This window comes from Carassius carassius, chromosome 49 (assembly GCF_963082965.1).
Source record: "Carassius carassius chromosome 49, fCarCar2.1, whole genome shotgun sequence".
NCBI classification, from domain to species: domain Eukaryota; kingdom Metazoa; phylum Chordata; class Actinopteri; order Cypriniformes; family Cyprinidae; genus Carassius; species Carassius carassius.
Window position 1 is genome coordinate 8,043,873 of NC_081803.1, and position 72,089 is coordinate 8,115,961.

The 72,089-nt window shown below is 39.5% G+C and overlaps 3 protein-coding genes and 1 pseudogene across 6 annotated transcripts; 3 read left to right on the forward strand and 1 right to left on the reverse strand.

Annotated features, from left to right (window-relative positions):
• Window positions 1–14,491: 14,491 nt before the first annotated feature.
• LOC132132309 (short transient receptor potential channel 7-like) lies at window positions 14,492–23,768 on the forward strand (annotated as a pseudogene).
• A 1,163-nt stretch (window positions 23,769–24,931) lies between these two features.
• Window positions 24,932–31,088, forward strand: LOC132132290 (eukaryotic peptide chain release factor subunit 1). 2 transcript variants are annotated; one of them, XM_059544668.1, is made up of 11 exons: window positions 24,932–25,090; window positions 25,426–25,534; window positions 26,823–26,998; window positions 27,245–27,384; window positions 27,473–27,611; window positions 27,696–27,886; window positions 27,970–28,099; window positions 28,226–28,396; window positions 28,493–28,557; window positions 29,436–29,583; window positions 29,678–31,088. In XM_059544668.1, the coding sequence occupies exons 2-11, from the start codon at window positions 25,449–25,451 to the stop codon at window positions 29,758–29,760; spliced, it is 1,329 nt and encodes a 442-aa protein (XP_059400651.1). In that variant the 5' UTR covers window positions 24,932–25,090; window positions 25,426–25,448; the 3' UTR covers window positions 29,761–31,088. The 2 variants fall into 2 exon arrangements, with proteins under 2 accessions (XP_059400651.1, XP_059400652.1); XM_059544669.1 differs by having other exon boundaries at window positions 24,946–25,090; window positions 25,429–25,534.
• A 504-nt stretch (window positions 31,089–31,592) lies between these two features.
• LOC132132289 (F-box and WD repeat domain-containing 11-B-like) lies at window positions 31,593–43,951 on the forward strand. Of its 3 annotated transcripts, none has more exons than XM_059544665.1 (13): window positions 31,593–31,760; window positions 34,266–34,319; window positions 35,893–36,112; window positions 36,379–36,565; window positions 36,783–36,873; window positions 37,292–37,429; window positions 39,469–39,587; window positions 39,743–39,992; window positions 40,591–40,709; window positions 40,907–41,017; window positions 42,381–42,459; window positions 42,843–43,007; window positions 43,094–43,951. In XM_059544665.1, the coding sequence occupies exons 1-12, from the start codon at window positions 31,608–31,610 to the stop codon at window positions 43,002–43,004; spliced, it is 1,683 nt and encodes a 560-aa protein (XP_059400648.1). In that variant the 5' UTR covers window positions 31,593–31,607; the 3' UTR covers window positions 43,005–43,007; window positions 43,094–43,951. The 3 variants fall into 3 exon arrangements, with proteins under 3 accessions (XP_059400648.1, XP_059400649.1, XP_059400650.1); XM_059544666.1 differs by having other exon boundaries at window positions 31,619–31,749; XM_059544667.1 differs by lacking the exon at window positions 31,593–31,760 and adding an exon at window positions 31,970–32,223.
• A 1,498-nt stretch (window positions 43,952–45,449) lies between these two features.
• LOC132132269 (fibroblast growth factor 18-like) lies at window positions 45,450–50,682 on the reverse strand. Its single transcript, XM_059544643.1, has 5 exons — window positions 49,873–50,682; window positions 48,439–48,478; window positions 48,161–48,338; window positions 47,294–47,400; window positions 45,450–46,409 (listed from the first exon to the last, which is right to left on the reverse strand). Exons 1-5 carry the CDS (start codon window positions 49,902–49,904, stop codon window positions 46,125–46,127), a joined length of 642 nt encoding a protein of 213 aa, XP_059400626.1. The 5' UTR covers window positions 49,905–50,682; the 3' UTR covers window positions 45,450–46,124.
• Between the last annotated feature and the right edge of the window lie 21,407 nt (window positions 50,683–72,089).

Consider the following 72,089-nt stretch of genomic DNA (forward strand, 5'->3'; position numbering starts at 1 on the left):
AATAAATAAATAAATAAATAATAATCCATCCTGCCATTCTCCAAAAGCCTTATCCTCTGTTGGAGAAGTAAGTAATTACTACTACTACTACTAATAATAATAATACAGTCTGTGCTTTTCATTGCACATTTGTTATTCAGTTTTGTTTTGTTTTGAACATTTAGATATGTTTCTAAGCTTTAGGTCAGTGGAACATATTCATTGACTAATATTATTTTAACATGAGCATTATTAGGATCAAAAATACAATAAACACAAAATGAACAAAAAAATGACAGTTATAGCAATCTCTGAGACTTGGCTTATTGATGAACAAGCTGTGATGTATGAAATAGAAGGATATGAGATGTTCTTTGTGAACAGAAGGAAAAAAAAGGGTGGGGGGGTTGCTCTGTACATTGATTCTAACTACCGGAGCAGAGTTGTGGAAAGTATGTCGCTTGTTAAAGACAAAGTTATGGAGTGTGTCACTGTAGAAATCGAGATAGAAAGAGTAAATAATATAATTTTAAGTTGTGTGTATAGAACTCCGGGTTCTTGTATTGAAACATTTACAGAAGCATTAGTGGGGTTGTATGGCAGTATAAACAATAAGAAAATGTGCTTTGTTTGTGGAGATTTTAATATAGATCTCTTGAACCCACTCCACCTTAATACAACAACAGAATTTATTAATGCAATGTATGGTAAATGGTAAATGGACTGCATTTATATAGCCCTTTCAACAGACCACATGGCCATCCAAAGCGCTTTACAATTTGCCTCACATTCACCCATTCACACACCGACTGCGGTGTCAGCCATTCAAGGCGCCATCCAGCTCGTCGGGAGCAGCTGGGGTTAGGTGTCTTGCTCAAGGACACCTCGACACTTGGTCAGGTGGAGCCGGGGATTGAACCACCAACCTTCCGGTTTGTAGACAACCTACATGAACCACTGAGCCACTGCCGCCCCTATATGTATAGCTATATGTATATAATGTATAGCATGAGCTTATACCCCTCCATTTTACGTCCAAGTAGAATTACAACACATAGTGCATATTTAATAGACAATATATTTACCAACGTTATTGATAAAGAAATAACAAGTGGACTTCTTATTAATGACTTAAGCGACCATCTGCCGGTTTTTGCAACCATACCATGTTGTAAGGTGACCAATAGAGACATACAAGTCCAATTAATAAGACATAAAACCAAGAGTACAATTAACAATTTTAAAGAAGATCTTAATAAACTTATATCTAAATTAATAACATCTTATGACAAAAACTGTCCCTTAGTAAAGAAAATGGGGAAACAGAAATTTGCTGAAAAACTGTGGTTAACAAAGGGAATCCAAAAATCATGCAGATGGAAAAATACATTATATAAGCTTTTTATAAAAAAAAGAACTAAAGAAGCTGAAGTATATAATAAGGTATATAAAACATAACATATAAGGTATATTAAAACAAATTGACTAATATCATTAGAAACAGTAAGAGAGAGTATTATAGTAGATCATTGGATAATAATAGGAATAACATAACAAAAACATGGAAAATATTAAATGAAATAGTAAGAAATAATGTTGGAAGGACAAGTTGCCCAACCTACTTTATGACAAAGAATAATATAATTATAAGTAATAAGGAACAAATTGCTAATGAATTTAATGATTTTTTTGTCAATGTTGGTGCCAGTCTGCCTGGGGAGAAACTGGAAGTATAAGTAGAACGGAAAGAGAGAAGGGTAATATAAATCAGAAATCAATGTTTATAAGAGGAACAAATGGAAAAGAAATAATTGATATTGTTAAATCATTTAAAAATAAGAAGTCAACTGACTGGAACGATATGGATATGTCTATGGTTAAACATATTATCAAGTGTGTTGAGAAACCCCTGGTACATATATTCAATTTGTCCCTACAAAAAGGTTTATTTCCTAAAAAAATGAAAATAGCTAAAGTTATACCCATATATAAAACTGGAGATATACATACTTTTTCAACTCATAGGCCTGTTTCTTTGCTTTCACAGTTTTCAAAAATATTGGAAAAGTTATTTTATACAAGATTAAATGATTTTGTTGTAAAATACAATATATTAAGCAATCAACAATATGGGTTTAGAAGTAACAGAACAACCTCACATGCATTAATAGAATTTGTGGAGAAAATATCTAACGCAATAGAAAATAAACAATATACAGTTGGGGTATTTTTAGATCTTAAAAAAGCATTCGACACTGTTAACCATGATATCCTACTAGAGAAACTGAAAAAATATGTTGTAAGAGGTGTAGCTCATTCTTGGATAAGTAGTTATTTAGAAAAAAGGTATCAATATGTCCAAATAGATAATTGAAAGTCACAATTGTTGCAGGTGACATGTGGGGTTCCCCAAGGCTCTGTGCTTTTCTGTTATACATCAACGACATATGTGAGGTTTCTAAAGTATTAAAACTGATATTATTTGTGGATGATACAAACTTGTTTTGTTCTGGTGACAATCTGAAACAACTTCTGGATACAATGGAAAAAGAAATGGTACTGTTAAAAAATTGGTTTGATTTGAATAAACTAACATTAAATATAAGTAAAACAAAATTTATTGTGTTTGGTAATCGTTCACCGAACACAATAAGTAAATTAATGATTAATGAAACCGAAATAGAAAGAGTGTCGGCAATTAAATTTTTTAGGGTGATAATTGACAATAAATTAAATTGGAAGCCCCATATATCCTATACTAAGAACAAGATTTCAAAGTCAATTGCAATTTTATATAAAGTTAAAGACTTATTAATTGAAAAATCATTATATACCTTGTATTGCTCCCTAGTGCTTCCATAAATTACTTATTGTGTGGAAGTATGGGGAAATACATATAAAACAAATACCAATTCAATATTTATGCTTCAAAAAAGAGCTATACGAATAGTAAAGAAATCTAACTATAGGGAGCCAACAAACTCCCTATTTATTGAACTAAAGGCCCTAAAGTTTAAAGAATTAGTAGAACTAAAAACACTTAGCAAGTTAAAGAAGCTATTTAGGAATAATACACTGAAACTATATAAAAACCATTTAAAGAGTGATAAATGAAAGCTGCTTTATGTTGTATTTTGAATTGTGGAACTGTATTGCTTGGAAAAAAATAATGTTATTGTAGTCTAGATATACTAGTTTGTCAACAGTATATTGATGTAAGACAACAGTTTTTTTTTGTTTGTTTTTTTTGTTTATTTATTAAAAGATGAGATGTTTTAAAAAGGGTAGGCATTATAAGCAAGAGCTTCAGCCTACACCTGTTCAGACTGATGTAAATATGTTGTTGTACATTAGCTCAATTGTGTTGAACCTAAGTTATCTGTCTGAAATAAACTAAACTAAACTAAACTAAAAACTAAGTGGAAAATGTAAACACTTTCAAAAAAAAATATACCGGTGTATGTATGTATATATATATATATATATATATATATATATATATATATATATATATATAGCTATAAAAAAATACAATTAAAAAAAGTTCTCCTGCTGAACCCTGTGTAAATCCAGCTGTGTATTGAAGGAGCTGAAAGCAATAAATATTTCGGTGACAAGACTGGTAGTTATAAAACACTCTCTCTTTCTTTTCTCACTGTTTGTCATTCATTCAACAAGAGCAGTGTGAAAAATCCTGCTTTCTCTCTTGTAAATGTCCTCTTCTTTCCTTCATCTCATCTCACTCACACTCCCGTCCCAACATCTGCTGAATGAGATTCTACTGCAACATCTCTTCTCTGATTGACACCTCTATTTCCCCAAAGGCAGAATAATCTTCTGGAGATACTGTGAGCAGCACATTGTACCTGTGGGAATAGACATAGACAAACTGTGCTATTCATTACACAATATCGATCAGGCCTAGACTGAGATTAGTTGCTGTTAACACATGATTTGATGGGATGTAGTATTTGGATTCTCTGTGCTGGAAATTTTTGCTTTTGTTTCTTTTGATTTTTGAGAAATCTGATCATCAGCTGGCTTCATCTCAGTCCCTTTGAATTGACATCACACAATTAAGTTTGTGAATCATATGAGATGAGATGGGCCAGAACGCAGAGAAAGATCTTCCTGCATTAAGCCTTTGATGAGCATCAAAGCACCTCAACAGGTGATCCACTGCACTCCATCCAACAGCTGCTCTGCATTTCGCATCCAAGGGATTTTAAATCTCAAATTGTGTATTTGTGGCTTGATGTTGACATTCAAATGTACTACTTTACATTCTGAGATTGCATTTTAATAAAACACTAAAAAAACTATATAAATACTGTTCAGTTTCTTGCACAGACCTATCATTTTGTGTCTTTCTTTACACGTCAATGTATCGTCACGAGCCACACGGTTTAATTTTTAATTATTTTTTTTTTAATTGTATGTTATAGCAGTGATTCCCATCTCCAACATTATAAGACAGGCCGACTGCAACGGTTTCAGTTAAAAATCATCTACATCTTGGATGCCCTGGGGATAAGCAGATAAACATCAAATTTTCTTTTTTGGGTGAACTATCACTTTTATAGTTATTTATATGCATTTTGAAAGATCATGTGACACATAAGCCTCATCAATGTGTGTTCATTTAAAGAGAACTTAAAGGCATAGTTCACCACAAATGAAAGTTCTATCATTTACTCACCTTCAAGACGTCCCAGATGAATATGACTTTCTTTCTTCAGGTGAAAACATAGATTTTCAGAAAAATAGCTCATCTCTGTGAGTCAATATAATGTAAGTGTTAAGTGTATGATGGAGCCAGTTGGGCCCAAATGGACCCCAGATGAAGAATCAGTGTTTTCCGAAGCAAGCTGATAAGTGTGTGTAAGAAAAATACTTATATTTTAAACCTTTTTAAACTGTGCTGCGTTCGACACCATAGATCATGACATACTCATAGATCGATTACAAAACTATGCAGGTAATCAAGGGCATGCTCTAAGATGGTTTAGATCCTACCTGTCCGATCACTACCATTTTGTTTACTTAAATGGGGAGTCATCTCATTTATCATCAGTAAAATATGGAGTGCCACAAGGATCCGTCCTAGGTCCCCTTCATATTTTTAATATACATGTTGCCCCTTGGTAATATTATTAGAAAATACGGAATTAGCTTCCACTGTTATGCTGATGATACTCAGCTATATATCTCAACGAGACCAGATGAAACCTTTAAATTATCTAAGCTAACAGAGTGTGTTAAAAATGTAAAAGATTGGATGACCAATAACTTTCTCCAATTAAATTTGCACTTCTAGGTGGTTGTCCTGCTTCTTCAATAAACAAGCTACAGGTAGTCCAAAATGCAGCAGCTAGAGTCCTTACCAGGTCAAGAAAATATGATCATATTACCCCAATTTTACAGTCTCTGCACTGGCTACCTATTAAGTTCTGTATCAGTTACAAATGATCATTACTTACCTATAAGGCCCTAAATGGTTTAGCTCCTGCGTACCTAACTAGCCTTCTACCACGCTACAATCCATCACGCTCCCTAAGGTCACAAAACGCTGGACTTTTGGTATTTCCTAGGATAGCAAAGTCCACTAAACGAGGTAGAGCTTTTTCACATTTGGCTCCCAAACTCTGGAATAGCTTTCCTGATAATGTCCGGGGTTCAGACACACTCTCTCTGTTTAAATCTAGATTAAAAACTCATCTCTTTCGCCAAGTATTTGAATAATGTATCTTAAATTGTGAGTGTAGTTGTATCTGATCAAATGTGCATTCTTATTCTTTAGCCTGGGTTAAACTAATTAATTTTACTTTGTTGGAACAGCAGCTATGCTAATGATGTCTCTATTTGTTTCTATGTTTTGTAAACAAGGATTTACACAAGCTCCAGTCTGGATCCAGAACACCTGAGAAGAGATGATGCTGACCCTCAGAGGACCTCAGATGATGCTAACCCTGAATCAACAACAGAACCAACTAATATTGCTACAAGTGTGACTGCATCATATAATAATTATTAATTATTAATAATATTAATAATGTTCATCATCTGGCTGACTACGTCTTGTATTAATTTTTCTACAAATCCTGTCATATGTGCACAAACTGACAGTCACCACTTATAAGCTATTACTAAATATTGTAGAAACAAAATTTTCTGTAAAGTTGCTTTGTAACGATTTGTATTGTAAAAAGCGCTATACAAATAATCTTGAATTGAATTGAATAAACTTTAAACCATTGCTTATGGCCAACTGCCATACACATGTTAATGCATTCACTTCTGAATGTAAATGTCAGCATGTTGTGAAGCGTGATGTGTGATGAAGTGCATCACCTCCCAACGTCATAGCAAATGTAAAAAATATATATATATACATATAGACATAAATATTGAGTAATGAGAGTCGTGGAAGAATCTGGTGAAAGAGCAGTAAAATCGTCTCAGGTTACGAATGTAACCATGGTTCCCTGAGAGGGAACGAGACACTGCGTCCTCTGAGGGGACACTATGGGGAACACCTCGTCGTGACCCGTGTCTGAAGCATACTTTGAAAAACGCCAACGTGTTGGCCGGCGACAGCCTCTGACGTCACTACCAGCGCGACTATAAATACGCGCCCGTAGGACCCGTCACTATCTTCTTCGTGAAGCTTGCGTCCGAAGCATGGCAGGGAGCTAGAGGACGCAGTGTCTCGTTCCCTCTCAGGGAACCATGGTTACATTCGTAACCTGAGACGTTCCCTTTCAAGGGAACTTCGAACTGCGTCCTCTGAGGGGACACTATGGGGAACAGTATACCCACGCCGCCATGCTGAGGGGAGTGCAGACCAGAATCATGGCAAACACTAAGTACCAACTCTACCGCTTTTCTCTTCACCGGGAGTCGCCCCTGGGACGGTCTGACGGCTGCCTTATGACATTATCCCTTACGGCCAAAGGCCTAAGCTACATACCCAACTTATCCTGTAGGGCCTTGGCCCGGGGTAGAGCTAAAGGCTTGGAATCACGGAGATTCCTTTAAAGGGATACGGCTAAGAGCCTGGCACTTTCCTCTACCAAGTCTTTGCCTGTCACACAGGGGCTACTGCTAGCTTTCGCAAAAACCTGCCGAAAGGGCTGTCCCTACAGCACTCTAGTAGCGGCGCCCTGTTCTAGATAGGTATCCGAGGATACCTAGGTGGAGTGGTGCCCAAGATGAACGGGGCTTAAACCAACTCAAGAAAAGGGCACGAAGCAGCAGCGCGAAGCCCTTACCATCTAGGGATTTTAGAAAGAACGCAGAGACTAGCGTGCGAACTTACCACAATGTGGATTTTAGAAAGTGCGCAAAGACTCCCGTGCACACTTACCATAACATGGATTTAAAATACTGTTCTAAGGAGGGGTTCTCGTGGGACTCTGTCAGAGCAGCTCGTAGAAGAATGGCCCGGGAGCAGAGCAATTGGAGGCCTCAGCCCCTGCCTCAGCAGGATGCCTGCTCTCACAGAGCGTCTCAAACAGTATGTGGTACTGGAGCGCTCTGAAGAACCGGGAATCAGTCTCCCAAGAGAGGAAGACTCCGAGCTCCGAGCAGCATGCTCATAGGTGACCCTTTCAGAAAAGGGGGGTGCTGCTGAACTACCCGAGAATTGCCCACACAGCCCCCCCAAGTTGAGGGGGCTTGGGGTGTACAATAAGTACACACCGGTTGGATGAAGCCCAAGGAACACCGGGGCGAATCATCCCGAGAAAGGGAACGAAGTGGAGCGCGTAACCCTTACCATACAGGATTTTAGAAAGTGCGCAGAGTCTTGCGTGCACACTTACCACTTTACGTGGATTTCAGAAAGTGCGCAGAGTCTTGCGTGCACACTTACCACTTTACGTGGATTTGAGAAAGTACACAGGCAAGCGTGTGTACTGAAAGGTTACCTGACAACCACAGTATGTGGGAGCTCACATTCAGAGAGGCCTGTGAAGCCTGCTACCTGATAACCACAATATGTGGGAGTTCATCTACAGAGAGGCCTAGAGAGGCTTACTATCTGTTACCAGATAACCACCTCAGTGGAAACTGAAAGCAATATGGAACTCAACTCCAGGGAGGCTTGGTGAGGCCTACCACCTGACATCCACAAATCGGGGGAGCTCGTATTTTCTTTATGAAACGCACAGTATGTGGGAGCTAAATCTCCAGGGAGGCCTGGTGAGGCCTACCACCTGGCAACCACAGTATGTGGGAGCTCGTCTTCAGAGAGACCTGATGAAGCCTACTATCTGAAAACCACAATGTGCTATTTAGTGGAACGCACAATATGTGGGAGCTAAATCTCCAGGGAGGCCTGGTGAGGCCTACCACCTGGCAACCACAGTATGTGGGAGCTCGTCTTCAGAGAGACCTGATGAAGCCTACTATCTGAAAACCACAATGTGCTATTTAGTGGAACGCACAATATGTGGGAGCTAAATCTCCAGGGAGGCCTGGTGAGGCCTACTACCTGGCAACCACAGTATGTGGGAGCTCGTCTTCAGAGAGACCTGGTGAAGCCTACTATCTGAAAAAAGCCACAACATGCTATTCCGTGGAAACGCATAGTATGTGGGAGCTAAATCTCCAGGGAGGCCTGGTGAGGCCTACTACCTGGCGACCACCGAACGTGGGAGCTCACCTTCAGAGAGACCTGGTGAAGCCTACTATCTGAAAACCACAATATGCTATTTAGTGGAGACGCACAGTATGTGGGAGCCAAATCTCCAGGGAGACCACCCAGCCCCTCATGTTGAGGGAAGCGATGCTTGAGGTGCATAACAAATACACACTGGTTGGATGAAGCCCAAGGAACACCGGGGGCGAATCATCCCAAGAAAGGGAACGAAGCGGAGCGCGTAACCCTTACCATACAGGATTTTAGAAAGTGCGCAGAGTCTTGCGTGCACACTTACCACTTTATGTGGATTTCAGAAAGTGCGCAGAGTCTTGCGTGCACACTTACCACTTATGTGGCTTTGAGAAAGTACACAGGCAAGCGTGTGTACAGAGAGGTTCCCAAGCATCGCAGAGGCGCTGGATCGCACGGGAGCGGTGAGCTCCAACCCTCTTTTCTAGGCGAGGGGAGCATCACCTCGCCAGGCGGCCCCTCAGAGGACGCAGTTCGAAGTTCCCTTGAAAGGGAACGTCTCAGGTTACGAATGTAACCATGGTTCCCTGAGAGGGAACGAGACACTGCGTCCTCTAGCCGGACATCTATGGAATTCCCTGCAGTGCTGTGCCAATTCTTTGGCCACCTAGCTACTGTAAGGAAACTCACAGAGATTGTTAGTAGACATATAACCACCAGCAACATAACGTCCATAAACAGGTAGAGCAAGGGTTACCTACTCACCCACCCTCCTGTACTGGAGTCCCGCTGCGGGGCGCCCCCTTCTGGTCCAGACCGTCAGTAAGGCGGTTGCTATGAACATAGAACCAACCAAAACATCATAGGTCCAGAAGGAGACTGTTATGTGAGAGACCGTCCACCTAACCTCGATCAGGTGGAAGCTGGTGGCTACAGGGGAATTAGGCAGGGGAGGACAAAAAACAGAGGTTAAAAACAGAGGTTAAAAACATCCGGAGCTACTAGGTCATACTACCGCTCTGACCCGGGCGAGGACGCTGCCTCGTCCGAATCACGTCCCTCAGACCCTGCTTACCGCTCCGTGACCCGCGGTTCCTCTTGCCCCTGCCCTTAGGCGGGGGAGGAGCGCGAGCCGCAACACTAGCCTTCTGCGCCCCTCTACGACCCTCAGATCGAGATGAGCCAGGACCCCTGAGTTGCTCGGGCTCGGACCTGGACCTTCGTGGAATGAAGGATTTAAAGGCCGCTGAGCGCGCCCTTGCCTCCCTGAACTTCCCGACCACCATCTCGATGGAGGTACCAAAAAGCTCAGAAGGCGAGACCGGAGCATCGAGAAGAAACCCCCTTTCTTCCTTCCCGATGTCAGCCAGGTTCACCCATAGATGTCTCTCCGTCACCACCATGGCCGCCATAGACCTGCCCATGGCGGAGGCGGCCTGCTTGGTAGCTCGGAGAGAGAGGTCTGTGGTGCGGCGCAGCTCGGCTACCTGGTCAGGTGAAAGGCCCTCACCTGTATCCAGGTCCTTCAGCAGGTCAGCCTGGTAGGCCTGGAGCACCGCCATCGTGTGCAGTGAAGCCACAGCCTGACCGGCTGCCGCGTATGACCTGCCATTTAAGCGGGATGTATCTTGGAGGGGCTTAGATGGCAAAGCGGGAGATTTAAGAGAGGATGTTTGCCCCACAGAGAGATAGCAAGCCAGCGTCTCTTCTACAGGGGGCATCCTCTCATAGCCGTTCTCATGCAAGCCCTCGATATTAGCATAGCTCGTATGCTGAAACCGGTGGATGCGAGAGGAAAACGGCCTCTTCCATTCCTTTTCGACTTCTGCATGCAAGTCAGGCAAGAATGGAAGGCTCACCTGGGCTGGAGGGCTATGGTCAGACAAGTACCGCTCAGCAAGGCGACCTCGTGGCGCCACCTTGCTGGCACGCTTCCATGGCAAATCTAATTTTGCCGTGGCGCGATCCATAACCTCTAACAGCTCCTCATACGCGGGACAGGAGGATTGAGAAGGCTCAGCCTCAGCTTCTTCACCACTCTCAGACATCTCCTGCTCTTCCTGGGTAGAACCCAGCAGAGCACTAACTTCAGTGTCAGAATGGGTTAATGATACCACATCTGCCTCCCGAAGTTCGCTCTCGTTCGCCGCCAGAGAGTGTGAAAAGGAAGGTCCCTCTCTACACTCCTCAGCGAGATCCATTTGTGATCCCCACGAGCTCATTCTCCTCCGTGCCTCGGCAACGGCGGGACCTGAGCCGCGGGATCCAGATGGCTGTCCCTCTTTCCTCGAAAAGAGAGACAAACGAGAGTGGAGCTTTCTCAGAGAGAAACGCTCGCAGTGCACGCAGACCGCCCCCTCAAGGACATCGCGCGCGTGCTCTTCGCCCAAACAAGAGACGCAAAGAGTGTGCGTGTCATCGGGTGTCAGATAACGCTGACACGGATGCACACACTGTCTAAACGCCTTGCTAGTGGAAGCCATGATGAAAACAGTAATAGATCGCTCTTACCGTTTTGGTCGTTTCTCAGATGCACGCTTCAAACAAAACAGTCAACTGAAGACGAAGAAGATAGTGACGGGTCCTACGGGCGCGTATTTATAGTCGCGCTGGTAGTGACGTCAGAGGCTGTCGCCGGCCAACACGTTGGCGTTTTTCAAAGTATGCTTCAGACACGGGTCACGACGAGGTGTTCCCCATAGTGTCCCCTCAGAGGACGCAGTTCGAAGTTCCCTTGAAAGGGAACTTCTCGGCCTTCTCATGAATGAACATTGTAGTTATTAGATTGACACATTTCACATAAACCATATTGAGACATTATTTAGCCTGTTTATTTCAATCTCGTTTAATTTCAGAGCTATTGACAGATACATTTGCAAGCTTACGATTCTTTGTCCCCTGTGCTCTGCAAAAACTGATCAGCAAAGATTTAGAGGTGGAACAAAATGCCATTTTGCACACTACAGAATTGCAATGTTTGATTTATCATGATGCAAAGCAAGGAATGAGCTTTATTCCAAGTGACACCCACAATTGTGATCCGTTACACAGTTCAATTTGCGTTTTTGCAAAATGGAATAAAATTTGATTTCATCCTTTGCTGTCTGCCTGTCTTTTGTTTGAATATAACTTGGCGTCTTTGAAGCCTCTTTAAGTTCAAGGGCAATTTACACTACAAAGCAGCTCTGATTTATTTAATAAAGTAAATGAATGAAGTCCTAAGGTGAAGATCATGTTATAATATGATGTTAGGTACATCTGTTGTTAGAGGTGGTTACTGTAATGAGCTGAAGCTTTAGTAAAGGATGCGTGTAATTAGAAGTCTGTCTGCATTGATCTCATTGACCACTGCTGTAATTTATGGTCTTGTACTGTACTGTAAAGTCATGCGTGTATTGGTTGATTCAAGGAGGTCTGTATCTGTATCTGTAAGTCATTTGTCTTCAAATTTTATTTAGACAAAACTATATAAAAATGCAATTCAATACACACAATAACGTGAATATTCATACTCTCAAGGCTGCATTTACTTAGTAAAAAAAAACAGTAATATTGTAAAATATTGTTTTCTTCTTCTTTTTCTTCTTCTTCTTCTTCTTCTTCTTCTTCTTCTTCTTCTTCTTCTTCCGCTTATCCGGGGCCGGGTAGCGGGAACAGCAGTCTAGGCAGAGACACCCAGACTTCCCTCTCCCTAGACACTTCATCCAGCTCTTCCTGGGGGATACCGAGGCATTCCCAGGCCAGCCAAGAGACATAGTCCCTCCAGCGTGACCTTGGTCTTCCCCAGAGCCTCCTCCGGGTGGGATGTGCCTCCTCCGAGCAGGCGAACTCTCACTCTATTTCTAAGGGAGCGCCCAGCCACCCTACGGAAAAAGCTCATTCCGGCTGCCTGTATCCGGGATCTTGTCCTATTGGTCATGAATAACAGCTCATGACCATAGGTGAAAGTAGGAACGTATATCGACCAGTAAATCGAGAACTTCGCTTTGCAGCTCAGCTCCTTCTTTACCACAACAGACAGGTACATCAACCGCATCACTGCAGAAGCTGCACCTATCCGCCTGTCAATCTCCCGCTCCATCCTTCCCTCACTCGTGAACAATACCTAAAGGGATAGTTCACTTTCAAATTAAATTTTGGTATGTTTTAGCTTACCTCAAGGGCACCCAAGATGTAGGTGTCTATGTTTCCGCAGTAGTTTCCATTTTGATATTTTTAGGTCAAACTGTTCTTGTCTGTGACTCACATAATGCAGGTCTATGGTGACCACCTCAAAGAGCATGCACAGAGAAGTCCAAATTAAACAATTCCCCATCGTAAGTACACATTGATGACCTACGGCACGAAACGAGCGGTTTGTGTAAAAAAATGAACAGTATTTATATCGTTTTTACTTCATGTACACAACCACGTCCAACTGATCTGATGGCGCGCATGCTTCCTGGTGTGTGACCTGTGCGCGCGTTCTGGTTTAGTCTTCGCAAGCGCGGAAAGCGCCGGAAGTGATCTCGCGTGTATACGTCGAGAGACTGTTTGACCTAAAAATATCAAAATGGAAACTACTGCGGAAACAAAGACACCTACATCTTGGATGCTCTTGAGGTAAGCTAAAACATACCAACATTTAATTTGAAAGTGAACTATCCCTTTAAACTCCTCCACTTGAGGCAGGAGCTCTCCACCAACCTGAAGGGGACAAACCACCCTTTTCATGACAACATAATCTGCAAAAAGCAGAGATGAAAACATGTGGTCCCCAAAATGGACACCCTCCGGCCCCTGTCTGCGCCTAGAAATCCTGTTCATAAAAATAATGAACAGGACCGGTGATAAAGAGCAGCCCTGCCAGAGTCCAACATGCACTGGTAACAAGTCTGACTTGTCCAAGACATACTGCTGGAGGTCAGAAGAAAATATTGTTACAATTCAAAATATCTGTTTTCTATTTTAATATTTTTAAAACTGTATTATATTCTTGCGATAGAAAAGCTGTATTTTCATCAGGCATTACTCCAGTCTTCAGTGTCCCATGTTCCTTCAGAAATCATCAGTGTTGTAGTCGAGACCAGCTCATTTGAGTCCGAGTCAAGATCGAGTTCAGAAAGGGTTGAGTCCGAGTCAAGACCAAGACCAGAGAGATTGGGTCTGAGACAAGACTTAAAGAAATCTTCAACAGTGTGTAACATGTTTGGTGGAAACAATAAAATTGGCACTATACTCAAACAGTATAAAAAATATAGCATGGCATGTACACTGCATTTTATTTACTAGATATATGTTTAAAAAATATCATCAGTTAAGGGTAAAAAGGCCACATATCACAGAATGTTTCTTTTTTTATTGTCTTACTGCACACAAACTCTTTGTGGCTCTTATATGCAAACTGAATACTAGATGATGTAACAGATGTTTTAAAAAGTTAATGTGTTAAGTTCATGAGACATCCTGACCTGAGTCCTGCTGCCTATGCTAACATCACCAATCATTGAACGTGTCAATCATAGGGCCCTATGAAATAAGTATTTTTTTTCCAAATTCCATTTAAATTTTTCTGGATTACATTTTTTTCTGTTTTAATTTCTCTCAACTCATTTAAATGGTTACATTTAATTGTATTAATCAAAAGAATGTCGAATTAATTAAAATAATAACACTTATAGATATTCACAATAATTTATTAAAAGTTTAACAAAAATTACATGTTTAGGGCCCAATTAAATATTTTTTCTTCACCATATGTTTTATTGTTACCCAATTCTGTGTTTAAGCATGTCTAATTATTTAAATGCATAAAACAACTTAATTTATTCATTTTTTTCTTCTTAAAATAGCCTGATGAAATGTTTTTTCGTTTTTCTCAGAAATTCTGCTGTGTATTTAAAATGTTCTGGTTATCAAATGAAGGTATAAAACATTCATTTAATTTTTCTTTTAATTATTGAAAATTAAGCAAACTTTATTTATTTTTTGGTAAAGGGTTTACTATTAAACATAAAACATGGAAGAAATGTTGTGTGATTATTCCTTAAAAAAATAATGTTTGTTTCATTTTAGTAGTAGTAGCTATGTACATTCTGCGGAACAATAGTAATACATTTCTGGCAAATACTTATCTTTAAATTTAACTGGATTTGTATATTGACGGGTTACCATGAATACCTTTACAGTTCTGTGTATATGATGTGACGCTAGTTTTAGTCAAATCAAACTCATGAAGTGACTCTCAGTGCAGTTCTGGAGATGTTCCTCATGTGTTTACGTCCTCATTTAGTGAGACGACAAGCTGAAATCACCGCGAGCGTCACGTGCTTCTGTGTGTGTGATAAACGAAGCCGCGCTTCTGCGCCATTCATTAACACAGACACACAGAACATGCAGGATTCATATTTAAATAGACTTTTCCAGGTTGATATTTACAGATACTAGTCCATATCGTGATTTAATGTAAGTGCAATAACTAACTTTTGATTAATCCATTCAAAATTTGATAAATTCTTTGACATTCCGCGTTAAACTGTAAATTCCGTTTTTAATACTGGATTCCGCGATTCCATCCGCGTTTTCTGCATCGCGGAAATCATAGGGCCCTATAATCATATATCAATTTAAAGAAATATTAACATACAGTAATAATCATGAAAGATTTTGATTGGGACTCGAGTGGCCTCGGGAATAAGTCCGATTTCTAATATGTTCAAGTCCAAGTCAATACCAAGTCAAACTGCACACAAGTCCATGACAAGACCAAGACCATTAAAATACGGTTTCAAGACCGAGTCCGAGTCTCGAGTACTCAACACTGGAAATCATACTATGATGATTTGGTGCTCAAGAAACAAGGTTGGGCTGCTTAATATTTAACAGCATTTTGGCTGCTTAATATTATTATTTGGGCTTCTTAATACTATTGTGTAGACAGTTTTTCAGGATTCTCTGATGAATAGAAGGTTTAAAAGAATTTATGTAAAATATGTTATATTTTTTATAACTCCATAAATGTCTTCATTGTCCATTTTTTTTAAAATCTTATCTAAAAATCTGAGTGTATATATCAGCAATGCATCGTCATTTTCTGGGTTTTGCAGGTTTGAGGCCGTTAAGCGCAGCGCACCTCCTTGAGAGAGAAGTGCCGCAGACAGGCCGTGTACATGACGTGTATCCGTGGCCCCGTGTACATGTTTAGCGAGAGAGGCTCCAGTCTGAATGAAGAGGAGGAACAATAGATGCTGCAGAGTACAGAAACATCCCAGTGGTACGTAAGATGCTTGAGGAGTCCAAGACTCTGAATGTAAACTGTGTGGACTACATGGGCCAGAATGCATTGCAGCTTACTGTAGGGAATGAGCACTTGGAGGTCACAGAACTGTTTCTGAAGAAAGAAGGGCTAGTGCGAGTGGGTGATGCCCTGCTTTTAGCCATCAGCAAAGGTTATGTGCGGATAGTGGATGCCATCCTTGCCCTTCCTGCATTCGAAGGCGGTCTCCACCTGACTCACCTGGAGCAACAGCTACGAGATGACGATTTCTAAGCATACGATGAACATGGGACTCGCTCTTCCCAGGACATCGCCCCTATGGTCCTGGCAGCCCACTGCAAGGAGTACGAGATTGTACACATCTTGTTACTCAAGGGAGCTCGCATTGAGAAACCCAACGACTATTTCTGCAAGTGCACTGAGTGTGTGTGCAGAGAAACAGAAGCAGGATTCTTTCAGCCACTCACAATCGAGGATGAACGCCTTTAAAGGCCTCGCCAGCACTGCCTATCTGTCACTGTCTAGTGAAGACCCCGTGCTCACAGCGCTGGAGCTCAGCAATGAGTTGGCTCAACTTGCCAACATCGAGACTGAATTTAAGGTGAGGAGATGAACAGAAGCACTCAAAAGCACAAAATACACACACACACACACATACATAGAGATGTCACTCAGACTGGAGTTGGTGGTGATCCACTTAAAAAGAAAAGTAACAACATATATCTGTATATTTCATTTATACAGACCCATATTGTTTGAGAAAAATATTAAAAGGACAGTTCATAAAAAAAAAAAAAATTCTAGTATAATTTATTCACCCTCACGTTGTTCCAAACCTGCATGACTTCCATTTTTTTGTTTGTGAGACATTAAAGAATATATTTTGTAAAATTAATCTTTTTTTTTTTGTTTGTTTGTTTTGTTTTTTTTACCAACATTCTTCAGTGCTCCACAGAATAAAGAAAGTCATATAGGTTTGAAACCATTTTATTTGTCATATTAAAATTTTGAGATTAATGAAATTATGACGACATATTCTGAAATCCTGAGATAAAAAGACATTAATGACATAAATCATAATAATGATGTTATATTCATCATTTAACTATGTATTGACAAAAAGTCATAATTCTGACAAAAAGTTGATTTTTTGTCAGTTTTAACCTTTTTTTACTTTTTTTTTTGTCAGAATTCTGAAACTGTCATAATTATGACTTCTTATCTCATGATTTCAACTTTATTTCTTAATTTTGAAGCTGTTTTTGTCCTAAAACCATAATTAATTCAGTTATTAATTGACTTTTATAAGAGGATCAGATTTATAAATTGTGATTATTAAGTCTGGCTTTCAATGGAATAACATAACAGTGATTTATATTGTGATTTCTGAAAAATATAAATATGGATCAATATATACAATTCGTTAAATCTTGTTCTGGCCAATCCTAATTTTATTTTATAATTTGTTTATTTTATTTTTTTATGTACAATGGGTTTAATCACCATGAATTATTATGTACTTTGTGCACAATGCAAACTCTTTTAAGTCACTCACATGATTTTTTCAAAGCACAGCTTCTCAATTAATCTAGAAAGAGTTCAATCGTGAAAAGTGTGATCATGGCTCTATAATGAGCTGCTTCTCTCTGAAAGAATCATCTATGCTCATTCGAGCTCACAGACCAGCAGATTATTCCACATGAAAACCAATTTCCCACCCTTGAGATTACCCTCATTATAAATTAGAGGCTGTTGGTTGACAGTTTTTGGTTCAGTAGAATCTCTACACAACATTTTCCCAAAAACAAAACGTTTCTCCAGAGAGCTTCACACGCTTCGGCGGTGTGTTGTTTTATATTTAACTATGTAGGGGAAAATTCTTTCCTGAAATTCACTCTGGGGAAATATCTAATCGGGAGTTGTCAAATCCAGACAGTTTTTTTCTTATAGTGGTTTATGAGCTATTAATTGAAACTGCTCCATCAAGATCTTCCTGTAATCACCCCATTATTATTCTCTCATCACTGTTTTTCTCTACAGATGATCACATTGACAGTTGTAATGGCGTGTGATTATGTCAATATTTGTTCTCCTAAACCACTGCGATGCTATAATTAGCAGGATGGGCTCCTCTTGGGTGCCCTCCATTAGGTCAATTTTTGTTTGATAAGATCTGATGCAAACATCAACCAGACTTGCATTTGGAGGAGCGACATGGGATTTTCATGAATTCACACAGATCCATGTCTTTCATAACAGAGCGTTCACTGTTTGCTAGATGCAATTTGGGTCCCAGTTGGAGATAATTATTTTTTGCAAGTGATTAATAGCCTGTTTAAAGTCACAATATTGGTGCTCTGTGTTTTTTCAGAATGACTACAGGAAGCTGTCCATGCAGTGTAAGGACTTTGTGGTTGGCGTTCTGGATCTGTGCAGAAACAGAGAGGAAGTGGAGGCCATTTTGAATGGAGATGTGAACCAGAGCCTCCCGAGTGAACACCACCGGCCCTGCCTTAGCCAGGTCAAACTGGTCATTAACTATGAAGTCAAGAAGGGAAATGATTTATAGACTAAAGTGGATTGGTTTCCCAAGACATTGTCTAATTCAGTGATATCCCTACAGTTTGTGGCTCATCTGAACTGCCAGCAGCAGTTACTGATGCTGTGGTATGAGAATCTATCAGGCCTTAGGCAACAGTCAATCGGTGTGAAGTGTTGGACAGTGCTTGGAGTGGCCTTCCATTTTTTGCCATTGCATATTGGATTATGCCCTGCAGCAAGGTACATCATCATCATTCAGAATCAGTTAATTTAATAACATTGGGCAGACTTCTTTTTTCTTCCATTGTTTAATGTATTTCTGCTTTTGATCTTTTCTCCAGGTGAGCCAGGTTCTCCGCAGTCCCTTCATGAAGTTTGTAGCTCACGCCGTCTCATTCCCCCCCTATTCCTGGGTCTTCTGGTTCTCAATGCCTCCGACCGCTTCGCAAGAGTCAAAAATCTTCCTTACGAAACCATCACAGATCATCCACGGCAAATCTTTCGCATTAAACCACTCAATTCTCGTGGACAGAGATGTTAATAATGAAATGGGTGCTGGGTGAGTACCAGTCAAGCATGAGCTGCAAATCGTTGTTAGATTATCAAAAAGATTGTGATTAAAATAAATCTTTTACACCCTGAATACATGTGAGTGCACAGTTTTTTACATTTACCATTGTTCTGCAAAATTTCATAGACGAAATTCAGTCATTCAAAAAAAAAAAACACTTTGCTGTAAAGCAGCTCTAAAAAGAGCACAATAGTAAACAGTCAGTTGTTCAGTTAAAGTCGGTTCATTGTTGATTAAGTTCAGTTTAATAAGTAAATTATGGAATATTCAATATAGTTCAGTTCATCTATAAAGCAGCTATTTTGAAAACAGTGATGTCATCATCCAGCTCTCATTCAATAATAATCACATCAGTTCTCTTCCAATAGTGTCTTGTGCAATCAAGTCAATATCATTAAAGGGATTGTTCACCGAAAAATGATAATCACCCTATGATTCACTCACCCCCATCCTAGGTGTAAATGACTTTCTTCTTTCAGATGAATACAATTGGAGTTACATTTAAAAATGTCCTGACTCTTCCAGGCTTTATAATGGCAGTGAATGGGTGTTATTTTTCAGTAGTCCAAAAGAAATCCAATAAAGTGCATACACTATAAAAAAATGTCCCACACAGCTCCGGGGGGGTTAATATAGGCCTCCTGAGGTGAATCGATACACTTCTGTAAGAATATATCCATATTTAAAACTTTATAAACGGTAATCTCTAGCTTCCGTTAACTGTCATAAACACAATAGAAAGCCATTCCGACGGATGATGTATGATGTAGGCGTAGCATAAGGTCCAGTGAGATTATGCTAGTCTCGCGATAACCAAGATTTTGTTTTCAGGAGCAAAAGAAGCAAAGTTTCTGTTGTTTAGCAAAGGAAAAGCTCTTTGCTTATATCCTCCAACATTTTTCTTTACAAATCCTCATTTGTACTTCTAATTCGAGACAGGAGTTTACACATGTATGAACTGTCCCTTTAAGTGTCCAACTATTAAGTGTTGCCAAACTTAGCAAGCCAAAAAGCAACAAACAAAATAATTACTGACTATATTCATTGGTTATAATCTATTCACTCAAATAAATAAAAATATATATATAATTTGGTAAATTTTTAGTAAATGTCTATTTAGCAAGGACACATTAAATTGATCAAATGTGACAATGATACCATTTATATGTTTAAAAGATATCTATTTCAAATAACTGCTGTTCATTTAAACTTTTGTATTCATCAAATATCCAAAACCTAAAATAAATTGTTTCCACAAAAAAAAAAATATACATTATGCAGAACAACTGATTTAAACATTAATAATAATAAGAAATGTTTCTTGAGCAGCAAATCAGCATATTAGAATGATTTCTGAAGGATAACATGACACTGAAGACTGAGAATAATCTAGAATAAATTACTAAATATTTCAAGCATGATAAATGAACCCCATTTCTTTTCTCCGATTCCCCTGATCAGGAATGATCTGGATGGTGTGTAAGGAGGTTTAGGCTGATGGGCCACAAGAATACATCATTCATTTGTGGAATGTGTTAGACTTAGGGATGTTGATTGTTTTTGTGGCGTCAATCACTGCACGGTTCATGGCTTTCCTGCGAGCCTCCCATGCACAGCTATGTGGATTTGCATGTGACTAATGCAGACTTGATCAATGCCTCATTACCAGAAGACGTGGCCTACTTCACTTAAGGTATGCTGCAAAAATAAAGAATCTGTTTATTCAATAAATAAAAATCTAAAGTGAACTGTAACATTAAAGACCAAAAGCTGCTTTCAATCAAATGCTTGTTTGTCTTTACAGACTTTCTTGCAGCTGTCTGAAATGAAACACCATGCTGCCATCAAGTGGTAACACCAACAAGTGCTTCCTCTCTCTCAGCCAGGAACAAGTGGCTTCCCTCAGATCCTCAGCTCATCTCTGAGGGCTTATACTCCATCGCTGTGGTGCTCAGTTTCTCATGTATCGCCTACGTTCTGCTGTCCAATGACAGTTTCGGACCCCTACAAATATCTCTTGGGTGCACTGTGAAGGATATTTTTTAATTCATGGTCATCTTCATCATGGTCTTCCTTGCCTTTATGATCGGAATGTTTAATTTGTATTCCAACTACAACCCTGCTTTTTCCACGCAAGTCAAAAAGTTACGATGCCAATTATTATATTTAAGAATTACTTGTTAAAGGGATAGGTAACAAACAAATAAATAAATAAAAATGTAAAAATAAATATATAAATGAATAAATCTATATTGTATTCACCATCATTTTATTACAGATTAACTGCTTTTACAAATTTCTCCTGTGAAACACAAAAGTAGATGTTTTGCAGAATGTTCAGGCTGCTCTTTTGTGACCAGTGGCTTTCAAACTCAACAAAAGACAAATGCATGTTAAAAATACTATAACATTTGTCTATGTGACTCATAAACCATTCAAAGGTTTGAGGTCAGAATGACCCCCCCCCCCCCCTCCCCAAGAAATTAATTATTTGATTCAACAAGGACACATTAAATTGCACAAATGTGATGGCAAAACATATTTATGTTACAAACTATATTTCAGATAAATTTTATGTATGAATTTTCTATTTAACACAGAATCTTGCAAAAAAAAAAGTATTGCAGTTTCCAAAAAAGGTATTCAGCATCAAAACTGTTTCAACATTGATAATAATAAGGAATGTAATTAAAACAGCTAATCATCGTTTTAGAATGATTTCTGAAGGATCATGTGACACTGAAGACTTATACTTAAGGATTAAGGATTGCTGAAAAAACAGCTTTGCATCACAAGAATAAGTTAAATTGTAAAATATATTCCAATAGAAAAACTGTTATTCTCATGTTGACCAAAGTGCTTTCCAGTAGAACAACATACTGTATAAAACAGAATAACCAGGACTAAAACAGCAAAATCATAAAAACAACATGACAAACACTAAAATACAAGATCATCGAAATATACACCAACTAGCTCACACCAAATGCCCTCTTAAAAGTGCTTTAATCTCATGATAACAAGACATCAAATCACCTATTAATTGAAATAATACTTAAAAATATTACTGTTTTTACTGTATTTTTCATCAAATAAACGCAGCCAAGCCAAGCATAACAGTGACCAAAAACAGTACGAAACCTCCAAACGTTTGATAAATTTGTGTGAAGAATAATGTGAGATCTAAGCCAAAAATCTTCCTCTCAGCTCTCAAATTAATGCCTTAAATGTTGTTGTTTACGGCAGCTCAGACAATATCCCAAACACTATTTTGTGTGTGTGTGTTCCACCAATGAAAGTAAGTTTTGTATTTTACAATTTGCATGTTTGTATCTGTTGAAGGGTATAGGAAAGCTTTAAAACGCTGTTCTGGTCCGTCTTTGGTTTATCCGAGGTGATCTCTGTGGTCTTGAAGTACAATCATAAGTTCACTGAGAACATTGGTTACGTGCTGTATGGGGTCTATAATGTCACAGTGCTGGTGGTCCTGCTCAACATGTTCATAGCCATGATTAACCACTCTTACCAGGACATTGAGGTGAGACAAATGCACTTTTTCATAAAAATTAAAATCAAAAGGATAATTTGTCATTCATATGGATGGTTATATCTGTGTTGTGTGTGTTTGTGTGTGTAGAATGGAGGCTGATGTAGAATGGAAGTTTGCTCGTGCAAAGCTGTGGCTCTCCCATTTTGATGAAGGCAGCACTCTTCCAACCCCCTTTAATCTAATACCCAGCCTCAAATCCTTCTATTACATGGCTCAGCGCACCAAGGCATGCCTAGTGAGATTATGCAAGGCCAGGGTTTGTAGCAACAGCAGCCAGCAGGATGTGGGAATGGCCAATTCACACTCTAAGGTTAGAGGTCAGATCAAATTGTTCAAATGTAGAAATAGCAGTTTGAAATTTTGATATATTTTCAGCTTCATCGGTTTTGACCGTATCACAAGAGGGATTCACGGTTAGAAATCCCATCAAACACCCCACAAGATATCAGGTACTGATTGATTGTTCATCCAAAATTATTAATGTACAGCAGGGATAGGCAACTCCGGTCCTGGAGGGCCTCTATCTTACAGAGTTTAGCTTCAGCCCTCATAAAAACTCACCTGCCTGTATCTATCTAGTAATTCCGAAAACACTGATTGCCTTGTTCAGGTGTGTTTAATTAGGGTTGGAGCTAAACTCTGCAGGACAGTGGCCCTCCAGGACCGGAGTTGCCTATCCCTGATGTACAGGAATCATCAGGTAAAACCTCATTCTACACCTTCTTTCTCTCATAGAAACTCATGAAGCGTCTCATGAAGCGGTATGTCCTGAAAGCCCAAATTGACAGTGAAAGTGATGAGATCAATGAAGGTAAGACTCGTTTATTCATCCGTTAGTGTCTCTTGTGGGATTTTATTTAGGACTTAAACACATTTCTATGATTGATGTTGATCAAGTGTACATCAAGCGATTAACTGTTAAAGTGTTAAAAATGACCGTTACTGTAATTTGAAGCCAAGTTTTACTTGAAACCCTTGTTTTCATGTGGCTTTCCTTTTCAGGTGAGCCTCCGCTATGAGCTCCTGGAGGAAAAGTCACAGGCCACTGAAGAACTTGCTGAAATGATTCAGGAACTGAGAGACAAACTCCGCAAAGGAACCAAGAGAACATGAAAAATGAACTCTTGTTATTGTAGTTGAAAGTGTCCAAGGCTGATTCTAGAGCTGCTGAAATATTTAGTTTAGACACAAACTTTAAAGCCTCTTTATATTTTTAATCTGTTTAGACATTAGTTTGTGAAGGTATGATTTGTGGTTGCCTTTTGGGTGTATAGGATGCAATTTAATAAAGTCATTTAGTAACTCTAACTAAGGAGAGATGCAATGCTAATAATAAATTCAGATGTAAGATCACAATATCTATATTATTAACATGACAACAACAGAGCGAAAAGTGTTAGTATTGAACATGACATTAGTTCTCAGTCCTGATCCTGTATCCCAGAGCTGGTTTGACGCATGGGTTTATGATAAAAAAAAATGTGTTTTAAATAATATAGTCATCCATCATGTGCATGGGGAACTCCAGAACCTGGAAATGCAATACCATTTCTACCCCCCCCCCCTCTTTTTTAAATCATGATGAAGAAAATGTATGATATAAGACTGTTTGCATCGATTTACATGACAGTTAAGCATATTCCCCTTCCAAGTCCATAATGCATTAAAATAAAATAGAAAATAATAAAATATATCCAATAATTTTCATTTCTCCAAAAAGAAAAGAAAGAAAAGTCATAATGCAAAGTGATTTTAATGGAAGGCTTAGTTTCATTTATATAAAATAGAAGTGAATGAAAACAACAGTGCTATGTGTGTTAGTAGGCTACTGAACATTATGACAGTGTAAATAAAATGATAATAAAAGTGCCTGCTTGCACTTTAGTTATTAATAGCATTTTTCAATATTATTAGTATTTTTATAAACAAACATGTAAACTATTTCTTGCAGTTTTAAAACAGAAGGGTTTCTGCTTTTAAAACAGAAGGGTACATCTTTACAAAAACCGTCAAGAGTATGGGTCATATTACAGCTAAAATAAAAATAAATAAATGAAAGTTTATATTTAGCCTAAAGAAATTAAGAATTGTATTGTTATGCCATTATTGTTTTATGAGAAATAAACTCATTTGAAAACTGAAACTGCCAAACAACAAATAAATAAATGCTTTGCAGAAATAAGAATGTTGATTTCACTACCCCATATAATTATTTATCTTTTGTGTTGTTTATTTTGCATTATTTGTTTGATTACTTGTTGATACTATATTATGTATTATTTTGTAGGCCTATCTATTTATGTGAATTGCCACAAAAAAAGCATTCATAAACAAATAAGTGTTCCACCCTTTTTATTTGACAACAACATCCTCCAATCACACATCTCCAAATACGTTTTCAGGAAGTGATACTAAATTGAGTTTCTGCCTTTCCCCCCACGTGAGCCTCCACCGAAGCACCACGCGCAGCAGGACCGAACCGGCTGCTAGTGTATCACGTCACTGGGAAACAGCGCCGGCTGAGCTCTGGACCACAAAGTAACGGCCGTACGGACGCGGCGGAGCGGATAATTGTAGTCTGTGAGTACATTGCAGTAATGTCCGATAGCGAAATTGCTTCGAGAAAACGGACCACGTGTTAAAAATAAGATAAGTGCAGAAGGGTGGTTTCGCGCGTGGCGTGGATGTTCTCGGGCGCGAGAGGCCCGCGCGCAGGGCTGCTTAGCCAGTTAGTGCATCCAACTTTAGTCGCGCTTTTCTGTTCTACTCACAATAAACCTCCTTTTATTAAAAAACACTTCTGTTTTTTTCCCGGTCGGTCTTTTCGGATTTAAATCGTGAATGATCCGCTCTGAAAACAGCTGCTAATTCAAGCTTTTTGCGTTAGCAAGCTAAAGTTGGATTCTCTTTTTCAGCAGGTCCAGACAGCGCGAGGAAGATGGCGGACGACCCCAGCGCAGCGGACAGGAACGTGGAAATCTGGAAGATTAAGAAGTTGATCAAAAGCCTTGAGGCGGCTAGAGGGTAAGGCTCGCTCTTTCGGATCCTCTGTAAGTTATTTGTTTACAACTGTTGAATGACAAACAGTAGCGCCTCCGATGTGCGATTCGTTTTGTTGTTTGGGGGACCACATGCTAACCAGATTGCTAACAGCTGTTGGAGAGAACAGCATGGTGGACGGAGAACGAGACCGTGCACTGTGTAACATTAGGTCTTTATAAGTCTATAATATTGTTAGTTGAAGGATAAAGAGCGGGAAATGTTATATGGTGTCGTTTGAAATGTGAAGCACCTTCCACACGACGCTTTAAAGAGAGGTGGGTTCAGGCGACGTGTGTTAAATGGGTGAAACCATACTAAATAGACTACGTGTTGTTTATCTTGAGTAATTAGTTTTTTTTTTAAATAAACGTATTAATATCAAGGTGTAGTAACTGTTGTAGTTGAATATTGTCTCATTGTTTAATGGCACCAGTTGCCATGAGTCGTCTTTATAGATATAATTCACCCCCCCAAAAAATTCTGTCCTTTTCTGACAGGCATGTTGATTTAAACCATCTTTTTTTCTTTTTCTTTCAGTGGCATTCCATTTGTTCCCCCCTTTTTCTTTCTTTTTTTTTCTTTTTACAGTGAAACTGAATGGTTAAGCGGATTGACAGCCTCCGTCATCATTTTTTGGTTATGGAACAATGTAAATGAATTTAATGCTGATTTCAAAAATGCTCATAAACAGTTTAATTTGTATCACATATTGACTTGACACTTTGACAAAGTAAGTTTACTTGATGTACTATAAATACAATTACATTGAAAGTTTTTGTTTCAGTAAGATTTCATCAAGGATGCGTTACATTGACATTTAGGTTTTTTTTTTAGCCATGTATACTGATAAAAATAATAATAATAATATCAGTTTTTATACAAAAGATAAGAAGCAGCACAACTGTTTCAACATTGATAATAATGATTAAAGTCTCTTGAGCACCAAACCAGCATATTAGAAATTACAATGATTTCTGAAGGATCATTTGACTTTGGAGACTGGAGTAATGATGCTGAATATTGAGGTTTGCCATTACAGGAATAAGTTAATTTTTTTATATATATATTAAATTGGAAAAAAAAAGTTTAAAAATGAAAATATTTCACAATATTGCTGTTTTTACTGTTTTGATCACATGCAGCCTTGGTGAGCATAAGAGACTTCTCAAAAACATAAAGAAAATCTAAACTTAAACTTTTGACCTATAAATGAAACTCTTAATGAAAGTCTCAGCCTGCTTTAATATTGCTGTTATATTGCTATTCTCAGAAATGGCACCAGTATGATTTCCCTCATCATCCCACCCAAGGATCAGATCTCACGTGTTGCCAAGATGTTGGCCGATGAGTTCGGCACGGCTTCGAACATCAAGAGCAGAGTCAACAGACTCTCCGTGCTGGGAGCCATTACCTCAGTACAGCAGAGACTCAAACTCTACAACAAAGGTAAATGAGAGGGCGTAGCTTCATCGAAGATCTTTCACAGCCATTTAACTTCTCAGAAGATTGAATTTTATTGTACTTGGTATGTTTATCTTTTCCAAAATGGTGCTGTTTAAATAGTATACTGGCAGTTGCTACATTTTTACTGTGTATGTGTGGGTACGATTGGGCGTTGTGCCTGATTTGATCTTTTCAATAGGTGTGGTCTCTCCTGATCCCCCTCCTATAAGTCTTATATGTATCTTGCAGTGCCTCCTAATGGCCTGGTGGTGTATTGTGGCACCATAGTGACAGAGGAAGGCAAAGAGAAGAAAGTAAACATTGATTTTGAGCCTTTTAAACCGATCAACACATCCTTGTATTTATGTGACAACAAGTTCCATACTGAGGTAAGATCTATCTATCTATCTGTCTGTCTGTCTATCTATCATACTATCGTGCTATATTATAACATCATATAATTTTTTATATCCACAGGCTCTAACAGCTCTGTTGTCAGACGACAGCAAGTTTGGCTTCATTGTAATTGATGGTAGTGGTGCCCTGTTTGGGACTTTACAAGGCAACACAAGGGAGGTGTTGCACAAATTTACTGTGGACCTGCCCAAAAAACATGGTAAACATCCTCAAACCGCTTGCTGTGGCTATTTTCGTTCTTTATAGACTTAATTATTTACCTGCTTGTTTCCTATAACTTTAGGTAGAGGAGGACAGTCAGCTCTTCGGTTTGCACGTTTGAGGATGGAGAAAAGACATAACTATGTGCGTAAGGTAGCGGAGACGGCTGTGCAACTCTTCGTGTCCAATGACAAGGTTAACGTGGCAGGACTGGTTCTTGCCGGTTCAGCCGACTTCAAGACGGAGCTCAGCCAGTCAGACATGTTTGATCCGGTATGTTCCCTTTGCAGTAAATGATTTGCAATCTTAATTCATCATTCTGCTTGTTTTCTGATTTGGTTCTCCTGCACATGTAGAGGTTACAAGCGAAGGTTCTGAAGCTGGTTGATATATCATATGGAGGAGAGAACGGTTTCAACCAGGCCATTGAGCTTTCAGCAGAAGTGCTGTCCAATGTCAAGTTCATCCAAGAAAAGAAACTAATAGGTAGTCAATTTACAGGCTTGATAAAGGCAATGTACATGCTGAATACATTTGTTTTGGCATTAAAAATAGGGCTTTCAGTAGTTATATTTTAGATATAATTATTTTTCCTTATGTGTCTGATTTCAGGCCGATATTTTGATGAGATCAGTCAGGACACAGGGAAGTATTGTTTCGGAGTTGAAGACACACTCAAAGCGCTGGAGATGGGAGCGGTGGAGATTCTTATAGTTTACGAGAACCTGGACACTATGCGTTATGTCCTACGCTGTCATGGAGAAAATACTACACCAGAAAATGGTATACACACCCTAAACTGTCATATTCACAATTTCACATTTGCAAAATATAAAAGGGTTCCTTTGTCATTTAGATTTTGTGTGTGTGTGTAATCAGATGAAAAGATTCTCTATCTGACACCGGAACAGGAGAAGGACAAGTCTCATTTCACTGACAAGGAGGTAAAAAACTATTTCAACCAAATTCAGATTATATAAGATTCAGCAGATTTTCTTTATCATGGAAAGTAATGTAGAAGCTCCAATGGTTGTAACTCCTTTCCCCGAATGACTTTCTGAGTTAAGTGCCATACTCAAACAACCAATGACCGTCATCAGCCCATTAGTACCATGCTCATTGCAGTTCTGTTTTGATTTATCAAAATCATACATTGTTGGTCTTAATGTCTAAGACTGCATTGAACATCTAGGATTCAAATGTCCTTGAAAAAATAGAATCTAAAATGAGTCCTTTTATTTTAGATCTTTTTAAGCACATTTGTTACATTTGACCATATAAACAAACAGTCAGATGTTCTTGGATCTTTTTGGATCATCCTCAAATCATTGTAAGGAACATGATCTTCAGGTTTCACACAAACTTGTGGAGTTCCTTCAGCTCACTAAAGGAGTAATTCACTTCCAGAATGAAAATTCTTTCATTTACTCACTCCAGTTGTTCTAAACCTGCACGAGTTTCTTCTGTTGAACACAAGATATTTTGAAAAATGTTAGTATCTGAACAGTTGCTGTGCGCCAAAAATATTTTAATCATCTGAAGAACTTTTTTCCACTATAATGAACTTTTGTGCAATGGAATTGTTCTATGGATCTTGAAGAAGGTTCTTGTAACCACGGATGCCAATAAATAATCTTTCTTTTTAGTGTAGAGCATTCTGAATTTGTTAAATTCAACATTTCCTTTTTGCTCATAATTTCTAATGAAGAAAAAATAACTAATAGTGCTCACCTTTTATATAATGTTTGCTTTTCTCTTTACCAAATATGTGGTTCAGGCAGCAGGTGAATAATGTTAACAGTACCGTATGTGCTTGTTTTAGACTGGTCAGGAGCATGAGCTGATTGAGAGCATGCCGCTGCTAGAGTGGTTCGCCAATAGCTACAAGAAGTTTGGGGCCACGCTGGAAATTGTTACAGACAAAAGCCAGGAGGGTTCACAGTTTGTGAAAGGCTTTGGAGGCATCGGTGGTAAGTGCTTTCTAAAGATAACGATTTGTAGTGCAATGGAAAGGTATTGTTATATCAACATATACAATCAATATCTTTTTATTTTTCTATTAAGGAATCTTGCGGTACCGTGTGGACTTCCAAGGCATGGATTACCAGGGAGATGATGATGAGTTCTTTGATTTAGATGACTACTAGGTAGTCGGGACTGAAACAAAATTCAAATACAAAATTTTCCCCCTTCACCTACCCCGCAAATGGCAGGGGAGCGAAGGAGATCGAATCAGCAGGAGGGAGAAAAAGAATGAGAAGATGGCGGATGGTCAGTGTGTCCCTGGCTTTAGAATACAGCGACACCATCTCTGGACTGGAAGAGACTGAGTTTTCTCCTCTTCACTAATTACCAGGTCATCGCAACAGCATGGCCATGGCCCGTCTGCTTGTCCTGCCTCAGCTCTTCACGAAAACACTCTAGGCTTTTCAGATCTACTCTTTCTTCCCTTCTAATTGCACTCCTTTTCTTCCTTTTGCCTCTCCTTTTATAATGGCATCTGCTGCTGTTGTATTTTATTCAAATGTATTATATTTTCTCTTATTCAGTATTTGAAGAAAGCAGTAGCAAATGATTAAATCTGTACTGCTTACCTCTAGCCATCTCAAGCCAATTGTCAGGCCTGCGTTTTAATTTCCTGGTTAGCCTAGACTTGATTTGTTGCCTTGTTTCTGCTGTAAACCAGTGTGGTGGTGATGCACTCTGAGCCAGCGATACACCCTGCTCCTCCCATCGCATTGTGCCCACGTTGAGGTGTTTCTTGCTCTCAAATGGACCATATAGTAACTGGAACCATCCCTTCTTGAAGACCGAGAACCATCTTTCCCAGTACATTGCTCTCACTTGTTTTCCTCAGCCCCCTGGAGATGCTACTTCTCAAAATAAACTATACGAGTGCCTGAATTTTGCAGTTTGTGAGATATAACAGCACAGTGTACCAGCATCTGGACCCTAACTTCAGCCTCCTGCTGTTTCTGAACATAAAATCTTAACTCGAGCCTTCAGCACTCAATTAGTATTCGATGGCTTTATGCATGGGAATGTCCTTTCGGACTGATTATGGGGTTGGGGTGGGGGGGTCATACTGTGTTAACTGTGATGTGTGAGTGAGTATGTGTCAGTTGGCTATTTAATTCCCTTTTAAAAATTCATCTCAGAGTCCGTGATTCGCCACAGATTACAAGCCTCTAAGTTCTTTCCGTTTTGTCCAGTCATATTTTAACAGATTGGTTTTAGAAAGACACTGCAAATCAATATTTTAGACCTTTAACAATTGTGGCATGGTTGGCTCCTGCTAACATGAACATACAATCCGATAATGTAAAAGGAGAAACAAAAATTATATGAAATACGGGCCCACAATATTTGAGCAGTTATGTTGTATATTTTCTCATTTTCTCTGATCCATAACTATTTTGTATAAATCATTTGTTACATCTGGACACAGACATTAAACGTTCTCGTTGTTTGCAAATTGCACTTATACCTTGTTTATTATCTGAGCATAGTTGATCTAATTTGATGTGCTTAGTTTTATGACTTCGAATATCGATAAGATTATTTCACTTGTCAAGTTAACACACTGAGGAAGTCAATTATGAGCAATTTAGACGGAAAGCAAAGGTAAACATTCTGAATTATTATGCGTTTACAAATTTAATAAATTGTCAAGACTGACTTAAAAATTTAAATATTTGGCCACAGGCATGGATGTCGCCAGCAAACAATCAGAAATATTAATATCTGAATCATTGGGGGTAAGCCCTTTCTTTACCCTAGCACCAGACGGCAGCCAATCGCTGTTCAGATTACAAAACTGACAAAACACTTTTTGTCATTCGCCGACCAACCACGAATGATGTTACAGATAATAACCCCCTTCGATTGTGACGTACTACGACTGTCCCTGTTTTGTACCTTAGCAGCAGAAATGATCCAATCACAACGCGGACAACGCCCATTTGCCTTACGTTTTTTTTTTATTTGACAGCCAATGGGAAAATCTTCCTCAAGCCTAGTTTCTCCGCCTCCTTTCGTGACGCGATTGTGTCGCAGGGCGGGGTTTCCATTTTCACTGCGAGTTTCGGGGAACAAACATGGAGCCGGAGATGGAGGACAAAACCATAGAGCTGATGGTGAGTACTCGGTATGCTTTGAAACACATTTTTTAGTATGTTCGCAAGACTTTAGAGTTTAAAAATCCATGTTAGCGGTTATAAGGGCAGCCTGGTTGATTATAACCAGCTTGTGGAGGGGGTAGGGATCGAGTTGAGAGGGGAAGGAGGGGCGAGGAGAGAGAGAAATGGCTGGCTCGGCTGATAGGGTGGGCCCTACTGTGTATTGCTATCTCATCTTGGTCGGTTTCACTTCTCTCGTTCGTTTCTTTCCCTTGAAACAGCAGCTGTCTCAGTAGTAGACAAGGCGAACAGTTGTCCTCGGTGGGGACTGAGGATATTAATTGAGCTAGTCGTGAAAACGGAGAAAGGAAAGCCGCCGCGGCATCGTGGTGAGTCCGGGTCTCATCGACTTCAGCCGGTGCTTTGAGCGTCACTGCGGCGCCTCTGCGCCACTCAATCCTGCCTTTAATTTGGTTCCACAGACGAGTTGTGGTTCATATATAAAGTCTCAAAAGACTTAACTATGTTTTAAAGCGTTTAAAATATTAATGTGTCATTCACAATAACGCAACATTGACTTCTCAGGGCACATTTTAACTTGACTTTAAAGCTGCGTAATAGGAAGTAACCGCTCCTGCTGTCAATTTCAAATGACGTTTCTGAGTCAAACGATGAGCGAATATACAAATATCGTCAACTAATACAACAGTTGTGTTTGATAAGTGATAATTAGTGTTCTTGTAACCACACACTTATTTTGTAGTGGAATACAAACGTTCATTGTTGATGTGAAAGCAGCATTTATAGCAAGCGGCTAGCTGGCTAACCACATCAAACTATTAGCCTACGCAAGCTAACGTAATTACGATATTTTCGTATCAAACGCAGTTTTTTCTTTCAGACTTTCTGAACAGTAAATCTGTTAAAGGCTTACAATAAAAATAAGCTGAATTCCTCAAAAATGGTCTTACTACTTAAGCAGGCAGCTTTTGATTAAAAAAAATATATATATTTTTTTTTACGTGATTTGCATATGTAACGTTACTGTCATTATTATTAAATATAATATTTATATTCTAGATTTAAAACATTGTTATAGTATCTTTAAAATTAAGTGCATGACTTTTTTTAAATATGCTCTTAATTAATAAGGCTCTGAATCAATATCTCTCCTAGTCAATACAATAACATTATAGAATCAGTTTGCAAAGTGGATTTGCTTCGTGTTGCCATGGATACTGTGAAGGGTAGGAGTGAAGGCACTTGAGTTTGTCCGCTTGTATTGTGAAGCTTGAAGAAGATAGATAAATGGCTTCTGCTTGAAGATAACAAGCCATGTGGATTTGTGTATAGACTGCAGAAACTCATAATAAATCTAAAGTACCTGCTCTGCTGACCTATATGGTTTGAAATGAATCCCAGACTTTATCATGTATCAGTCAGAGTTATTATAAACTAAAACCATAGAAAGCATGCTATTCAGGTGTAAAACTTATGTTTTTCAGGTTGTCAAAGCAGTTTTCCTATTTTCATTTAGTCTAAGGACTAAATTTAAGTCCTAAAGCAGCTACATTTCAGCAGGTGCTGAGTCGGTGATATTAAGAGCAATGATATGGATGGCATCATCTCTATCGTGGCTGTATTTGGGATGTAAGCGTATCCTTGTGATGGCCTTGGCTAGGGGACAGCTGTTGACACGTTACCCAAACGCCTACATGCCCTGCCCGATCCCACATCTTTGCTGCATGCTGATGGAGAATCAGTCCAATTATTGAGCACACAGATCGTAGGCTTATGCTCGGTCCTTTCATCTGCTTTCCTACAAACAATGCAATGTGATTATGAACGTATGCGAGCAGATGTTGAAAGGGTTGTCTTGTGTAGGTTATGTATATGAGTAGGGATGGGACGATAACCGGTTTTATTGATAACCGTGATAAAATGTGCTGAAGGTTAGTAATATCGTTTAAAAATGAATTATCATTAAAACCGTGTTTGATTATCGCGGTTTTAATAACTCACTATTAAATCATGTCCAGCCAGCAACAGTCTGACGCAAGCGCAGCGCACAATGTTTTTTTTGTTTTTTTTCGAGAAGGATTGGCGAAAGTCAGTGACTTTTCTATGCTTTTCTATGCTTCTACACTTTTCATTGTAAGGAAGGAAATGCCACAGAATTTAATCTTTCTTTAAATTAAGTGCATAGAGTTGCTTGTTTTATTAGTTGTTTGTTGATTATTAAATATAAAACTTGCTGAAATGTTTTCAGTGTGAGCATCAACTATTTTTGAACACTTTCATCTCGTTTCAACAAAACCGTGATAATATTGATAATCGTGATAATTTTAGTCACTATAATCGTGATATTAAATTTTCATACCGTCCCATCCCTATATATGAGTGGTTCTGATTGATATTGTGGTCCTTTCTTTGAATTTTAGATTTAGTTTGATTTCAAAGCTGATATCGCTATGGATTTATATAAAAAATAAAAAAATAATAATAATATTAAGGAAATGCTGTTTCTTTTGCAGAACATCTCTGTCATGGACTCGCAGACTGCAGACCCAAAGATCACCGTGATTAAGGTGAGGTGGACGAGGCGTACCTCAGTGAAGTGTGTCAAAGTCTGATAAAATAATAAACCGATACAACAATAAGGATCTATTGAGTAGCCTCTCCCTGGACTATAAAGGATGTTCTATATTGAAGTACTGTTGACTTAGGGGTTTGTTGTAGGGCACGGCCTAATCTGCGTCTGGAAAACCTCATTGTCCATTTCCGCAGACTTTTATCGTATTTAGGTTTCCTCTTGCATTTTTGAGATGTCCTGGATAATTACATTCATCCCCAAATTATTTGGACACTTGTACTTCTGTTCAAACATTTGATGTTGGCTAGATTTTGTAATGTTTTTGAAGTCTGTTGTGCTTAGTTTGGTTTCATTTATTTGATCAAAAATACAGTAAAACGGTAATAATGTGATCCTTCAGAAATCATTCTAACATGCTGCTTTAATGCTCAAGAAACATTTCTGATTATTATCGGTGAATGGAAAGTTCAAAAGCATATAATTTAACTCTTTTGTAACATTATAAATGTAATGTAATTTTTGTTTAATTGAATATGTCCTTGCTGAATGAAAGTATTAATTTCTTAAATCCTACTGACCCCGAACCTTTGAACAGAAATGTAAGACACTTAAAAATACCTGAATTTCATATGAAACCAAATGGCATCACTTGCAGAGATTTCAGAGGCATTTTTGTTTTTACTTTTAATGAAACCAAATGTATTTTAGTGAATGAATGAGATCAGTTCCCCTAAAGCTGGTACAGATGTTTTAGCAGAGTAACCACACATTAGGTCATGACTTTTGACTACCAGAAAGTGTGAATCTTTAACTAAACTTTTCTACAAAGAAACAGGACAGGAACTGTATGTTGCTCTTTTAAGAGTGCTTTAACACTAGCTATTTTGGTGTGCCCCGGTTTGATTGATGTCAGACTTTGGTCATTTGGATGATGTGAACGCTGTCTTCCCGAACTCGGAATGCGCACCTGTGAACCATACCAGAGACCGCTTATAAGGGGTAATCTGGGTTATGGTTCAAGTAAACTCTGGTACAGAGTATTAATGAAATATAATTTGATTAAAAGTGTGTGTTTGTCTGTGTTTCACTCACTTTCCTTACAAGCGTGACTGACTTGCATTGCAAGCAGAGAGCTGTACATCTCATTTCTGAATACCTTCAGCATTTGTTAGAGCATTTGCAGTACATTCATAAGACAAGATGAGTGCCGTTATGTACCAAACCAATGGTTCAAAAACGAATATAGAAGTAAAGAGCAGCGCTACCATTTTGCCACCTTCTCCTGTGCCATCGTTACTAAGCAGAGGGGTAAACAGGAAGGGGGAAGCAATCAAACTCCAGTTCGGACCAGACAGTCGAACCAAGTGTGAAAGCACCCTAATAGTAGAGCACCTGCAGCACTGTTCTTTGCCAAGTAAATGCATCTGCCTTGAAATACTATGATAGTATTTTAGTATATTTCAAATTGTTTTCTTTGTACCTTTCCAATACAGATATTTTCACTTATTTTTGTCTCCTCTAATATATCCATTTATTTGTTTTTCCTTTTACGATTCTTCCAGCCTCAGGTGAGTAATGGACCCTTGACAGGCTCTAGGAAGCGGCCGTCAGAGGGAAATTACGAGAAGGAGAAGGACGTGTGCATCCAGCTCTTTGATCAGTGGTCTGAGGCAGACCAGGTGGAGTTTGTGGAACACCTGATCTCACGAATGTGCCATTACCAACACGGCCACATAAACTCCTACCTCAAACCCATGCTCCAAAGGGACTTCATAACGGCACTTCCAGGTAACAATCACACAGTCCTTATTCTGAAGATGCTATTTTTGATGGAGGGTACGCCCAATTCCTTTATAACCCTAAGATTAAATAGACCATGCATGTCTTGGCCTGTTTTTTGTATCTCTTGATTTGAAATCACTTAAATTGCAATATAATGTAAGTGAATGTGATTTTATACTAAGGTTTTTTTTTTTTTTTAACTGAAATCCTAGTTACATAGCTTTCAACACTTACACCCTTATATTTAAACTCAATTTCAATTTGTCTTTCAGCTCAGGGTCTGGATCATATAGCAGAGAACATCTTGTCCTTCCTGGATGCGCGCTCGCTCTGTTCGGCTGAGCTGGTGTGTAAAGAATGGCAGCGTGTAATATCCGAAGGCATGTTGTGGAAGAAGCTGATCGAGAGGATGGTTCGGACAGACCCACTGTGGAAGGGCCTTTCAGAGAGACACCAGTGGTGAGTCTCAGTGCTGATATGACTGTTTACATCCCCCTAAACCCCCTCATTTATACATGAGGTTTTAGAACAACCTGATCATTATCTTTCAGTGGTGTAATTCTCCAGACATGCTGGGAACCTCCATTTAGACTGTCTTGTACATCTTATTTGGTCATGATTTATGAAGTTGCTTTTTTATCAGGTATGTTTATTGCCTTTTCTGTTTCCTTCACAGGGAAAAATACCTGTTCAAGAATCGCACAACAGAAGTTCCTCCAAACTCCTACTACCGCTCTCTTTATCCAAAAATCATTCAGGACATTGAGGTGGGCAAAGCAACCATCGCTTCTTTCTCGCTCGTCCTTTTATGAGTGTAATACGATGTTAGATCTTGTCTGCTCATGTCAGCATTTAAAAAAAAAGAAAAGAAAAAAAAGGAAGGTAGTAACTTGGAGCGTTTGTTTGTTCATTTGAACGAGCAGGACCAGTGATTACACCTCAGGGGTAGGCGGCAGGCCTCATGTGACCCAGCTCTTTGTCTTCTTCATAGCAGCCCTCTGAGTAATCAGAGTATGCAGCCATCAGCTATTTTGATACTACATTTTCAAATGTAATGATGAAATGGGACACTTGTTTTTTTTTTTTTTTTTTGTTAGTGTACATGCATAATCATTTTTGAGCAAATACATTTGTTATGCCTCTCAGTGTAACTAAATTGCCGATATGTGCCGTTTCTGTTTCCAGACCATCGAGGCGAACTGGAGGTGCGGCCGACATAACCTGCAGAGGATCCAGTGTAGGTCGGAGAACAGCAAAGGTGTTTACTGCCTCCAGTATGATGACGAAAAGATCATCAGCGGTCTACGCGATAACTCCATCAAGGTGCAACCATGCTCTGCCAGTACATTTCGTGTTAACCCTCTTTTGGGTTTAATGAAGTCATCAGCAGTAAAAACCACACAGGCTGAGTGCATCCCAACATCGGTTTCATTAAAAAACACAAACCACATCTGATATCAAGCGTGTTCTCTTGAATATGCTAATCACATTTTGCAACTGCGTGATTTTTTTTTTTTTTTTTTTTTTTTTTTACAGTTTAGAGGAACATGGATTCTGCTAACAAAGGGATTTAGGATGGAGGGATAGTTTTAAAGCTCTTTAAACAGAAACATGCTTGAGGTTTAGATTTACACAACTAAAGCTCTCCACTTCTGTATTATAATACTGAAACTAGAGAGAGGAAATTGAAACGGGTGAAATGATTCAAGTCACACTTTCTAAGGCAACAGTGACTGTGTATATACAGGGGTATGTTACATTTTCTTACTCTTAGTACTAAACTCTGTGGTAAAGTCCCATGATCTTTCTGCTCTTGTTGTGGGAGAGCAGGTGTATCTAGGGATGTGTCGTAGGTGACAATATTAGTAAAAAGTTATTGTGAGAACCCTCTTAGAATCGCTGTCTATTCTTCTCCAAAGTGAATCACATTTTTGAGTGCCTAAACATGCTCAACTTAAACTTTGCGCGCACATCAGAACTGGCAAAAATGTATGTAAGATATGGGTTTCAGAATTGGTCATCGTACATTTATGAAATTTGGTTCATGTATGTAATATCCCGTTAACTACAAAAAAGTATTTTTGAGAGAAGTCTTAAATGCAACAGGAAGCCACCAATTTTTAATTAGAATTGTGCCCTTTTTATTTTTCATTTTCAGGTCTCTTACAGTTTTAATCTGATCATCTTCAAATTTAGTGAGTGTAATCATAAGGCCTTTGCGATGCTAAATTGGGAAGATCTTGAGTTACTGTCAATAGTGTGTCCCTGGAAGCCTGACAAAGTTTAGTGTTTCGCCATTAAAAGAGAAGTTGCTGTAATTCAGGCTATCAATTTTCAGTCTGCCCCAAACTTCACGTTTGATAGGAGTTCTGTCCTGAACACGCCCTTGCCCCTATTCAGTTATAGTCATAGCGCCACCTGCAGGCAACAGGAAGTGACCTGTTTAATACTGTTATGGACTCCTAGAATCATTCATTAATGAAACACTGTTGTGTGTTGCTCGGAGATGCACAACAGTTCTGCTTTGGTTTTGCTTAGAAATATTTTCATTAGTGAAATGGAGCAAATGGTCAATAACATGTCTAAAATGTAATTCAGTTAATATTGCATACTTGTTTATTGAACTACTGTTGTATAAAATCAGTGTCAATTTTGCAATTGCGCTGATAATGGGGAAATGTGATGTTGCTTACCTGTATCATATATTATATAGAATCTTTTTTTTTTTTTTGTGTGTGTTTGTTCATTTGTGTGTGCTGTTTAGTTCATATTTTTCCATGAGTCAGAAAGGCTGTGCGAGCCTCGATACTGTCAATACATTGTTATCAGTCACTGTTTACACTGAAAGTAATAATCAGAATCATTCTCACCAAAGTTTCAGTGCTGCCTTAGTTATTGTTTATTATTTGAGTTTCATGATACTTGTCCAGGCAAGCAAGTAAAATGATCTTCCACCTGCCCCTTTCACAAAATCCACATGTCCTTGATAAGTGTTAATGTTGAGCCCTGCTAGCAACATGGTAGAAACATGTTAAACCGTTCTAGCAATATTTAGCTGACTGTTCAAACATGCTATTAATGGCATGAAGGTGTTGTTACTCAAACATGCATTGTCCAATCTGCCCCAAGTTTAAAAATTGAGGTCTCTTGTCAACAGGAACTGGCATGTTTTACACAAACTCAAACAAGCAATGTCAAATCTGCCCCAAACTTCACGTTTTATAAGAGATCTGGCTTAAAGACATAATCATGCCAAAATCTATTTAAATGATGAGTCTACTCTAGTTAACAGAAGTTTATATTTGACATTGTGAAATTCTTGTATGCAATTGTAAAAAGATGTCTTATCTGTTCACATTCAGATATGGGATAAACAGACTCTGGAGTGTTTGAAGATCCTGACGGGGCACACAGGCTCTGTGCTGTGTCTGCAGTACGATGAGAGAGTCATTGTTACCGGCTCCTCTGATTCCACTGTCAGGTCAGATTTCTATCCTTCTCTCACTCTCTAGAAGTCCTCTGTTAATTTTTCCCAGAATCCCCCACCCCCCATCACTCCACATATCTGTTCAGCTGGAATGAATAAGGAGCTGATAAAATCAGGGCTGACTTTGCTTGCCTTCTCTTTTTACTCAGAGTGTGGGATGTGACCTCGGGGGAGGTTCTGAACACTCTGATCCATCACAACGAGGCCGTGCTCCACCTGCGATTCTGTAACGGGCTGATGGTCACCTGCTCGAAGGATCGCTCCATCGCCGTGTGGGACATGGCCTCTCCTACTGACATCAGTCTCCGCCGGGTCCTCGTCGGTCACAGGGCTGCTGTCAATGTTGTCGACTTTGACGACAAGTACATTGTCTCTGCCTCTGGGGATCGGACCATAAAGGTCAGTACTCAAATCTCTGAATGTGTTATACCCCGATACATAACTTTTAGACCCTGTCCTGTCGAAGTGTGTCTTGGCAACAATAAGATGAGTGGACTAGACTATATTGTCATGCAGCTAGACTTTTACGGAGTATTCAGGTGTCTGCTCGTTTAGTCCAAAGCACAGAATTTCCCAGCAGAGGGCAGCAGTGTAATATTTTCTTAATTCTCTGTAGACTGCAGAAGCGCTATAGTCTGCTGCTCTTGCCCAGAGTCCTCGTGTTCTCTAGATGCAGGATACAGGGCAGTTGGAATTCATTCCCTGATCCATTTCACTCATCACTCTGGAAGGGGTGCCAAGTCATTCTGCATCCCCCACCATATCAAAACATTCCCCAAATAATGAGGCAGGCAGTAAGGGCTGGTTGTGTGTACATGTCTAGAGGGGTTTTCTCATGTGCTCACACTTGACTTCCTGGGTTTAAATGTACTGGTTTTTTATTAAATATGCCTGTGGATTATTCTAGAGAAAGATGGCAGTGATTAGGAACAGATTTAAAGTGTTTATTGTTTAATCCTGTTGTGTGATCTAATGTGTGATATAATGTGTTCTGCAGGTGTGGAGTACGAGCACCTGTGAGTTTGTTCGGACACTAAACGGCCATAAGCGAGGAATTGCCTGCCTGCAGTACAGAGACAGACTTGTGGTCAGCGGCTCCTCAGACAACACCATCAGGTGTGTGTGAAGAAGCAATCATTCAAGTTTGTGTAGTAGTAGTTGAGTGAATTAAGAAATGTCAAAAATGAACAGTAATGACAATTAGACTAATTCTCTGGTTTAATTAAAATAATGGTTTCAGCCAGTTCGTATTCTTTGCATGTAGGGTTTATTTATTTTATTTTCACAAACTTTGTGTTAATCTCTTTCTCCAGGCTGTGGGATATTGAGTGTGGAGCTTGCTTACGGGTTTTGGAAGGGCACGAGGAACTTGTTCGCTGTATTCGCTTTGATAACAAGCGGATCGTGAGTGGAGCATATGATGGGTACGCCTGAGTCTGATTAGTTCAAAGTTGAAGGAAGTTTTGTTGTCACTTTTTCAGACCTGCCATCCTGTACTAATTTTGTGTTGCAAAAACCTGGTGATGCCTCTTGTCCACACGCAATACTCAAATCAAGCAACAGGAAAAGAGTTCGACCAATCAGAGTGCTGAGTTCATTCCCCTGATAGGAAGCATGGAGGATTGACAAATGCATAATGCCTGTCATTAAAATGGGACTGCAAATTGACATCAACACAACATCCTGCTTGATTCCCCCTTCCACTCCTGATTTCTAAAAAGCGAGATTTACAGTTCAAATACGGGTTTCACAAAAACAAAGCTTTATAAGATGATAAACTTTCAGCCTATAAAACATCCAGAAAATATATCATTGTATCAATTATTATATCAATTAAATAACATTGATTTTTGCTTTGGTCTGAACAAAAACAGCAGACTGACTTATTGAAAATGCAACTTGACAGGTCGAGCTTTTGGAATGGCAGAATTGCAGCTGTACACAAGACAGAGCAGCACCTGACTCTGAAATGTGCAGTGCTCATGGTTATTTAATGAAATCAGAGCCTTGTGAAGTTCAATCATCACATTAAGCCATATCGCAATTCTGCTCTTTCCATCCCCAAATGTAAGGCATATTGAAATTATAATTAAGACTTTCTTATATCATTTAAGACTTTTTATGGCCTTAAATTTGACACAACTAAATGTAAGACTTTGTAAGGACCTGCGGAAACCCTGTTAAACTGAAAACAATAAATGTTTTACATAAATTGGCAATCTGCAGCAAAGCGGGAGTCATGCACGATCTGCTAATCAAATAAGGAGCTGAGGGGAAGTTCTTGTAAAAAAAAAAAAAAAAAAAGTTTGTAACATTGCAGTTAGAGATGCTCATTTTAAAATAAATGTATTAGCAAACCCTTTCTTTGATCTCCTTACACTGCTGTTGTAGAAATGTATTGTACTCTGGGGGGTTAAATTTAAGATTTTTTTTTTTTTTTTGGCTGGATTATGGCTGGTTTATTCCTGGTCATGATGTGAATAATCTCTTTATTCTCACATCTTAAATTGTGGAGTTGCATTTGTCTGTTCCCTGTGCTCTGGTCATTAGTCTGATACACAAGCAGTGCACAATACCCACACTGCTGAGGAAGCAGTCACTTTTAATCCCACAAAACCCACAATTTAATTACAGATTATCTGTAGATTGTGTGTGAAATTGCCTCTAAAGCTGCTTTACAACATAAGAATGAGAGAGGGAATTTTAACCGATTTACCATGGATTTATGATGGTCGTATTTTTATGTGCATCGTCTAATGTGTTTTTAATTTTTGTTTGTGTGTGCAGTAAAATTAAAGTATGGGACCTACAAGCTGCTCTTGATCCACGAGCCCCAGCCAGCACTCTGTGTCTACGTACACTAGTGGTGAGTTTCCACACAACGATTAAGATCCCTTATACATGCTCTCAATTTATTATCTCTTGACAATTGACTTGTTTTCAGGCTCTCAAGCTTTTTTGTTAAGGACAAATCTTTAAATGTGTACAATACAACAAAATTTGCAACGTTGTTATCAATGATCTCAAATGCCCAAATATCAGCCAATTAACTGCTGTGTAATTAGTTAAATGCTGTTATTTACTTCTGACAGTCTCTGTTCTGTTACTTATATCGGTCATGTATAGTTAATCAGCCTTCTGCATTGTCACACATTAATTGCACCATAGTCTTTCCCAATCTGTGAATGATCTGCAGCAGTGTTGTCGTGAAAAGTTTCTTTTTTTTAATAGTAGTGTGTCTGCGTATAGGAACATTCTGGCCGAGTGTTCCGGCTCCAATTCGATGAGTTCCAGATCATCAGCAGTTCTCACGATGACACTATCCTTATCTGGGACTTCCTTAATGTGTTGACCAATGGGCAGACGGAAGGACGATCGCCGTCCCGCACGTATACCTACATATCCAGATAGCAGGTAGCATGTGTTTTGACTCGATTTTATTAAAGTTCACACGCATCAAAATACAAACTCTTATTTACATGCATGTGATCTCTTGACAGGGAAGTCTTGGTGGCGTGCGGAGTGTGTGCGAGTGTGTGTGGGGACTGTTCGTGTGACCCAGTCTCTGTGGAAGTGTGCCGGGATCAAAGGTCGAGGAACGCCACCACCACCCCCCTTAACTTCACCCTCCTCTCTCCATCTGTCCGTTTTATTTCTCCCCCTCTTCTGTCGTTTTGAGGGCCGCCCCACAACACAAACTGCATCAGTTCTCTTTCTCCATCTCTGCGGAGGAGGAGGCGGAGAAAAGATGGAGAGAGCGATGCCATTAAGCCTAGAACGTAAGGGTGGGTGTTGAAGCCCCCCCCCCTGCCACCGAATACAGAGTGACGGCTGCCCCGGCTCCGCCCCTGGGCTCATGAACTCTGTATCAATCTTTTGTTTGTTTATTTTTTATTGATTCAAAAAGAAAAATGAAAACTAAAGGGAGAAGGCAAGGTTTGAGTGCCTTCCTTCCCTCAGGACTGTTCTGCATGAATGAGTGAGCGATGGGATGTGTAATGTGTGCTGGTCAACCCCTCGGTTTCTGTCTTTTTTTTTTTTTTTTTTTATGCTTTTTTTTTTTTTTTTTTTTTTTAGGCTGGGAGATTGACTTTATATTTTCTTTTCTTGTGAAATCGTATGAATAATTGTAGTTTTTTGAGTCCTCTCCTGATATGTCCCTCCATTTCTCATTTTTAGCGCTGTCCGTCTTGTTCCCCTTTTCACTGTCTGCTCGTCTAGGTTCTGAATGACCCGTAACTGATCTGAATTTAGTTGTAAACAGAATTGTCTCGTCTTAAATGGTGTTGTATATTGAAAAGATTTTTTTAATGAAAAAAAAAAGCGTTATTAATAAGAATAAAGTACTTGACTGTGAAGGAGTGTTAAGAAGCTTGCACAATCGCCTTGTATTTTTAGTTTGTGTGTTTGTATGCATTATTCGCCCTTTCAAGGTGAAGGCCCAGATTTCAGTAACATGCCACAATGCCTGCAAAGACCTCCAGAAATCGTAGGGCTGCTGTTCAAATGTTTAAGTTTATCTCCTGCTTTGAATTTGTGGAAATTGGAAGTACTGTCAATTTCGTCTTATTTGATTTCAGCTTTCCTTATGAACGCCACCATGGCAACAGCCACAATATGAGACCAATTTGGGTAAATCATTTCAGCGCTGTGCAAGTTTTTAATCTGAAATCTCAAGAATCACAGAGTTCAGTTCTGTGTTAACTTCAGAATGGAAGTTCATTGAAATAAGGCATTAGAATGAATTCTGGCAGGCTGCTGTCAGATTGTGAGACATAAGGGTGGATGTGAGAGAGATGGAGACATTATAAAGAGGGAGGATCAAAGTCAGTCTTCAGACAGGGGAAAGAGACCTGAATACTGCCCAATGGGGTGATCTGGAATGCAGTACATGACTAGAGTACAGACAAAATCTCAAAACAGCCCTTATAAGTGTTTACTTTTGAGAAAATGTAACTATTGCTTTTCTTATTGTTTGGAACTCTTATGATAGTTACACTATTTCTAGGCTGTATTGCAAGTGTGTATTTTAGGGCTGTAGTTTATACCCTCTGAGTCCATCAGGTGGCAATAATATGGAGTTTGGACTCCAAAATACAGGGTTCTGGGTAAATGTGTCAGGGAACAGAGAAAACCCACTGATCAATGCATCCACAAAATAAATATTTTAATAACATGAATTTTATCAATTTTTCATCTCTTAAGACTTCACCAGCCCCAAGTGGTTTTGGGACAATAATTTGCAACCGTAACTGCAACATTTACAGGGCTGGAAGCTCCAGGGTCAGGTTAAGTAACTACTCCGATACATTTAACTCTAGAGTGAAAATCAACTCATGTTGGGACCAGTAATGGATACTTTGTTTTAAAACAGCCATGAACAACAGTGCAGGTCAGTGTTTGCTCACATCGACGTCTTTTATAGGCCTTTTTTTCATACTTTGTTTTGTGAATTGTGGGGGATTTTATTAGTGGTCAGAATATTTTATTTGGCATTCTGTTAAATTATATTTACACTACCGTTCAAATGTTCAGAGTTTTTTTTCTTCTGCAAAGATGCATTAAATTAATCCTGATATTGAAGACTGTTATACTGTACTTTTTATTTCCATAAAAATATGGACCAGCACAACTGTTTTCTACATGGATAGCAATAAGAAATGTTTCTTTAACAGGAAATCAGCATATTAGAATGATTTCTGAAGGATCGTGTGACACTGAAGACTGGAGGAATGGCTGCTGAAAATTCAGCTGTGCATCACAGGAATAAATTACATTTTAAAATCTATTAAAATAGAAAAGTTACTGTAAATTGTAACCGGGTTTTTTCTGTATTTTTTATCTTTTTTTGAGTTTCTTTCAAAAACATCTACCCAAGCCCAAACTTAAGAACGGTAGTGTATATCACTCCCTTTAAATGACACTTATTAATGAGATGAATATGAAAGACTCTGCTCCTGGTGAAATGTGAAGCATTTGAGGCTAAACCAAAACTGCACCTTCACCAGGAGGTCTAATAAGGCTTTCTTGACAAATACATTCTAAAAGACTTTGGTTCTTGTTTACAATCTCACAGCTTTTATAGGCCTCAAGATATCATATTTGATAAGTTCACAAAGCAGGGCCTTTAATCGCCCTTTTGGTCATAAGCATCCAAGTTGCCAAGTCTCAGCTAACACATATTATGCCATGCACTGACCCAGTTTTCCAGCCATACAACTTCAAGAGCTCTTTGCTCTTTTATGGTGGGACATAAAAAAAGTGTCAGTGGCACTGGACATAAGAGGGGAATTCTTTGGCCTCTGATGTGCTTGGTTCCCTTGTTGTCAGGGTTTAGAGACTGCACACTTGCCCAGGAGTCTTTGGTTATATTTTGCATGATTACACAATGTTTAAGCAACTCTGTCCTTCCACTGTGAATTCAACTGAGAGGTCAGTCCTAAAGCCTAACCTGGTTGCATTTTAAGGAAGAGCATCTCTCTAGATCCTCTGTAAGAAGTGATCTTTGCGCAACAGTCAGTGCTTGTTGAATTATTGGTGTGGTGGAGGAGAGGTGGAGGTCTGCTGGACTCTTTTGCTCCTCTTGCTGACTGTGGTAAAGCTGCAGGGCTGCAGGTCGGGCTGTTCTCCTGGAGGGAAGCGTTTCATGAAATGCACGTCTTGCTGGTTGGGTAATGTGTTCGGACCTCTGCGCGGTCGGCCCCTTTTGGTAAAGCCAATGTACCAGCCCATGTAGTGTGCTGACATCCAAGCGGTGTAGTTATTCTCAAGCATAATCTCGATGAAAATGCAGCCTCTGTTTACACTGCTGTCTTTCTGGAATGGAAGAATGCATGCATTTTCTTTAAAAAGAGGCATGTGTAATATACACTCATTGGTCACTTCATTAGGTACACCAGTTCAACTGCTCATTAACTTCTCATTATTGTGGCAACTCAGTGCATTTAGGCATGTAGGTCAAGACAGAGTGCTGATGTTCAAACCGACCATCAGAATGGGGAAGAAAGGTGATTTAAGCGACAATAAATGTGAGATGGTTGTTGGTGCCAGATGGGTTGGTCTGAGTATTAGAGAAACTGCTGATCTACTGGGATTTTCACTTGCCACTATCTCTGAGGTTTACAGGGAATGGTCTGAAAATGACAAATCACATCGAACCTTGAAGCAGATGGGCTATAACAGCCGAAGACCACATCAGGTGCCACTCCTCTCAGCTAAGAAGAGGAAACTGAGGCTACAACTCACAGGGGCTCACCAAAATGAGTGATGGGTCTGGATTTCTTATTCAATATTTGGATAGTGGGTTCAGAATTTGCCATGAACAACATGAAAGCATCCATCCTGCCTTGTATCAGAGTTTCAGGTTGGTGGTGTAATGGCATGGGAGAAAGGCAAAAATGGGTCCGACCCAGAACTATCTAAGTGTAGCCTACCTAATAAAGTGGCTGGTTAGTGTAATTATCTCCAGGTATATCACTATTTTTGTCCCATAATCTATTCGTAGAATTTCATTTTGCAAAAAGAAGCTTACTTAAATTTTATCAAGCTCGTTATTGCCAGCTTTTTCATCAAGAATCCAAAAAAGATGTGTGTTTTATGGGGGTTTCACACTGACAAGTGACCAGGTTGTTTCAAATCATTGTGTGAACAGCTCTTCAGGGCGCGAATGATTCAAAGGATGCAGTTTTTCAATAACTCACCTTCCCCACAAGCTTGCCCTTATGGTTCATGCACAAATAGTAGTTTGTCTCTTTCCCTCTTATTCTCACTTGACTCCCAAATGTGTCGGCCTCCACCACGAGCTGGGCTTGTGAAGAAACACAAAAATACGAAAAAAAGGGAATATAAATGAACATAATTGACACTCAAGTGCATTTGATGTATCATTTATGTAACATATAAGAGTTTAGCAAGACAAATATGGTTGGCAGATGATTTTTTTTTAACTTCAGGTTTTAGTATAGAAGTGTGTTAATCATTGCAGAATGTTTAATTTAATATGCATTTACATTTATTCATTTAGCTGACAATTTTATCCAAAGTGACTTCAAATGACTGTAACATGAATAATATAAATACATTTTTAATATAGATAAATTCTTAATTGTATTTATTATAAATGCATTATTTCTAGACATATATATATATATATATATATATATATATATATATATATATATAGTAATAATAATAATGATTAAATAATATTATTTACTTATGTAAGAGATGTATTTCTTATAAATGACAAAATAACCAATATAAAGAATCAATATTTAATATTTTAAATATTGTAATTATTATTAAAGAAAAATTATATTGCAACTATTAAATGTTAATATTAAATACCGGTATTAATATTGCAACTATATATATATATATATATATATATATATATATATATTCTTTATTAGATAGATAGATAGATAGATAGATAGATAGATAGATAGATAGATAGATAGATAGATAGATAGATAGATAAACCACTGATAATAATTCTTGTGAATTAATCAGTAAGTTATTTAATTTAATGTGTAGAGGTAGGCTGACACATTCAGAGGATTCCTTACCATATTTATCCCCATCCTCTCCCATGGCGGTGATTTTCTTGCCGAGCACCTGGACGTGTCTTCCACTGGTCCGACTGTATAGTTGGTAAACCCGGTGTTGTTTCCGGCTCAGGCCGTCCCGCACGCCTGTCTGATTCTCTATGTGTACTCCAAAGTTTACATTTTCCACTGCTAACACCTGCACAAACACAGAAGTCAGTTACAAATCTCTTTTATTGATTTTTGAACTATCAATAGATATATGGTTTTATTAATGGTAACACGTGTATTGTAAGCACCTGTAATGGGCCGTAGAACAGTAGCACGACCTGGAAACATCTGGCCAAAGGGAAACAGAAAAAGACACATGTGATTGTGTGAGACTTGCATCTGCTCTAGAGGTTGGTTGGCACACCTTTCATGTTTTGTTGAATCAATTATGTGCAAATGAAAGCATAAGTCCTTAAGTTAAAAAGGCACTCAGTATTACAAAATATTTCCCCTTTTCAAGTGAATGAAATTATTTTAGGTTTTGGTTGGCTATAGTTATACGAGGGAGGCGACAAGAAAAAAGGATGAAAGTGTTTATTTTAACTCAAACTAACACCACATGAGAGTGTCTGCATGCATTTAAAGATCAATGTTCAGATCTGTTCTGAACTGTTAATGATACTTTATACATATGCCAACCACCCTCATTGACTCTCCTTTCCTAAATGATGTCAGCCACGCATCATAATTGAATCACAGGCTTCCAAATCTACCAAAATATACTTCCCGTCTTCATTAACAACATTCATAAATTCATATCTTTCTCTTTAATCTCACAATTATTTTATATAATTTTTAGCTGGAGGGGTTACGTTTTTTTTTTACATTAAATAAATTAATGAATTAGTTAATTAAAAGTTGTCATCTTGACAGGTTGTAATCTATTGATATGGATCAGGAGGTCAAACCCTCAAAAATGATCCACCCTGATTCAACACACTCTGGTCTTCTCTAAATTTTTTATTGAACAAAATATTAATACTGACTTTGATAAATGGATAAATGATGCTCACTTTTGTACGGAAATATTAAGTGCATTAAAGTGTATATATATATATATATATGTGAATGATTTCTATTTTAAATTGTTATTAAAATACTGAAACACATCTGGCCACATATTTAAAGTCAGTGTGGTGAAACTAACATGCAGGAAATCCATTTTGCTGTCATGGGTCAAGAAAACCATGAAATAGAGGGGACCATCATGACTGTGTGCTATGAGTATAAAAAAAAACTAATATATTGACTTTAACAGTTTTTACCAGTAAAATGGACTAAAGCAATATTTGCGATATTCATGACTAAAATTTGTTTTTACTAGTTTTGTCAAATGTAAATATTTTTGATTGCAGATATTTGAGAGAGAGAGAGAAGCATTTTTAAGCATTAACTCTTTTTATAAACCTCAGACATGCTTATCGACAAACACCGGACTTCTACCCTACAGTCTAAGCAGGATTCAGAAGGTCTCATCAGTGTGCATGCTGCTGTTATCTGAGGAGACACTGGGTGGGAAGTGTTATTATGAGAACCCAGCATCTGCTGAGGCTATCGTCTGACCCAGAGATGGGAAACACAACAAACGCTCAGGCTGGACAAAACTGTGGACCCATCCGTAGATGGAAACTCGCTACAACACAGCCTTCAACTCAAACTGAACAATTACACGTGAAACTTACAGCACGACAGCAGAGAACAGCATGGACTGCATCGCTCCAGCGCTTCTAATCACCCCGGACAGGGAGATCTCTGAGGCGATGCTTTTAAAAACTGGAGCCCAAACCGGACACAGACCCAGGTGAGCATCTGAGCGCGTGTTGGAGGGTTGTTCAGAGAGAGTCTTCTCGCAAGCAAACCCGTTCGGATGTATACTGGAGAACGACAGGTGAAAAACAGGTCATCCTCCTGTGTGACCCCATGACACACTGACAATAGATGGATATTAAAAAGCTTCCCAGTGTTCCTTCCTGCAGTATCCTTAAGAACGCTGCATGTCTTCTAACAAAAAAGCAGAATTCAGGGGTCCTCCTGCTCATTAAGAAGTCATTGCTAGATCTTCTCCTTTTCCAGGCTTCTTTTGTTTGGCTGCGGGGTGGAAAGAACCCTCTCTCGCCACAGGACAGTGCGTTTGCTGAATGAGAAGGAAGCGCAGCTGAAGTGGAACGGAGATGGGCGGGGTGCGCGCAGGGGCAGGGATGGTGATGGGACGACGTTTCTAGCTCACTTATAATCACCAAGGTGGGGCGACGGAGGAGAAGCGCTTCGACGGTCCAACAGTAACCGAATTCAGAACTTTAAAACTGCTTACATAAACCGAGTGACCTTTTTATTAAACTGAAAGGTTTCGGGAAGTCTGGCCGTCCTGCTTAAAGGTGCATTCGGTCGTTAGTTTGCAAATTAAAGGGTTAAACCGTGTTTTGAGAAATAAAACCTGCGAAAAAGATTCCAAGTCCTGTCAATCTTGGAGAAAAAACGGTTTTAATCTACATAGAGCGGGGCGGCCCCTCATGGTCGCCGGCATGACGACATCACATTGACGTGACATTCAGCAGGCTGGATTACTAATAACAACAACATTACTTAATGCATTTATTAAGGATTTTTGATGTGGCAAGATGTGGTCAGGTAGGGGAGGGGACCCACCAAAAGTGGATACACATCGACTACGCCACCTGGAATATACTGGGACATAACAGCCTTACGAAAGGGCACACAGGTTCGTGGCCAACAGCCAGGGTGAGCAGAGACAGTATAACACATTTGCAATTTATATACAACTGTAATGGTTCAAACATTGGGGTTCTTTTTGGATACAATATAAAACATGCCTAATACACAAGTCTACCAGTTACAAAATGACCAGGAGGAGAAAAATGACCAGCAGGGGCCTTTTGGATTATCACCTCACACCATACCACAAACCACTCAATTGTGAAAGCAATACAATTGGCCAAACACCACACTACCCCAAGTGGACACACTGAAAGTATAAAACCCCCACTTTAAAAGTTCCTACTCACAAATCACATAATTAACTGGTATAAACTAAGACATTCATATCACAACAGTTAAACGGTTACACAACAAACACTAAAAACAAAGCAGCAGTGCAGTCATACTGATGTACATTCGTCTTTAACCAAGGTACTGGAAACCCCTGGAGGTGTAGTTACACCTGCTGAACATAACACAAAGATTACCTACATTACACTCAAAACACATGACAACCTCCCATCATACATACCGAGAGAGAATTCCAATGTAGCAAAATGCATGGTTGCTTACCACACGAGACCACGGCTGCTACCATGCTGATGAACAAAAGACAACAATAAAACCCCTTTATAAAAAGCAAATCCTTTTCTCAGAATTGGGAAACTAACCTGAAAAGGCCTACTTGCGACACCAACAGGGAGATGCAACAAACCCTATCCTTTGTCCATGACTTTCCACAATGATCTAGTACCCAGGATGATGCATCTTGAGTAATCAAACCATTCCCTTTTTAATAGGATCAATCCCAACACTGATAGGTTCATTGGATTTAAACCATTTTAACCAATGACGAAGGAGTAGGAACACTGATAGGTTCCCAGGCTGGCATGATGTCAAACAATCATATCTGGGCTAATACCTTACCCTGCTACACATGTAAAAACAAAAATTTAAACAAAACAGTAAAAAGCACATCCTAACCAGCTGCTCTGCTAAAAAAAAAAAAAAAAAAAAAAAAAAAAAAAAAAAAAACCTAAACCCAGCCTGGTCATAGCTGGTCAGCAGCCTGGTTTGAGAGGGTTTTTGACCACTTATTTAGCTGGTCAGTCTGGGAGCTCAGCATAGCTAGGCTGAGGGACCAGCTAAAACCATCTTCCAGCCTAAACCAGCTAAGACCTAAACTAACTAGCAACAGTAGTTAGCAAACAAAATTCATGCATCCAGACCAACAGGTGTCAGTATAAAATGTAAAACCACTGATACTATCTTGGAAAATAAGTACCAGCTAAAACTAAACAAACACTTCCTTAGTGCATCCCTGAAAAAAAAAGATCTCTGTTAAACCTAAAAGGGGTACTGAGTAATATTAGGCCATATTTAAACACTTCAAATAATAAATATAAGAGTAATAATAAAGAGTAATTAATAAAACTACTTATAAGAGAGGGTGTAAGAGGTATGTAAGCGACGAGGCATTCCAAAAGGAACATTTCACAGGGATTTCAGAAACACAGCCCGTTTTCCCCCCTCCTCTGACCACGACAGAACCAGACACCCGGGTCAGCCAACAAGCGCCAGCAATGCATGCTCCTCCGCCCCCTTCTCTCACCCCAGCAACCCTGTGCCCCATCCAGGAGCAATAGATGAGGTCACTGCCCTCTTGGCGGTTTTGAACATCCTACATGAGCCATGTCACATTTCCAAAATACTATATCTCATTTCCTCTCACCTTAAAAATCCAGCAATTTCCAGAGACCACAAACATTTTTGATTAGTGTAAAGGTTTGATATTTCACCTCCACTGGATAGCATTGAGCAATTAGCAGGTCATAATGATCTGATATTCAACATACACACCCAGTTGTGTGAACAGCAGAATTAGAGTAGAAGAATTAGGAAGGCTGGTTGACTGGATCACACTCACGGTTGTGATTGTATAACCTTTTGTACCAGCGTTTCTCCGCTCTTTGTCTTTCAGTGTCTGGACTTCAGGCCCTCAACCCAGATTGAATTTTTAGATGAAGTCCAGAGATCTTCATGTGAAAGATATCAAATGCACAATCTTTTTAAAACTCTTTTAATTCCAATATTTCTGTTTTAGCTTTCTTGAAGGGACATTTGTGTTGATCACCACAAAAATAAATAAATAATTCAACTCACTTGGGGAAGAAAATAAGATTACAGCGTTTTAAATCCTTTAAAAATCAAGCATATTTACTTCCATTTTGAGGCATTTATAATGGAAGTAAATGGAACCAATTTTTAAAGTAGAAATGTGACACAATTTTATAAAATAAAACGTAATACTTTTTAAATTTTAATCATTTTTAGATTGTTTTAAAGGTTTGTTTATGGCATTGCAATGTCATGTTGGCAAAGCAGTAAAACTGAATGAAACATTACAAAGAACATTGTAGTATTTATTTTTTATTTTTTTTCGCACAAAAATAATATTAACATATATTGTGACTATAGTGTTGAAACAGTGATTATTTTAACATTTACCAATTGGTCAACACACTCTCATAGCAATTTGTAAGTTGGTGGCTAATTCATATCAGTTTGTAAAATCTATCTCATACCCAACTGATGTTTAAGCTTTTTTTTTTCCTCTTTCTTAAAATTGTTTCTTTACACATGAATCACATCTCCCAAATGTATACTAATTGCTACAAACTAGTTGGTATCCAAACAGTTGAAGGTAGCCATTGACTTCCATAGTATGGAAGAAAATACAACAGCAGTCAGTGGCTACTGTCAACTGTTTGGCTACCAACATTTTTCAAAATATCGTCTTTTTCTATCTTCAACAGAAGAAATGCATACTGGTTTGGAACAGCTTGACGGTTTGTAAACGATGACAGAATTTACATTTTTGGTGAACTGTCTCTTGGCTCAATCAAAGGCTCAGTCAAAGCTCTGGCTGAATGGTTTGAATGTGTTCACAGTCCAGAACCGAGCCTAGTTAATCTATTCTCTCAGTGGAGTAACTCTCTCTCCTTTTTTATTTTTATTTTTATCCTCCACTCATTTTTCAGGTCCAGTTCTATGAGTTTCCGACAAAATATGAGATTCTCCTTCTTTGTCTCCCTCTCTCTTTTTCTTTCTCTTCCTTTCGGCTCATCTTCCATCATTCCAGACTTTAAAGGGAGTTCAGACTTCTAATATAAGACCGGTCCCTACCACAACAAAGGAGTCAGCTTTGAGTTTGAATAAACGCATTCTGCCTGTCCGTACCCTACTCCCATTTTTCTTTCTCCATGTTATTTCTCTTTTGGCCTGTACTGAAGTATGAGCACTTGTTATGCGTTCTCCATGGCAGCCCTTCTTCTGGAATAGATTAACAGGCCAGGGAGGAAGGGGAAGCGGCGGCAAAGGGATAGAGGGGTGTCAAAGGGAGTGAAGTGTGCAAAGAAAGGGATAGAGGAATGGAAAAAGGAAGCGAGGAGCTGAATAATGGGGGAAAGGATGATTGTGGAATGACAGAGAAGGAAAGAAGTTAACTGTAGGTAACAGAAACACGCTGTTTGGCTCGCACCAGTTTTTCTTTTGAAACTCAGCTGTGATGGATGTCATCACACTGACGATTGTGCCCCAAAATGCCTTCCAAATACCTTGCGTGTTTTCAGCGCTTTCACAAGCCCTTTTTTCAGCTTCCCCATGCCCTTACATATACCACATTGTCATTTCTGGACTTGTTCTACGGCTTATTAACCCACACTAGGTCACTTCCCAGCTCACATTTGTAATGTATAACATCATGAGCTGTCATCACTCCGCTCCCCTTCCCACCGCTCCTTTCTGGCTGGGTTAAAACCACAAGTCTCCTCTCTCTGTGCGCTGGCGAGAGCACATGACCGCAGCCACTGAACTGCAAGTACGTAAATGGACATTCTCTACCTCCTTTCTGCATCGTGGGAATGAATGTGTTTTAATGCGCTGACCACAGGTCTCTTGTAACCACACAGACATATACTCATGTATATGCACTTTTTTATATGTATTTGTATGCTTGTTTGGTTAAAAGAGAATCAAATGGTCGAGTTATGTACTTCCAGCTTCTAATTAATCCAATCTGGCTGCAATATGTTGACAAAAAAACGACATTAGCGTTGCCTAAAACAACTCACCATGTCCGGATTTCTGTAAGAGGAAGAGGAAGAAGAATGTGTTTGTGTTTGAATTGCTAATAGGTAGAACCATTCCTTTGAGCTTTGTGGAAAAAGTGTTTAACATTCAGGCAGGTCCGTCCTTACAGACTGCCTGCATTCCTCAAATCTGTCAGCCGTGCTAGCCAACTGTCACTCACCACTAATTTGCTACAACATCACTGACCTTAGGGCTTCTGGCAAATAAGCATACACATACGCTGACAAGAAAGAAAAAAATCTTGTCTTGTGAGGAGCACAAGAGTTTTTTTATGATGCTGGAATGTTGGGTTGCATTATCGTCAAGTTTTGCAAGAGCTGTGCGGCTGCCAGGTACCTTAGCCAACATGCTATTCTACAGAGTATGTCTGTATATTTTGGGGAACTGTTGTTTTAACCCAACGGTGTATGCTGCTGTTAGAGCACCAACATTGACTCAGAAGGATTAACTCCCCTGAATTCATAGAAATGAAGGCTGAGATGAAACATGAGATGGATAGATACAAATAACAGCAGGTGCATTCCATAACATAAGAAGCACTCTTCATTTATTTAAAATATCATTTATGTAAAAATTCAGTTTGTCATTTAATTAAAATTTAATAATATTCTTATAAGTATTTATTAATAAATTAATCATATATATTTACAAATTATTTTTTTTATTTTTAAGTTTAATAGATTACATTATGTAATTTCTTTAAATTATATAATGTAATTGAATGTTTGTTTTTATTAATATTTATTTTATAAATTAATCACATTATAAAACGCATAATATAATAAATTAAATATTAAATAGAATATATAAAAAATAAAGGTAAATTTTATTAAAGTATGCATTTGTATAAAGTTATGCATTTTTTTCTCATTTAAGTGCCTTTAAAATTATTATTATTATTATTATTATTTTCAAGTAAAATTGAATTTTTTAATTTAAAGTGTATATGCTGTTTACATTATCAGCGTTGTTATTGTGTTATTCTCTCCTGGCCTAAATGTAAGAATAAAAGTAAGATGTCAGATTTTCTAAAAATAATGCATATTAATATAGTCTTGTGTGTAGGAGTGTTGTTTTTTATGCAGGTAGAGTAGAGCAGTTGTTGTGAAAGCCTGATGAAATATAATGCATCTGACAGATGTTGGGAGGATGCACCCATGCACAACCTTGTGGACACACACTCTCACACACTGAACCCTCTCAAGGTCAAACCCTAATTCACCTCTTGTACATTTGCCAGTCTGTGGTGCTTTCCTTTGGATTAAACCTGCTGAAGAGGTTGCATATAGACACTTCAGCTCTTAATGTGGCTTTTTCCATTGTTTTCCGTTACATTATGTAGATTTAGTGTTCACAGAGAACTTATTTAACCATTTAACAATGTTCAGAGAAAGATGTTCAACTATTCTGTGAAAATAACAGCAGATGTGAGATAAAAGGGAGGATCCGGGAACTCAGGTATGTGTTATTCTGATTTACAATAGCTGAGTAAATCAAAACAGTTACAATTCACAAACGCCTATCATTGGAGAAATATAGAATCCACACTGCTTAATCTGTAATAAAGTAGAACAGGATAGTTTATCTATTTACTTTATGAAACTGACTCATATGCAATTAAACATTAGCCTATGTGCACTTTGTTCCTAAATCTAAATAAACAGGACTGGATAGAGGATGATTTTTATATAAGAGTTGGTGGTTTGGGCTAAACTACAATTCCATTATAATCATTTAGCCCTAAAACATTTTTGAGAACAAAATCTGATTTAAATGCATTGCATATGGCTATTTGCGACGTGCCTCGTCTGCTTTCGAAAGTTGACTCAGGAGCAGTGCTGCTGCCCCCCATCGGATGCATAGAGGACTGCTTTGTAAAAATATCGTCCAAATGTTCCCAATGTTTCCATGTTTTGTAATTACTTACATAAAAGCCACTCTTCCTAGAATGGATCGCGTTTTAAACTTTGTTCTGTTTTAAACGTTCTGATCTACAGAGGTTTGGTGTTTCCCATACAGCATAAATAAATAAATAGATACATAATGATATCATATTTATTAATATGGAAACATTACATAAAACCAAATACTATTTATTAATTGTTTGTTTGTTTATATTAGCAATTTATTTGTTATATTTTCACCATATATATTTTAATCGAATTAATTAATAAAGTTAAAAATAAAATATTTATTTGAAGTGGTTAATTAAATAATAATTTCATTATAATGCAGCATGATTAAATATGAAGTTAAATTACATTTCAATATAATAAAAAAATAAAATTATATATTTAAATTATATAATGTTTGTTTGTCTCTTATCTTTTTTCAGCACACACACACACACACAGTATACTATGTATATATATATATATATATATATATATATATATATATATATATACAGTACAGACCAAAAGTTTGGAAACATTACTATTTTAAATGTTTTTGAAAGAAGTTTCTTCTGCTCATATATATTATTCATATGAAGTATTATTACAACTGAAAATAATAGTTTTCTATTGGAATATACTTTTATATATATATATATATATATAAATTAATTTAATTTATTTATTTTGAGAATGTAAAAATGCAGAAAGATTTCTGTGAGTGGTAGATTTAGGTGTAGGGCGATAGAATATATCATTTGTACAGTATAAAAACCATTACGCCCATATAAAGTCTCCACAATGGACTTTTTTAATAAATATTTTGTTTTCACCCCGACTGTTGTGTTGGTTCAGCATAGGTGAGAATGTCTCAGAGCATCATGTGTGCCAATAGCAGTGTGACTTCTGGATGATTTCCTCAGCCACTCCATAATTATCTGTCTGTCTTCTGTGGGAATCCTTCAGTTGACACAATTGAGAAGCAGGTGTTATTCAATAGATACCTCCCCCTGTCCCTCGTTCCCTTCATTTTCCTGTCCTGTCCTTCCAACTGCTCTTTCAATCTATCTTCGTTCTGTGTGTCTTTTGCTTGTTGTTCTTGTCAGTGTGGCTGCCAGTTCATATCCAGCTCTACTAGTCATGTTAAAATGACAAACCATGCCTATGTCTGTATGTATGTGTGATATGGGAGAATGATTATGTGTGTGTGCACGTACGAGAGAAAGAGAGAGAGAGAGAGAGAGAGAGAGAGAGAGAGATTGAGAGAGTGTTGAGGGCAGTGCCCACATTCCTATGGCATTCTTGACATTCTCAGTCTGTGGCACTCTGCCTCATCTCCACACTGTCTGTATGTGTGTGAGAGAGATTTGATGCTTAAATGGAGATGTACACTTTGCCCTTGTGATTGGCTGCCGCAGGTTGACAAGGAGAACTGGGGTAATTAGCAGAAGACTGTGCCTCCACCCTGTGGCAGTTCACGAAGGTGCAATTAGTGTATAGGTCTACATATGCAGTCAGGACATGCTGAGTTTCCGGTTCATGTATTTTGAGGTTGCAAGGCAGCACTGTATGTTTATTGATATTCCTTTTACTTCTGAAGAGTTCTGAAATTAATTCTGTTTGAACTGCTTATACGTATATTAATTTTTACTTATAATTATATAAAAAAAAAAACATAAAAATTAAGATTTAAATGTGAAAATCTCACATTTAATTTTTTAGAATGTTCTTTATTCATGCAGAAATATATTTTTTATTGCATCTGTGTAACCATTTGTAGCCACTTTATTTTCTTAAAAAAGTCCCTCATGCTCACCAAGGCTGCATGTATTTAATAAAAAATACAATAAGAATGGTTACATTTGTGGAATATTATTACAATTTGAAAGAACTGTTTTAAGAAGTGTTTTAAACTTTAATTTATTTGAGGAATATGTTACAAACACGCCAGCTTCCACCTCCACTCATTCACAACACACGCCCTCACCTGAATACTGAGCACTTCCACCTGACCCTCATCATCATCCAATCACCTCTGCACTACAAATACCACACACGCACTCAGTCAGCATCCAGTCTCGTTCGCAACAAGGTCTTACCTGTATGCTAACTCTAAGGACTAACTCTATATCTACTTACCTCTCTACAGCGATCTCCTGAAGTCTCCAGCCTTCTCTGTGCTTGTGTGTGGTACACCTCCCTCCTTTGACATCTCTACCCTGCTACTACGGATCACTTCTTCACTGCCATTATCCATATCACTCCACCCAGCACTACCCACTCCTCTGCTTGTGTGTCAATAAACTGTCTTTCTGTTATTCCTCAGCCTCCAGTGGTATTCTGTAAAAGAAGACCGGACCAACACCGATTGGCACAAGCATGAACCTCACGGACCCCTTTCAAGACCTGGTCAATGCACTACGTAGGACACTCACCACTCTACCCGCATCCCCAACACCAGCGAGCACTTCCACCAACGACGCCAGCACTTCCTCACCTATTGTGCACGCCAGTCCCATGGCCAGTCTGGCGCCCTACTCTAGTTCGGCAGAGGATTGCGGCGGTTTTCTCCTTCAATGCTCGCTTGTCCTGGAGATGCAACCGCACTTATACCCAACCGAGAGATCCAAGGTAGCATTCGTTATTTCTCAACTGCAAGGTAAAGCACTTCTGTGGGCATATTTAATTTGGACTCAGAATAACCCAGTTATCCAGTCTTATTCCAGCTTCATCGACCATTTCCGAGAAGTTTTTGGCAGACCAGCTTGGGACTCGTCAATTGGTGAGAAGCTGTATAACCTTAAACAGGGAAACATGTCTGTCAATGAATATGCTCTTCAGTTCAGGACTCTAGCGGCCTCCAGTGTATGGAACGAACAGGCCTTGCTGACTACCTACCGTCAGGGATTGGAACCTCGAGTGCGGGTGCATCTCCCTTCGAAGTACCAAATGAAACCACTCACCACTGTTGTGACACTTACTGCCGCTGACATCTCTCTTCCAGTTTCCGCCCTCCTCGATTCTGGGTCACCCGGCAACTTCATCTCTCTCACCCTCTGCCGTCAACTCAAACTTGCTACCACGGCAACGCCGTCAGCCTACCAGGTCCACACAATAACCGGCAGGCCGCTGAGTAGAAGATGTGTGCATCATAGTGTGGGACCCATTTCCCTCCAAACCAGACTACTCCACGACGAGGAGATCCATCTGCTGGTTCTGGAGGAATCCACCGCTGACGTCATTCTAGGGCGCCCATGGTTGGAGCAGCACAACCCTGTCATCTCATGGAAGACGGGCGAAGTCCTGAAGTGGGGCAATTCCTGTTTCAGGAGCTGCATCACTGGTTGTCCTGTCCCAGCCAAACCTTCCCCTGCACCTCTTCCAGTTTATTCTACCTCTATTGAGAGCCCAGTGGAGAACCAATCCATTTCCATCCCTACATGCTATGCCCCCTTCAGTGACATTTTCTGCCCCAAACGGGCTTCCAAGCTGCCTCCACACCAGCCGTGGGACTGTGCCATCGATCTGCTGCCGTGTGAACCAGTGCCTAAAGGAAGGATCTACCCCCTTTCCATTCTGGAGGAGAAGGCCATGGAGGAATACATCAAGGAGGCGCTGGCCCAGGGTTACATTCGTCCATCTACCTCCCCTGCTGCTTCGAGCTTCTTCTTCGTTGAAAAAAAGGACGGAGGATTACGACCCTGTATCGATTATCGGGCTCTCAACAACATAACAGTAAAATTCCGATATCCACTTCCCCTCGTCCCAGCTGCCCTGGAACATCTCCGTGGTGCCACTGTCTTCACCAAGTTGGACCTCCGCAGCGCCTACAACTTCATCCGGATACGAGAGGGGGACGAGTGGAAAACTGCCTTCATAACCCCTACTGGCCACTATGAGTACTGTGTGATGCTGTATGGACTTGTTAACGCCCCCTCCGTCTTCCAGGATTTTATCCATGAGGTGCTCTGGGAGTTCCTCCATAAGTTCGTCCTCGTCTACATTGATGATATCCTCATATACTCCCGGAGCCTAGCGGAACATCGTTGCCACGTTGCGGATGTCCTGCAACGCATGAGGGCCTTTCAGCTGTACCTCAAGGCCGAGAAATGCTCCTTCCATCAGCCCTCAGTGCAGTTCCTTGGCTAAGACATCAACAGCAGTGGCATCCGGATGGACGAGGGGAAGGTGAATGCCGTAAGGAATTGGCCCACTCCTACCACCATCAAGGAACTCCAACGATTCCTTGGCTTTTCCAATTTCTACAGACGGTTCATCCAGAACTGCAGTGCCATCACCAGCCCTCTCACTAGTCTCCTCCGAAATAAGCCCAAATCACTCTCTTGGACTCCAGCCACCACAGAGGCCTTCAACGCCCTCAAGAAGGCATTTACGACCGCTCCACTCCTGGTCCATCCTGACCCCGACCGACCCTTCGTCGTTGAAGTCAACGCCTCTACCACCGGAGTGGGAGTGGTCTTATCTCAGCAGCAGGGGAATCCCAGTCGCCTCCACCCATGCGCTGCCTTCTCCCGGAAGCTCAACCCGGCAGAGGTAAATTATGACATCAACAACCGTCAAATTCACCTTTATTTATATAGCGCTTTAAACAAAATACATTGCGTCAAAGCAACTGAACAACATTCATTAGGAAAACAGTGTCAATAATGCAAAATGATAGTTAAAGGCAGTTCATCATTGAATTCAGTGATGTCATCTCTGTTCAGTTAAATAGTGTCTGTGCATTTATTTGCAATCAAGTCAACGATATCGCTGTAGATGAAGTGACCCCAACTAAGCAAGCCAGAGGCGACAGCGGCAAGGAACCGAAACTCCATCGGTGACAGAATGGAGAAAAAAACCTTGGGAGAAACCAGGCTCAGTTGGGGGGCCAGTTCTCCTCTGACCAGACGAAACCAGTAGTTCAATTCCAGGTTGCAGCAAAGTCAGATTGTGCAGAAGAATCATCTGTTTCCTGTGGTCTTGTCCTGGTGCTCCTCTGAGACAAGGTCTTTACAGGGGATCTGTATCTGGGGCTCTAGTTGTCCTGGTCTCCGCTGTCTTTCAGGGATGTAAAGGTCCTTTCTAGGTGCTGATCCAGCATCTGGTCTGGATACGTACTGGATCCGGGTGACTGCAGTGACCCTCTGATCTGGACACAGACTGGATCTGGTGGCCACGGTGACCTCAGAACAAGAGAGAAACAGACAAATATTAGCGTAGATGTCATTCTTCTAATGATGTAGCAAGTACATAGGGTGTTATGGGAAGTGTTTCCGGTTCCGGTTTACCTAATTAATGCAGCCTAAAAATCCTTTAATGGATTTGGATATTAAAAGCATATTAGTAAGTTATGTGTATGCCAGGTTAAAGAGATGGGTCTTTAATCTAGATTTAAACTGCAAGAGTGTGTCTGCCTCCTGAACCATGTTAGGTAGGTTATTCCAGACTTTAGGCGCCAAATAGGAAAAGGTTCTGCCGCCCGCAGTTGATTTTGATATTCTAGGTATTATCAAATTGCCTGAGTTTTGAGAACGTAGCGGACGTAGAGGATTATAATGTAAAAGGAGCTCATACAAATACTGAGGTGCTAAACCATTCAGGGCTTTATAAGTAATAAGCAATATTTTAAAATCTATACGATGCTTGATAGGGAGCCAGTGCAGTGTTGACAGGACCGGGCTAATATGGTCATACTTCCTGGTTCTAGTAAGAACTCGTGCTGCTGCATTTTGGACTAGCTGTAGTTTGTTTACTAAGCGTGCAGAACAACCACCCAATAAAGCATTACAATAATCTAACCTTGAGGTCATAAATGCATGGATTAACATTTCTGCATTTGACATTGAGAGCATAGGCCGTAATTTAGATACATTTTTGAGATGGAAAAATGCAGTTTTACAAATGCTAGAAATGTGGCTTTCTAAGGTAAGATTGCGATCAAATAGCACACCTAGGTTCCTAACTGATGACGAAGAATTGACAGAGCAACCATCAAGTCTTAGACAGTGTTCTAGGTTATTACAAGCGGAGTTTTTAGGTCCTATAATTAACACCTCTGTTTTTTCGGAATTTAGCAGTAAGAAATTACTCGTCATCCAGTTTTTTATATCGACTATGCAATCCATTAGTTTTTCAAATTGGTGTGTTTCACCGGGCTGCGAAGAAATATAGAGCGGAGTATCATCAGCATAACAGTGAAAGCTAACACCATGTTTCCTGATGATATCTCCCAAGGGAAACATATAAAGCGTGAAGAGTAGCGGCCCTAGTACTGAGCCTTGAGGTACTCCATACTGCACTTGTGATCGATAGGATACATCTTCATTCACTGCTACGAACTGATGGCGGTCATATAAGTACGATTTAAACCATGCTAATGCACTTCCACTGATGCCAACAAAGTGTTCAAGTCTATGCAAAAGAATGTTGTGGTCAATTGTGTCAAACGCAGCACTAAGATCCAATAAAACTAATAGAGAGATACACCCACGATCAGATGATAAGAGCAGATCATTTGAAACTTTAAGGAGAGCAGTCTCAGTACTATGATACGGTCTAAATCCTGACCGGAAATCCTCACATATACCATTTTCCTCTAAGAAGGAATATAATTGTGTGGATACCACCTTTTCTAGTATCTTGGACAGAAAAGGGAGATTCGAGATTGGTCTATAATTAACTAGCTCTTTGGGGTCAAGTTGTGGTTTTTTGATGAGAGGCTTTATAACAGCCAGTTTGAAGGTTTTGGGGACATATCCTAATGACAATGAGGAATTAATAATAGTCAGAAGAGGATCTATGACTTCTGGAAGAACCTCTTTTAGGAGCTTAGATAGTATAGGGTCTAACATACATGTTGTTGGTTTAGATGATTTAACAAGTTTATACAATTCTTCCTCTCCTATGGTAGAGAATGAGTGGAACTGTTCCTCAGGGGGTCTATAGTGCACTGTCTGATGTGATACTGTAGCTGACGGCTGAATGGTTGCAATTTTATCTCTAATAGTATCGATTTTAGAAGTAAAGTAGTTCATAAAGTCATTACTGCTGTGGTGTTGGGAAATGTCAACACTTGTTGAGGCTTTATTTTTCGTTAATTTAGCCACTGTATTGAATAAATACCTGGGGTTATGTTTGTTTTCTTCTAAAAGAGAAGAAAAGTAATCGGATCTAGCAGTTTTTAATGCTTTTCTGTAGGATATGTTACTTTCCCGCCAAGCAATACGAAATACCTCTAGTTTTGTTTTCCTCCAGCTGTGCTCCATTTTTCGGGCTGCTCTCTTTAGGGTGCGAGTATGCTCATTATACCATGGTGTCAAACTGTTTTCCTTAACCTTCCTTAAGCGTAAAGGAGCAACTTTATTTAAAGTGCTAGAAAAGAGAGAGTCCATAGTTTCTGTTACATCATCAAGTTGTTCTGAGGTTTTGGATATGCTAAGGAATTTGGTTACATCAGGAAGATAACTTAAAAAGCAGTCTTTTGTGTTAGAAGTGATGGTTCTTCCATACTTGTAACAAGAAGTAGAATTTACAATTGTGGCTATATGAAGTTTGCACAGAACTAAATAATGATCTGAGATGTCATCACTTGGCTGAATAATTTCAACACCATCAACATCAATTCCATGTGACAGTATTAAATCTAGAGTATGATTTCGACAATGAGTAGGTCCTGAAACGTGTTGTCTAACCCCAATAGAGTTCAGAATGTCTATAAATGCTGATCCCAATGCATCTTTTTCATTATCAACATGGATATTAAAATCACCAGCTATTAGAACTTTATCTGCAGCCAGAACTAACTCGGATGTAAAATCACCAAACTCTTTAATAAAGTCTGTATGGTGCCCTGGTGGCCTGTATACAGTAGCCAGTACAAACATAACAGGGGATTTATCATTAACATTTGTTTCTCTGGATAATGTTATATGAAGCACCATTACTTCAAACGAGTTATACTTGAAGCCTGCCCTCTGAGAAATCCTGAAAACGTTGTTATAAATTGAAGCAACACCTCCACCTTTGCCTTTTAGACGCGGCTCATGTTTATAACAGTGATCTTGGGGGGTGGACTCATTTAAAATAATGTAATCATCAGGTTTTAGCCAGGTTTCTGTCAAACAGAGTACATCTATATTATGATCAGTGATCATATTATTTACAAAAAGTGTTTTCGTAGAAAGGGAACTGATATTCAATAAGCCAAGCTTTATCATTTGTTTATCCATATTGCTTCTGTTTTTTATTTGTTGAACCTCAATTAAATTGTTAATCTTAACTTGGTTTGGACGTTTTTTGTTTTTTCTAGTTCGGGGAACAGACACAGTCTCTATAGTGTGATATCTAGGTGAAAAAGTCTCTATGTGCTGAGAATTAACTGACCTCTGTGACGGGAGGCAGCTAGCAGACGGTCGGTTTAGCCAGTCTGTCTGCTTCCTGACCTGGGCCCCAGTTAGTCAAGTATAAACAATAAGACTATTTGCCATATTTCTAGAGAGAAGAGTGGCGCCACCCCGGGAGGGATGAAGACCATCTCTTTTAAACAGGTCAGGTCTGCCCCAAAAGCTCGTCCAATTGTCTATGAAACCTATGTTATTCTGTGGGCACCACTTAGACATCCAGCCATTGAGTGATGACAATCTGCTATGCATCTCGTCACCACGGTAAGCAGGGAGGGGACCAGAGCATATTACAGTGTCTGACATCGTGCTTGCAAGTTCACACACCTCTTTAATGTTATTTTTAGTGATCTCCGACTGGCGAAGTCGAACATCATTAGCGCCGGCATGAATAACAATCTTACTGTATTTATGTCTAGCATTAGCCAGCACTTTTAAATTTCCCAAGATGTCAGGCGCTCTGGCAACTGGTAAACAATTGACTATGGTGGCTGGTGTCTCTATATTCACGTTCCGTACAATAGAATCACCAATAACTAGAGCACTTTCATCAGGTTTCTCAGTGGGTGCATCACTGAGTGGGGAGAACCTGTTTAATGTTTTGATCGGAACAGAAGAGCGGTGTTTTGACCCACGATTACGCTGCCTCACCGTCACCCAGTTGCCCTGCTGCAGGGGCTCTGTTTCCGGAACCGAACAATGTACAGGAATCCCTGAGCTAGACGCATCCAAAGCTGTATCTAGAGCCCTAACATTCTTACTGTCCTCAATTAAAGTTTGGATGCATGTCTCTAATTCTGAAATCTTCTCTGTCAGCCTAACTATTTCCCTGCATTTATCACATGTGAATCCCTCATCAGCGACAGAGATAGATAAACTGTAGCAAGAGGTGCAAGTAACAATGACAGGAGAAGCCATTACTCACCGTGCTTGATGAAATATTCTTACTGCGGTTGTTTGATGAACTTGTGAAAAACTGGAGCGAGAGTAGAAAAGAAAACAGCGATAGGTTCGAATGAAAACGCTAATGACAAGCTGAGCTGTTGGCCATCAAGTTGGCCCTGGAAGAATGGAGGCATTGGCTGGAGGGAGCCAAACACCCCTTTCTGGTTCTTACGGACCACAAGAACCTACAGTCGTGGCCAAAAGTTTTGAGAATTACATAAATATTAGTTTTCAAAAAGTTTGCTGCTAAACTGCTTTTAGATCTTTGTTTCAGTTGTTTCTGTGATGTACTGAAATAAAATTACAAGCACTTCATAAGTTTCAAAGGCTTTTATCTACAATTACATGACATTTATGCAAAGAGTCAGTATTTGCTGTGTTGGCCCTTCTTTTTCAGGACCTCTGCAATTCCACTGGGCATGCTCTCAATCAACTTCTGGGCCAAATCCTGACTGATAGCAACCCATTCTTTCATAATCACTTTTCTTGGAGTTTGTCAGAATTAGTGGGTTTTTGTTTGTCCACCCGCCTCTTGAGGATTGATCACAAGCTCTCAATGGGATTAAGATCTGGGGAGTTTCCAGGCCATGGACCCAAAATTTCAACATTCTGGTCCCCGAGCCACTTAGTTATCACTTTTGCCTTATGGCACAGTGCTCCATCGTGCTGGAAAATGCATTGTTCTTCACCAAACTGTTGTTTGGATTTTTGGAATAAGTTGCTGTTGGAGGGTGTTTTGGTACCATTCTTTATTCATGGCTGTGTTCTTGGGCAGAATTGTGAGTGAGCCCATGGATGAGAAGCAACCCCACACATGAATGGCTTCTTGGATGAGAAGCAACCCCACACATGAATGGTGTCAGGATGCTTTACTGTTGGCATGACACAGGACTGATGGTAGCGCTCACCTTTTCTTCTCCGCAAAAGCCTTTTTCCAGATGCCCCAAACAATCGGAAAGTGGCTTCATTGAAGAATATGACTTTGCCCCAGTCCTCAGCAGTCCATTCACTATACTTTCTGCAGAAGATCAATCTGTCCCTGATGTTTTTTTTGGAGAGAAGTGGCTTCTTTGCTGCCCTTCTTCCAACACCAGGCCATCTTCCAAAAGTCTTCGCCTCACTGTGCGTGCAGATGCGCTCACACCTGCCTGCTGCCATTCCTGAGCAAGCTCTGCACTGGTGGCACTCCGATCCCGCAGCTGAATCCTCTTTAGGAGACGATCCTGGCGCTTGCTGGACTTTCTTGGACGCCCTGAAGCCTTCTTTACAAGAATTGAACCTCTTTCCTTGAAGTTCTTGGTGATCCTATAAGTTGTTGATTTAGGTGCAATCTTAGTAGCCACAATATCCTTGCCTGTGAAGCCATTTTTATGCAACGCATTGATGGCTGAATGCTTTTCTTTGCAGGTCACCATGGTTAACAATGAAAGAAACAATGATTTTAAGCATCACCCTCCTTTTAACATGTCAAGTCTGCCATTCTAACCCAATCAGCCTGACATAATGATCTTCAGCCTTGTGCTCGTCAACATTCTCACCTGAGTTAACAAGACGATTACTGAAATGATCTCAGCAGGTCCTTTAATGACAGCAATGAAATGCAGTGGAAAGGTTTTTTTGGGATTACGTTAATTTTCATGGCAAAGAAGGACTATGCATTTCATCTGATCGCTCTTCATAACATTCTGGAGTATATGCAAATTGCTATTATAAAAACTTAAGCAGCAACTTTTCCACTTTCCAATATTTATGTAATTCTCAAAACTTCTGGCCACGACTGTAGAGTATCTTCGGGTCGCCAAGAGGTTAAATCCGAGACAAGCCCGCTGGGCACTATTCTTCACCCGCTTCCACTTTACCATCTCGCATTGCCCAGGGGCAAAGAACGTGAAGGCTGTCCCAGTGTAATGCCCCTGAAGAAAATCTCGAAGAACCCGACACCATTCTCCCAGAAAAGGTCATCATCAGCCCCATTACCTGGTCTGCCGAGACCCTTCCTCCATCCGATCCTGCTACCAGCACCCTGCCGGGTTGCCCACCGGGACACTAGTACATCCCCAGGACACGGTGCACTCATTCACTCCACTCACACATCTCTTGGCACTGGTCACCCGGGGGTCAATGAAACCCTCTTGTTGCTAAGGGAACGCTTCTGGTGGCCCAACATGGCCTCGGATGTCAGAAGGTACGTGAACGGATGTACAGACTGCGCCGTCTCCAAAAGCCCACGCCATCTACCATCAGGCAAGCTCCATCCTCTGCCCGTCCCTAATCGCCCGTGGTCACACCTAGGGGTGGATTTTATTACTGATCTTCCTCCTTCAGATAATAATACCTGCATTCTTGTCATATTGGATAGATTTTCTAAGTCATGTCGTCTTCTCCCCCTGAAAGGTCTGCCCACGGCCATGGTTATTATTTAACCATGTCTTCAGGTACTTCGGAATGCCAGAAGACATCGTCTCAGACAGAGGTCCTCAGTTAATTTCCTGGGTATGGAAGGCATTCCATTCACTCTTAGGTGTGGCCATCAGTCTGTCCTCCGGATACCATCCTCAATTGAACGGGCAGACGGAGAGGAAGGTTCAGGAGATTGGATGCTTCTTCCGTACCTTCTGTCACGGCCACCAGAATTCCTGGAAGCTGTTCCTAGGGTGGGCCGAGTACGCACAGAACTCCCTGTGACAACCTACCACTGGACTCACTCCATTCCAGTGCATGCTCGGCTACCAACCTCCACTCTTCCCCTGGTCAGGAGAACCCTCGGATGTCCCCGCCATCGACTACTGGTTCCGGGAGAGGGTCTGGGTCTGGCCTACCACCAACTCCAGTGGGCCCTACGCAGGCGCAGAATGACAGCCGACATTCGCTGATCCGAGGCCCCTACTTAACAACCCAGTCAGAAGGTCTGGCTGTCCACCCGGGACATCCGCCTGCACCTGCCCTGCCGCAAGCTAAGTCTCAGATTCATTGGCCCATTCACCATCCTAGAGCAGATCAATCCGGTCACATACAAACTACAATTACGACCTGAATAGCGGATTCACCCCACTTTCCATGTGTCTCTCCTGAAACCTCACCATCCCTTTGATTCTCCCTCCACAGAACCTGGCGAAGCTGAAGCCCCCCTCCACTCCTCCTAGAAGACAGTGCTGCCTACGAAGTTAGAGACATCCTGGACTCCCGGCGGCGTGGTGGACAACTTGAATACCTAGTGGACTGGGAAGCATATGGTCCAGAGGAACGTTCATGGGTCCCACGCAACGACATCGTGGATCTGAACTTACTAAACACCTTCCACTCCAGTCATCCTAACCGGCCAGCTCCCAGAGGAAGAGGACATACACCACGTCGTCGGGGTCCTCGGCCCTCAGAAGCGGGCCATGGGGAGGGGGGTACTGTTACAAACACGCCAGATTCCACCTCCACTCATTCACAACACACGCCCTCACCTGAATACTGAGCACTTCCACCTGACCCTCATCATCATCCAATCACCTCTGCACTACAAATATCTCACACACGCACTCAGTCAGCGTCCGGTCTCGTTCGCAAAAACAAGGTCTTACCTGTATGCTAACTCTAAGGACTAACTCTATCTCTACTTACCTCTCTCCAGTGATCTCCTGAAGTCTCCAGCCTTCTCCGTGCATGTGTGTGGTACACCTGCCTCCTTTGATGTCTCTACCCTGCTACTACAGATCACTTCTTCACTGCCATTATCGATATCACTCCACCCAGCACTACCCACTCCTCTGCTTGTGCCTCAATAAACTGTCTTTCTGTTATTCCTCAGCCTCCAGTGGTATTCTGTAACAGAATAGAACAACAAGTTAAAAATAACAATTTATTTGAAATATACATTTTATTTAACACTATAAATGTGTTTACTGTCACTTTTGATCAATTGTATACACCCTTGTTGAATTAAAGTATTACTATATATATATATATATATTTTATCTTACTTACCCCGACCAAGAAGTAGTGTATCACGGTTTCCACAAAATATTAAGCAGCACTGATTTAACTGTTTTTAGCATTAATAAGTAATGTTTCTTGAGCAGCAAATCAGCATATTGAATGAGCAATGTTTGCTGGAATTCAGCTTTGCCATAACAAGAATAAATTACATTTTAAAATAGATTAAAAAAAGGAAAGAGTTTGACCTGTAATAATATTTCACTATTTTATTGTATGTAAGAATATTGGTAATCAAATGGTTGACTGTAGCTATTGGCTTTTTTGTTTTTTATTTGGCTATTGTCAATGGCAACCACCAACTGTTTGATTACCAGCAATCTTCAAAATATCTTTTATGTTCAACAGAAGAAAGAAACTCACACAGGTTTGGAAAAACTTGAGGGTGAGGAAATGATGACAGAATGTGAGTTGTGAGTTTAATAGCTGGATTTAATATTCAAAGTTGACTTTATGGTAAGTTACAAAAAGAATCATAAAACTATATTGATTGAATATAAGGATATAATTTTAAAACATAATGTTATGTTTTGAAAAGGAAGACACCATATAAGAGCTAATGTTTAGCGTCAAGTCTACGACTGCTATCATAAGGCACCTTTCCTCCACTACACAACACACAGGTTCCATTCTACCTCAACCCCTTCTTTCACCCTCATCCAAACACACTCACACTCTCTGACTCTTGCATACGTGCCATTGACCAAAATCGCACTCCATATTTCAATGGAGCTTTGGATATGGACAGGGCTGGACTGGGACGAAAAAAGTGCCCTGGCATTTTATATTATATCGACAGGCCCCCAAGTGCATCGACCCATGCCCGGTATGCCAGATTACCAGTCCAGCCCTGGTCTGACATGTACAATAACACGCCCCGTTTCAAACAGCCCTCCCACACGGTCTACCTGACCGAAAACAACGTGCCAGGAGCCTCGATTTGCACCATTGCCGCACAAGACACAGAATTACTTGCACAATACCTGGTACCTAGTGGCTAAAATCACCGCCATGGACGCGGACGCCAGGCAAAACTCGCGTCTCTTTTATGAAGTCCTACAAGCTACAGATCTCAGATCTCAGATCTACAGATCTCTAAAACTTTGACATGGAGCCCAAACAGCCATAGTCCTGGTACAAAGAATGGGACGACCTCCCCAAAATTCTTAATCACCCTAGGATAATAAAATGTAAATAATAATGTGTATGTTGTAATGTAATTTAATTTGAAAATATAAAATATAAATGCAAAAGTACAAACTACACAAATGACAACAACACCAACAACAACAACAACAACAACAATAATAATAATAATATGTATACAATATGTATAGTATATAATAAAATACAACATAAGATATACAATACATAACAAAACATAGCAATTCTGTTTTAAATACATTTATCAATAATTATTGATATTATTCAAATAATTATTTTAACCTTTGAGCTATACTCTGTATTTTTTTATAAATTATATATATATATATATATATATATATATATATATATATATATATATATATATATATATAATTAAATAGAATTATAATTCTGATTGATTTGCTGAACAACAGTGACATTAGCTATTGAGCAAACATTGTTTGTTTCATTGTGTTTTTCTATCTTTGAGCTATACTTGGTATTCTTTTTTCTTCTGTGAACTAGACCTTATTTTTTTGTCTTAATGCATAGTTTGTTAATAAATTACAAAATAAACAAATGCATTTCTTTGTCATTGCTTCGAATTGTAAGTGTACTGCAACAAGATGATGAATTATTAAAGTCATTTAGTGCATTAGCGAC

Coding starts and splice junctions, on each gene's coding strand:
- LOC132132290 (XM_059544668.1), top strand. CDS start 25,449: ATGGCGGACGACCCCAGCGCAGCGGACAGGAACGTGGAAATCTGGAAG. Junction 25,535..26,822: donor AGCCTTGAGGCGGCTAGAGG/GTAAGGCTCGCT, acceptor TGCTATTCTCAG/AAATGGCACCAGTATGATTT. Junction 27,385..27,472: donor ACAACAAGTTCCATACTGAG/GTAAGATCTATC, acceptor TTATATCCACAG/GCTCTAACAGCTCTGTTGTC.
- LOC132132289 (XM_059544665.1), top strand. CDS start 31,608: ATGGGAAAATCTTCCTCAAGCCTAGTTTCTCCGCCTCCTTTCGTGACG. Junction 31,761..34,265: donor GAGCTGATGGTGAGTACTCG/GTATGCTTTGAA, acceptor TTTCTTTTGCAG/AACATCTCTGTCATGGACTC. Junction 36,566..36,782: donor CTTTCAGAGAGACACCAGTG/GTGAGTCTCAGT, acceptor TTTCCTTCACAG/GGAAAAATACCTGTTCAAGA.
- LOC132132269 (XM_059544643.1), bottom strand. CDS start 49,904: ATGCAGTCCATGCTGTTCTCTGCTGTCGTGCT. Junction 48,479..49,872: donor CTGTTCTCTGCTGTCGTGCT/GTAAGTTTCACG, acceptor CCCTTTGGCCAG/ATGTTTCCAGGTCGTGCTAC. Junction 46,410..47,293: donor AGGGCAAGCTTGTGGGGAAG/GTGAGTTATTGA, acceptor CTTCCATTCCAG/AAAGACAGCAGTGTAAACAG.